At 42.4% G+C, this 72089-nt stretch overlaps 1 protein-coding gene and 1 non-coding gene across 3 annotated transcripts; one reads left to right on the top strand and one right to left on the bottom strand.

Moving 5' to 3' along the window:
* Positions 1-29699: 29699 nt before the first annotated feature.
* Positions 29700-54874, bottom strand: ACSL3 (acyl-CoA synthetase long chain family member 3). Of its 2 annotated transcripts, XM_070422237.1 has the most exons (15): positions 54658-54874; positions 49506-49923; positions 46830-47007; positions 45284-45393; positions 44073-44211; positions 41540-41690; positions 41206-41329; positions 40908-40979; positions 39609-39748; positions 37471-37643; positions 35970-36044; positions 34091-34282; positions 32864-32978; positions 31123-31280; positions 29700-30033 (listed from the first exon to the last, which is right to left on the bottom strand). In XM_070422237.1, the coding sequence occupies exons 2-15, from the start codon at positions 49881-49883 to the stop codon at positions 29876-29878; spliced, it is 2163 nt and encodes a 720-aa protein (XP_070278338.1). In that variant the 5' UTR covers positions 49884-49923; positions 54658-54874; the 3' UTR covers positions 29700-29875. The 2 variants fall into 2 exon arrangements, with proteins under 2 accessions (XP_070278338.1, XP_070278339.1); XM_070422238.1 differs by lacking the exons at positions 44073-44211; positions 45284-45393 and having other exon boundaries at positions 54658-54873.
* On the top strand, positions 42923-43043 carry LOC139015883 (small nucleolar RNA SNORA68). Its single transcript, XR_011472533.1, has one exon. It is a non-coding gene; the product is annotated as a small nucleolar RNA SNORA68 (small nucleolar RNA).
* Positions 54875-72089: the final 17215 nt, after the last annotated feature.

Genomic DNA, 72089 nt, shown 5'->3' with positions numbered 1-72089 from the left:
GGCTACCCTCAATGTGTTCCTCTCACATTGATGTTTTTCTCTGTCTTTCCCTCTCCCTTCCACTCTTCCTAAAAATCAATGGAAAAATATCCTTGGGTGAGGATTAACAACAACAACAAAAAAATTTTTTATGTGATCCAGTAATAACCAATGATTAAGAACCAGGACAAAATGGCATGTATGTGTAGATTTTTCTAGAGAGTGGGTCAGTAGTGTATCAGATTCTCAAAGAGGTCTGAGAAACAAAATGTGTGGAAAGTTATTTGTTATACACAACGTGAGAAAGAATTAACGTAAAACATTCTGAAAGAAGTAAAATACTCCAGTGTCTTTCTGTTGAGTCTTAATCATGTTTATGTAATTGATTCAACAATGAACAGAAATTATAAATGTAAATACATCAATTAAAAGGCAGTTTTTAACTCAAAGAGGGATAATAATAGTGATCCAAAGAATTCTGGTCTCAAATCAGACAAAGCCTTAGAAAATATGCAAAATCCAATAGGATATAACTTTAGGTATCTTTACCTAAAGATAGGATGTGTGTTGTATGGTCCTAAGAATATAAAAAGATATAAGGGTTCTAAAGTATATGAAGTTCCATTTCTTAAGATCCTATCAAATTCAAAGATTTAGACATAGAAGGGAAAAGTCATGTACACACCAAAAGAGCTTATCAGCTTAGTGAGAGCCATGAGCTTTTCCCAGAAAACAAAAAAATTAGGTAACATGTATAACTTGCATTCACGGAAGTTGACTAGGGGAACGTTCCCCTCATAAGTCAAGGAATCATTGACATTACAACATAAATAAGGTTAGCACATACCCTCAAGTTCTCAAACAAGAATCCAGATACCCTCCTGGCCTACGGCTCTTCTAGTAATAATACAAATTGCAATAAAGCTTCACATGCCAAGGTCTTTCCACTTGTCCTCACATGGTCTGCAGGGTCAGGGACTGAGGGTTCATCCAGAGTCAAAAGAACTTTTTATCATGTGTTCCTAAAACTTAAAAATGGGGGCAGGGGAAACTGACTTTTTTTTTTAATGCATATCAGAATCATTTTTCAGAAATATATTTTACTTGCACTTACTGGGACTGCCTTTGCTTTCAAAATGCATATTTGAGTCCTTTTTTAGATGTTTACTGTAACTCCCACATATATACATATGAATCTTTAAAATAAAATAAAAAGACTGAGGCAAGATAAGATGATCTTGGCCACAGGAAGTATGTAACAGCCATTTCAGGACCTCCCAGAGAGAGTCAATCTCTGTATTTCTGGAGAAGAAAGCATGGGAGCCTGAAACACCACACCAAACCAGAACAGCTGAACCCCTGGCCTTCCTTTCCGCCCAGTATTCTGGATGGGTTCCCTCCTCCATGTCAGATCATCTTATAGGTTCTTGCTATTCAAAATGTGGTCCCCAAACCAGAAGCAGCAGCAGCACCTACTTGTGAGAGAAATTCAGAGTCTCGGGCCCCACCTGAGACCTACGTGGTCATAATCTGTATTTTCCTAAGACTTGCAGGAGATTGCTGTGCACGTGAAGGTTTAAGGGGTCCTGATGTTGCATATACTGCCTATCCTGCCATGGGCACCTGGAGGAAAGGAGAAGGGGAAGGCACTCACATGTCTACTTCACAGATAGAGGAAGGCAGGACAGACCTCTGGGTTCTTACCTGGTGGGGCAAGAATGAGATTTGGACGATGGTGACAGCATGCCTCTCTAAGATGGACTGGGAGTTAGCAAACTTGAGTGATTTTTTAATGTAATTAAGTCTCCCTCTACTTTTATTTTGACTACCAGCTAACATTTTTTGACCACTTACTGTGTGCCATGGACTGTTTTAAGCTCTTCATGTGTACTATCCCGAATAACCCTTTCAATGATCTATGAGTAGCTTCTACTGTTACTCCCATTTTGCAGAGGAGGAAGGCGAGGCTCAGAGCCAGTAATTAATGTGCTCCAAGTCACACAGCCAGTAATCCACGGTTCCCTTCAAGCAGTCACCCCAGAGCTCTCACTCTTTTTCTCAACACCATTATCACTGCTCCTACCTGGGGTAAAGGTGGGCTGCAGGGCAATGAGCAGAACCTGTATACACATCCATATTCAGATGCTCGAGCTGCAGGATGGCCAAAGAAGGCAACAAGGAAAGTTCAAGGTTGCAGAGAGTCAGAGGCACACATTTGCTTCAAAAGTGAAGGTCATCGCTCCATGGGGAGGGGCCTTCCTCTGGCCACTCAGAAAGAGCTCCCAAGCTGCTATACATGGTGGCCAGAGCCCTGTGGAAAGGCTGCTGGGTAAAGCATTTTGCTGAAAGAGGGAAAATCAAAACTGATGCCCTCCTTGAATGAAGCACTCAGAGCTACTGGGAGTCCCCCCAAGATGCATGACTGAGATGAGTGTTTCTCCACCTCTGCTCTTCTCCCTGAAGAGGAGATTAGGAAGGTCAAGTTATAAAGAGAGCAGGTGGAGAGAGAGGAAGCAGTGGGGACAGTGGCGGCTGGTGGGAGCACTATACAAGGGCGGCTGGGAAGACGGCAACTAGCAGGAGACAGGGGCAGACGTCCAGAGGAAGTGGTTTTCATTAAGGCTTACTAAGAGCAACAAAGGTTCTGGGAAAACTCAGGACGCCGTGGGAAGGTGAGTGACCCAGAACTTACAATATGTGCTTCTGGAGATCAGAAGATGTCTACTGACTGTGGCATTTTAAAATCCGAGTCCCAGTAGATACACAAGGCTTCAAAGTCTTAAAAATCTTCCTGCTAGTCAAAATTCAGCCTGATTCCCTTGAAGGCCACCTGGTCATGCTCTCAAGGCTCCTTTGCTCTCCTGGATTTCAAAGTACAGATGCCAGGTTTCCAAACAGGCCAGTCTACCTTCAAGGATCAGAGGAAAAAGCAAGAGCGGGACGAAATGAAAAGCACAGCTGGTCTGTTGTAAAGGGAGTTGTTTGTGGAAGGCACTGGGGCTGCGTCAGTTCTGCCGGATCTTGTGCAAAAATCAAAGTGATTATACCCAGGGCAGGAGGCTGACGTGCCCTCACTGCAGAAGCAGGACTTGAGAAGATGAGTTTTCAGAAGTTCCGTCTGAGATCCCGAGGCACAAAGATGTCGGTGGTGTGGCCAATGGGAGAAAGCGAGCTGGTAATGTTGCTTTCTTTAATCTGAGCCTTTCGTTTTATTTTATATGGGAAGTTCTCTTTACCCTTACAACAAAGAGATTCATTTTTTTTTAATCTCTTAAATTAATGTTTGAGCCATAGACCAGAAATAAAAACATGCTTCATTCAAGAAACAATCACAGATTTGTCTTGTATTGCCTGGTCTTGTTTTCTGCTGTTTATTTTGTTTTTTGTGGTCCCCATTTCTGAATCTTTTTTTCAGGCATCCTGTATTTGTAACGTGCTTAGGAAAAGGTGAAGGCAGCCCAGTGCTGCAGATGAAGCTGCGACAAGGTTCTTTTCCTGCAGGGAGAGTGTGCTCCACTCACTCTGTGAACAATGGCTTAGCAGACCTGAGTGACAAAGGAGAGGGTAATTGATGCCAAAATTTACAGCTTTTTATAGTGTCTACCCACTAACTGATTTTTGAAGTTATAGGTGTTCTTAATTTGTTTGTCTTTTAATTTTTACCTTACATTAAGAGTGATTAACATGCAACCTTTACACTATACAGTACAGTATTCTCTGTCCTTGTATTCACCTTTATAAAGCGAGTTTTAGACTTTTGTATGCATGGGTCCAAACTCAACAAGTTGCACACATTAAATCTGTGCAATCTTTGTATGTCAATAAAGCTGTTAAAAATAGCTAGTATTTTTTAAGAGGGGTAGCGGGGTCTCAGGCTACTTCATCACAAAGGGAGGAAGGTGGGAGAGGCTTAGTGCAGGAGAGACAGGGGACATCTTCCTCACTACTCCAGGTGGGATCCGGAACGCTCTTCAGACTGCATTTGAGAAAGGGGCTAGACCTGGGTTGGGGTTTGTCCCAGAAGCCTTTGAGCATAGTAGAAGCTGAAACAGAGCCTCCCTAGTGAGAAGAACATCTCCTGGGACTAGCTTCACAGATGGGGAGGAGCAGCCTCCAGCAGGATACAAGCATTGCAGTGGCTGGAGAGCAGGTCAGTTGGGTCAGGCTGCCTACAGAGCCTTCACAGCATGACTGAGATGGAGACAAGGCTGCTAGGAGCTACAAATTAAGCTGCTTGTGAAACAAATAACCTTCCAACCATCTCAAATCAAGTGATTAAGAGCAATCATGCTCTTCTACTTAAACATAGCATTTGCTCCTAAACTCGTCCTTCTGCACGATCACAAAATGGTATATTGTTTTCCATTTTAGGCCTAAAATCCTAGGTGGTGTTTTTGGAGAATCCAGTGGAATCCAAGGGAGAGACCCTAACTACAGAAACTTAGACACATAATGGGGTGAGGTTTGTTCACCAGGAACCACTACCAAGGAAGAACCTTAGGGGTAAAACTAAGATCTTCCTGGGGTCATGAGATGGGTGTCCACCATGGTTTTCTCACTCGTTGAAATGAGACCTTCCCCTAGTCACAAACTCTCCCAGGAGTACCATCGACTCATCTGTTCAACATCCCACAAGCACTTCTTGAGCCCTAAACATTCTCCATGTTCACCAAACTGAGGTGGTTGTTATAAAGAACCAACCTTAGCACCAGAAAATTTCCAAAACCCTTCCACAAGAACGTGGTTGTGCATTTCCTACTGCTTCATTCTAAAAACTATCTCAATGGGCCGAAACCGGTTTGGCTCAGTGGATAGAGCGTCGGCCTGCGGACTGAGGGGTCCCAGGTTCGATTCCGCAACCTGGGTTGCGGGCACATCCCCAGTAGGGGATGTGCAGGAGGCGGCTGATCGATGTTTCTCTCTCATCGATGTTTCTGACTCTCTATCTCTCTCCCTTTCTCTCGGTAAAAAATCAATAAAATATATTTTTAAAAAAAATAAATAAATAAAATAAATAAATAAAAACTATCTCAATGGTAGAAAGCAATGGATTCAGTGATACTCTTAATACATATCTATTTACTGATTAGAAGAGCATCGATGCCCATCAAAAAAGTAGCAGTAAATACATTTGCAAGATGCAATATTCATGAATCTAATGCTCAATGCACAAACTAATCATTGGTTCCTCACAGGAATTTATATTTCCCAGGACCACAAGGACCCCTCTCTGCTCAAAATGTGCCTTGTCAGTCTAGGTGTCCAAAGGTTAAACCACATTACACCAAATACCAGGGCTCTGGAAACGGTGCTGTGGACATGGTCCCCCTCCAGGGAAACCACCTCCCCCAACTTAAAGTACCATTGGACTCAAAAGAGCCGTGTCTGGAAATAATCCTGGCTGTATTTTAACCCCCAACGGTCCATCATTGCCTGAGATCATCTTAAAATTCTCAAAATATCTTTGAATTCCCAAGCCATTATAGTCAGCAAATTTGGTGTTATTTATATTTTTATCTCAGTGCAACTGCACATTCTGGAATTCCCCTCATGCCCTCTACTGCAGACCTCATGCTCTACCATCAATGGAGAATAGCCGAAGTGGCTTCTGGGATTTTTTTATTATAGCTACAACTATAGCTTGGCTGGACAATAAGAGGACAGACTGGTTGTTTAGGAAAAGTACCTAAATGTTTATCAATAGTACAATGGACCAGAGAGAACAACAAATGCAAACATCCCGAGGCAGGAAGGGCTGTTGAAAAAGGTCAGAGAGGATAGGGAGTCAAGAGGGAGAGAAAATGGTGCAAGACCTGGCTGAAGTCATAGGCAATACTTGAAGAGCATTTTGCTGATTCTGGATTTTATTTACAGAGCAATAGTACCCTCATATCCAAAATATGTATTAAAGAAAAATTCCTACAACTCAAATAGAAATAAACAACTCAATTAAAAAGCAGGTAAAAGGTGTGAACAGGCATGCCACAAAGGAGATCAAAATGGCCAACAAATATTATGAGTGTTCAACACCGTTAGTCATCTGAGAGATGCAGGTTAAAGCAAATGAAACATCACTACATAGCCGGAACCGGTTTGGCTCAGTGAATAGAGCGTCGGCCTGCGGACTGAGGGGTCCCAGGTTCGATTCCGGTCAAGGGCATGTACCTGGGTTGCGGGCACATCCCCAGTGGGGGATGTGCAGGAGGCGGCTGATCGATGTTTCTCTCTCATCGATGTTTCTAGCTCTCTATCTCTCTCCCTTCCTCTCTGTAAAAAAATCAATAAAGTATATTTAAAAAAAAAAACAAAAACATCACTACATAGCCACCAGAATGGCTAAAATTAAAATGTGACAGTACTTAATGTTGGCGAGAATAAGAGGTACCTGGAATATTCTTACACTCCTGGAGAGTATGTAAATATTTGTACAATTACTTTGGGGAAATGTGTGGTGATACCTACAAAAGCTAAACATATGTGTCATCCATGACCCACCCCTGGCACATGCCCAAGGATTCTTATGTCCACCAGAAGAATGTTCATGGCAGCTCTATTTGGAACAGGCCCAAATGGAGACAAGCCTAAGTGTCCATCAACAGTAGAATCACTAAATGCATTTTGAAATATCATAACAGAATTCTACACTTCAGTGAAAAAGAACAAGCTACTAATGCAGACCACATGAATAAATCTCACAGCCATAATGTTGAGTGAAAGAAATCAAACATAAAAAAAAGAGTATATACTGTATGATTCCACTCACTTGAAGTTTAAAACTAGACAAAGGTAATCTACGGTGATAGAGGTGAGCAGTTCGGATGAGAGGATCGTGCAGGAGCTTTCCTGATGGGTGGAAAGTTCTTCCATTAGTCTAAGTGGCAGTTACATGGGTGTACACACACATAAGTAAAATCCATCAGACTGCATGTTAAGAGGTGTGCACTTTAATGCAAGTAAGTTATGCCTTAGTTTTTACAAATGAGGGGGAGAGCAATGGAGGATGAATCCAGGAAAATTGCTGGAAGAGACGGGTGGGTTCAGGGACAGAGGCAGAGAGTCTAGGAGCAAGTCCCGAGGACCCAGCACTGAGGGTTGGGTGGGAGGGGTGAGGCAACCAGTAAAGAATGCCGACAAATCGAGAAATTGGAGGAAAGCAGCATAGGGAGGGGCAGGAGGCGGCTGAGAGTAGTTCTTACTGATGAGCTAAAGAAGGATGGAAATGGGGTGATGGGGGAGAAAGACCCTCCAGCCTCATTTGTAGACATAACATACACAGAAAAGTCATAACTTGTTATGAGGTTTAGAAGTTATTTGGGTGATGCATAGATACAGAGAACAGAGTAACAGTTGTCAGAGGGTGACGATTGGAGGCAGGGCGAAAAAGGTAAATGTATTAAGCAGCACAAATTGGTAGTTACCTAAAGGTCATGGAGATGTAGATTACAGCATAGGGAATGTAGTCAATAATATCGTGATAGTTATGTATGGGGCCAGGAGGGTGCTTGAAGCATTGGGACCACTTTGTAAAGTACATGATTTCCTAACCACTTTGCTGTACACCTGAAACTAATCAGAATAATATTGAATATAAACTGTAATTGAAAAAAATTTTAATGCATTAAAAAAAAACAAGTTACCTGGATGATTTAAAAACTTACTGGAAAAGCCTGTCTCCATTCAAGGTAAGTGGGAGTCACATCCAGGTGCCATCGTCAGAATCCAGGCCCTAAAGAAATGGCCACAGGATGGCCTGGTTCCCCAGGAGAAGGCATGCCGCCACGCTGGCCCAGACATCCAAGTGACCTTCAGGGACACCCAGCCAAATGCAGGGAAGAAGGGACCTGGATGAAGAATAAGCTATACTGATAAACGACTTCAGTTTTTCAACTCAAGGTCACTCACAGGAAAGCATTAGAATCAGGTTGGGTTTAGGGTCATCGGGTATCGACATGTACTGAAGCCGACTTTGCAAAAGGAAGGATTTCTGTGATGCACCTGAAGGACACGCCTTGGGCGCAAATACCATTTCCTTCTCTTGATTTCTAAAGCACTTTGGTGAAAAGCTTTCTTAAGACATCGTTCATATGCTTTCCTGTATTATGTTTATTTACATATATTTTTCCCTCTTCATAGTAGACTGTGAATTCCCTGAAGACAGAAACTGAGTCTTTTCACCTTGTGTCTTCCCACTCCCCCGGGGCTGCACCCTGGGCCTCACTGGCCTTGGGTGCAGCAGATGTGGGACACATGACCACTCCCAAGGTGAAGACGGGCCCTGGAGGGTGAGTCCGCCTTGCAGGCACCCAGTTATACTGAATCGCACCGCCTTGAGCCTGAGTCATTGCTGTTTCTCTGAAAGAAGTAAAAATACATTGTTTAAAATTCAAGAAGGCATTTCAGAGAAACACAGATGGCCTTGTGGCAACATAAATAGCAGGCAGGAGAACGGAGGCTGCGTTCTGAAGGAAAAAGACCAGGTCGCCTTGCCCTCCAGTCTCATTAGTGGAAATAACACTTACAGGGAAGTAACATGTTTTTAAAGACGCTTGGAAGTTTCCTAGGTGATCATGAAATTGCTGGTGGCACTGTGAGTTTTTCAAAATGCACAGAGCACCTTCCTCTGAGATCAACTCAACTGGCAATTAGGACAAAACAGGGTCTTGGAGCTTTTCTTCCCTTCTTTGGCTGCTAATTAGGAGATCCGTGACTTATTGGGGGTTTTTATGTTACCTAATGGGCTAAAACTCTTGATGGTGGTGACTAATAATATTGGTGTATTCGAATTTAATCTTTAACTTGATTTCCTAGGGAGATTAGATGATGCTCAGAGAGACTGGTCACGTTATACTTTGATAGATTCTTTATATGGTATATGGTAAATGCAGTAAAGCAAGAGGAATAAATAATTTTACCCTCATGCATTCTCCCTGCCCCACCACGTTCATCAGCAGGCCTGTTGAGGTCAGCAGTCTTCACACACAAATGGGTGTTCCCAGGAGGATGTGCAGGAGTCCACATTGGCCAGTTTGCCTGTGGACCTAATGCCTTTACTGTACAGAGTTCATGTCAAAAGCTCATAAAGAGTAGTGTAGCCCAGCCAGCATGGCTCAGTGATTGAGTGTTGACCTAAGAACCAGGTGGTAAGGGTTCGATTCCCAATCAGGGCACATCCCTGGGGTTGCAGGCTCAATCCCCACAGTAATCAATAATTCTCTCTCATCATTGATGTTTCTATCTTTCTCCCTTTCCCTTCCTCTCCGAAATCAATAAAAATATATTTGGGGGGGGGGGGGTGTAACATGGGGATAAGGACACATATGTAATAACTTAATCAATAAAAAATTAAAATATATATATATATATTTTTAAAGAGTAGTGTATCAAAGATGTTTTAAAAACATGAACCCAGAATCAAGTCAAGTAGACCTGGTTTGCTCCTAGCTCTGTCCCTCACCAGCCTCAAGAAAGCTTCTTAACCCCTCTGAGCCTCAGTTTTACTCATAAGTAGAATGGCAATAATGATGGTACCACCCTGTGATTGTTTTCAGAATTAAATGAAATAGGACATGTAAAAAACTTAGTGGAGTGCCTAATTCCTGATAAATGCTTACAGAACTATTATCATTATTTTATTAATCTCTGAATGTCTTATAACTTAATCATTCTTTACAAGATCTGATTCACTTTGCAATCATTACTCCATCCAGGGAGAGAAGAAGAGATCCCTGCTGGTGGAGGAAAATCACAAGCAAGCTAATCATCTGTACAGAATTCTACCTTCATGCTTAGAAGACAACTCTTTGATCAAGGTTAGTTAGGACCTCACAGGGAGCCTTTAGGATTCTACAGAGGTGACACTGCTAAAATATTGCACATCGTTGTATGTTTATGGTTCCAATGTAAACCAAGATCTTTGAAGAGTGGTCCTCTATCAGTCTTGTTCTTTCTACTGCCGGTGGAGAAGGATATCTTGGATTGATGCTGAGATGTTGCCATAAAAATATGGATGGCAAGAACAAGCTAGTCTAGAAATACCCTGCGATCTGAGTGGAACTTACAGAGTTTGCATTATTGTTCATAAAAGGGGGATGGTTGGACAGTGGCCATTCATTGGGAAACTCTTGGCTTTTCCCATGGCTGATAAATGGAGATTTTCAACCTTGTTTACCAAGGACACTCTGAAGAGGACACTATGAGAGATGGGCATTTCTTTGAGGCTGATTGACCTCAAAAGAGAGAAGGCATGAAGTCACTTCACTTCAGGTAGGTGACAAATACACATCAATATATATAAACCAGAGCCCTGGTGCATGAAATTCGTGCACAGGTGGGGTCCCTGGCCTGGCCAGCCAGCGATCAGGGCCAATCAGGTTCCCCACCTCCCCTCCTCCTCCTTCCCTCACCACTTGCATGCCACTACCACATAGTTCCCCACCTCCCCGCCTCCCCTCCTCCCTCCTTCCCTCACTGGCTGAACACTGCCACCTCAAGGTTCTCTGCCTCTCCACCTCCTCCTTCCCTCGCCGGCCACCCGCATGCCGCCACTACGTGGTTCTCCACCTCCCCACCCCCCCCCTCCTCCTTCTCTTGCTGCCCACATCAGCTGCCACCCACTCCCGGCTCCCCATCCCAGCCTGGGGCCTGGCCAATCAGGTAATCGGGACCTGCCGTCCGGGGGGGAGGGACCACGAGGTTGTCCAGCAGGCCTCAATTGGGTGATCGGGGCCTGTCAGCTGGGGGGAGGGATAGGGGGAGGGACCCGGGAAGTTGGCTACCAGCCCCAAGGAGGGAGCTGGCCCTTGGCCCCCTCCCCCTCCCCCCCCCCCCCGGAAAAGGGGCTGTGTCCAATGCCACTCATCCTTGGTTCCCCGTCCCAGCCCAGGGGCCCAGCCCTGATTAAGGCCTGCCAGCCAGGGGGAAGAACTGAGAGGTTGGCCTGCAGGTTCCATCAGTGATTGGGGCCTGCGGGCTGGGGGCAGCTCCTGCATTGAGTGTCTTCCCCTTGGTGGTCAGTGTGCATCATAGTGACTGGTCATTCTGGTCGTTCCATTGTAATGGTCGCTTAGGCTTTTATATATATAGATACCTTTGGCTAGCAAGTCTTGATGACAGGTCTGACCTGGGCACCAGGGTCATTGGACCAAAGTGCAAACAGAGGGTAGTGTTCATGGCCAAGATGAAGTGGAAGAATTAAAAAGAGGAAGGAAACAGTTTGCAATGTGCTCAACAGAAGTCTTCTTAAAATAAAAATCAAAAAATTATTTTTCTCAGCTCTATGTCTGCTCTGACCTTCTCTCTACTTAAATACCAAGTTGTTCACATTTTTGAAATGGGGAAGTCAGCTTCACTAATTTACAGAACTTCTTTCTGTCTCGACCTACAACTCCTTAATTTCTAATAAAAGTGAGTAAATAATACCCCAAATGCCAGTGTGAAGTCCAGGACTGGTCAGAATCATCTGGGGCACGTTTACATATGACAGATGTCATGAGCTTGCTCCAAAGGGACTGACCTAGAATCTCTAGGGGTGGGCCCCATTAGTTAAGCACCCCTGATGACTTGTGATGGTGACCAACTTTGGGAACCCCTGAAATAGGCCATTTCCATGCTCAGTTTTATAAAGTCTGCGCTTGAATGTCACTAATGGTCCTCATTGACGGCCCTCCTTAAACTGCCCATCGGAAAGCTTGCCCGGTAAGTTCCGAGAAGATAACATGATGCCAATAGCCAGTCCACTGGATAAGTCTACTTATCCAGGAGTTTTCTTTTCTCCTTCCAAAGTCCTAACACTTTCCACTTAAATTAGCCTTTTCCTTGAGCCATGTCCGAACTTCCCCTGTCTCAAAGTGGAATCCAATTACCTCTTCACACCCTGAAGATGTTTTCTGTTGAGTCTTGTAAATGCCACATCAGTTTGCCTTCTGAACATATTGGCTAAATGCCCAAAATAATAATTACTCCAATAGGGACTTGGTAAAATTCCTAATGAGCCCAGAAGTGAGTATCTGCTTTAAAAAAAAAAAAAAAAAAAGGTATTACATTTCGTGTGTGTGTGTGTGTGTGTGTGTGTGTGTGTGTGTGTTGCAGGGGAGGAATTAATCTTGTATTCCAATGAGAGGTAAACAATCTGACCTTGTGTCTAGAAACTGGAAGACAAGTTTCTCCTTTATCATTTGGGGAAAAAATGCCAGGAGTGAGGAGGCAGGAAAGGTGATAAGGGTGAGAGAGTAGAGTTGGGTGTTTGTTTTTTTTTAATAATAGTTTTTAAATGGTATAACATGTATAACATGCCTAATCCACAATAAATCATATTTCGGAGAAAAAAGTCTTTTAACCTTCAGTCTTCCTTTGTGGGGAAGAAAGATGTCATGGAAACCACGTCTGTGCCTAAAGCGAGTGACAAGAAAACAACTGTTTCCATGACTCCACAAGGAGATGTCAGCTTCTACACAGTGACAAGTGTTGAGCATCAGGAATTCTCCCCTGGCTTAGATGCCTTTGTTCACTCTGCCCCAGTTACTCTCCGTCAATAGTCTATCCTCTCACATTCTCCTTCCAATTTGACTTGAATTTGTAAAGCCAAGATCAAGTCTGACAGCTTCTCCAGAAGCTTCCTCTCCCCTCAATTAAAAGAGATTTCCTACCCCTGAAAGTTAGCTCCCCTGACCTTGCATTAGAGCTGTAGCTCTCAATCTGGATAATTTTGTCCATCAGGGGACTTGTGGCCATTTCTGGAGAAGACATTGTGGATTGTTTGCACTGGGAGGGCGCTGCTGGCATCTAGTGGGTGGAGGCCAGGGGTGCTGGGAAGCATGCTACAGTGCACAGGACATTCCCCACAACAAGGGATTATCAGCCCCAAACGTCTGCAGTGCTAAGATTGAGAAATCTTACTTGATAGTGATTTGTGTGCTGGCTCTGAGGCAGCCAGTGACACAGCTGAGCTCTTCCTCCTCCTTGGCCTTTTCCCTCCTTGGCTCCCAGGACACCACACTCATTGAGCTTCCTCCGACCTCACTGGTCCAACCTCTTGTCGCCTCTGCTAAACCACCACCACCCTCAATTTCCAACTTCTAAACATTTGAGTGTGCCTGAGTTCAGTCCTTGGACTTCATTCCTCTACCCATTCTCACTCCAGTCTATCACTTTAAATATCTATAGACCCACTGGGCCCCTTCCCTGAATCTAGATCTCAGCCCAGACCCTTCCCCTAAATTCCAGGTTCATAGATGTTAAACATCTCTCCCTTGGACATCTCCAGGGCTTCTCAAACTCAGCATATCCAGCCCTAACCGGTTTGGCTCAGTGGATAGAGCGTCAGCCTGCAGACTGAAAGGTCCCAGGTTCGATTCCGGTCAAGGGCATGTACCTTGGTTGTGGGCATATCCCCAGTAGGGGGTGTGCAGGAGGCAGCTGATCGATGTTTCTCTCTCATCGATGTTTCTAACTCTCTAACCCTCTCCCTTCCTCTCTGTGAAAAGTCAATAAAATATATATTTTTTTAAAAAAGATTTGACTTGGGGTGGTGGGCACACAATGCAATATGCAGATGATGTATCGTAGAATTGTGCACTTGAAACCTATATAATCTTATTAACCAATGTTACCCGAATAAATTTAATTTAAAATAATAATAAAATAAAATGTAGGTAAGTCAGACCATGTCCCTTCTCTATTCAGAATGCTCAATGGCTCCTATCATTCCAAAGTAAAAGCCAAAGTTCTTAGAGTATTTTACAGAGTTTTATATGACCATCTGCTTCAAAATCCCCCAATCTACCCGGACAGCATCTCACCGACTCCTATCCCACACTCCCCTCCTTCACTCTGCATCCACACCGGCCTCCTCACTCCTCCTGAGTCTGCCTGACACATTCCCATCTCAGGGCCTGTGCCTTTGCTGTGCCCTCTGCCTAGACTCATCTTCCCCAAAATCCCCATGGCTTGCCCCATCTGTCCCTTAGGCCTTATTGAAGCTTCATCTTTCCAGGGAGGCCTTCCATGGCCACAAGATTTAAAAGTGTAGCCCTCCTCCTCCACTTGTCGGTTTTAATCTGTTTTCCATAGTGCACATCACCATTCTTATCGGACTTGTTGTCTAATCATCTCAATAGGATGCAACTCTCAGAGGCTGGGAACTGTTTCCATTGCTGTCTGCCGGGCACCCAGACTAGCGCTGTCCACAGTAAATTCCCAATGAGATGAATGAAAGCAGCCCCCGTGAGACTTCAGATCCTCCAGGAACACGAGCTGCTGCTCATCACCGCACACAGCATCTTGATTGCTGCTCATTTTTCTTCTCCCTGACACTGAGTTCTTGTATAGGCAGTCACTGTACAGGGCGCTCTGGTACACATCAGCAAGTAATTTCATTTAATTTATTAGGAGCTCAATCCATTTTTTAATTGAATATTCAATCTGAATGCTTAAGATGTCAAAAGGTATCCTGGCCACAGTGAAGGATTCATCACGCTGTCTCTACCAGGAGTAGGCAGAAGCTAGTCCCCTCTGCCTCAAAGGGCAGGTGTGGGCGGAGTTCTTGCACCATCTGGTGGGCATTCTGGGAACTACACTTACTGAAAGCGTGTCTCCTGGTATATGTGAAATGTTTGTCTCCTCCCCAACCAAAAAGCAAAGCCATTCCTCTTCTCCTCCCCAGTCCTTGACTTCCCAAACTTTCCTTGACTACGAGTGGTTTAAGTTGGTGACTCTCACTGTTTTTCAGGAAAAAATTAATTCCCTCCTGGCCCAACAAGGAGAGAACCGAGGCTGCTTGAGGCTTTGACTTCTCTCAAGCTTATTCCTCACTTAGCAGCTTCATCCAGTCAACTCCCTAAGTCAGGAAGCCCTGTAGGGAAAATCAGTCTTTAATCTTCGGATGGCTGTCCTATGAGACATCATTTCAGTGCATCGTGGGAGGCCATCCCACTGTCAGTCCCCAAAACTTAATACCCACCAATCTGGTGGGAATTCTGTACTGTGCCTTTTATTCCACTATCAGAAGTAGGTTTTTTTTAAAAAAAAATATATTTTATTGATTTTTTACAGAGAGGAAGGGAGAGAGATAGAGAGTTAGAAACATCGATGCGAGAGAAACATCAATCAGCTGCCTCCTGCACATCTCCCACTGGGGATGTGCCTGCAACCCAGGTACATGCCCTTGACTGGAATCGAACCTGGGACCTTTCAGTCCGCAGGCCGACGCTCTATACACTGAGCCAAACCTGTTTCGGTCAGAAGTAGGTTTTAGATGTAAATACCCCAGGGAGAGGTAACAGCATGATTTCCAATCTTACCAACCTAAGTGACCCATAGGCAACCTACAGGCAGGTGTTAAAGAGTGAGGGCAGAGAACGGCAACTTGTCACTTAGAAGGAGGGTCTAAAGGTGGACACTAAAGGGCAGGGCCTGTGACAAAAAAAAGAGCCTCCAAATTCTACTTCACACACCTCACAGCTTCCCTCCTGCTCAGCCTGCCTAGCCAGGGTCATGCTGCGATCACTACCGTGTATTGGTGATTGGGAAGAGAAAAGGGCAGATCAACCTTCTGGAAAATTCTACATTCAGATAACTTATAAAGCAATTCTATGACTCTCGAGAACACCAAACAATATCAACTACAGCCACCAGAGTGTGCCTAGGAAAAGATTGTAGACACCGATCCAGGATTTGTAATCAGCACATGAATTATATGAAAGGAACTTGCATTTCTGAGGTATAGAAGGTTCTTGAATCATTTTAGTCAAGATGAGGAGAGTTGTTTGGTTTTGTGATATCTGTAAAGAAAATGAAAGTGTGTAACCTTAACTAAACTTAAACTTCAGGCCAGTATATCTGAATTTCATCAGAAGCAGAAGGGAAGAAAATAAACATTTATTAAGAGCCTATTTATGGAAAGTACTGAGTAGGCATATTCCATACTTCTTTATCTAAATTTAATGACTCTCTTTGAGGCCAGCTATGTGACCTGGATCTAGTAGCTTAACACCTCTGAGCCTCATGATTTCCTCATCTGTGAAATCATGCCAAACAGTTCCTCAAAAAGTTAAGCATAGAATTACTGTATGATCCATCAACTCCACTTCTGGGGATAGACCCCAAAGAGGCAAAAACAGGAACTCAAACATAGTTGTTCACCAATGTTCAAAGCAGCATTAGTCATCATAACCAAAAGGTAGAAACAACCTAAATACCCAACAATGGATGAATGAATAAACATGCAGTACATGCATATAATGGATTAAACCAAGAAAAGAAATGAAATTCTGACATGTGCTACAACATGGATGACTCTTGGAAGCATTATGCTGAGTGAAATAAGGCTGACACGAAAGGACAAATATTGTATAATTCTACTTATATGTGGTACCAAGAATAGGCAAATTTAATTCATAGAGACAAAAAATAGAATAGAGGTTACTAGGTGCTGGGGGGAGAGGAATGAGTAGTTGGTGTTAATGAGCAGATTTTCAATTGGGGATGATGAAAAGTTTTCTAAATGGATAGTGGTAATGGTAGCACAACATTGTGAATTGCTTAGTCTTACTGACTTGTATACTTAAACATGGTCAAAATGGTAAATTTTATATTACATATACTTTACTGCAATAATAGATAAGTAGATAGATAGATAACAGTGCTTAGTTATTATTCAGTTATGTCTTTCTTAGTTCCCAAATCAATCATCCTACTATATTGTCTAGTTTCAAATGTATTGAATTGTACAATTGTAGAAAAATTGATATATTTTACTATATGCAAAGAGTATGTTAACAGATGTTGTGAGTTAATTGGGGTAGTTTTAGTTACTGAAGCACAAAAAGGAAAAACATTAATGAATTTTTCCAAGTACAAAATACAAAGTAGAGAGGGCTCTCCCAGCTTCCCCCTGAGCGGATTCCTTCCTGGACCAGCTCTCTCCCCAGGGAGACCCCGGCAGGGCAGGCAGTTTCTAATCTTCTATAGTTTGATGAGAAAAGGCCCCACGGTGCACTTTTTTTCCATTTACAGTGCAGAAGAATGACTTTTCCTCCAAATTTAATTGAGATGGAGCATTCCAAGACCAGGAAAATGTCATGTATCAGATGATGAGTAAGCCGGACATCATGGGAATGACTGTCACGGGACACAGCTATTTGCCAAAAATGTGGCCTATGGGATTTAAGGACCATGTTATGCTGCCCCGATTGATGGTTTTTATTTGGATGAAATGAAACCACTAATTGAGTTTTCTTTTGAGGGGAAAAATGTCCAGAGAATATCGGAGGAAGAGAGGGCTGCACATGCAGGTGCACACGTCCATGTGCTCATGGCCACAGGGAGGAGGGGAGGTGCCCCGAACTCGGGGAACTCTGGACCTTACAAGCCTGCCTGTAGGTTGGCTTTTGGTTCACTCTTCCCAGTGAACCAAAAGCAGCAAGGGATAAAGGATAATAAAGTACCTGAGTTATGCTTTTACCTACAAGAAAAGTAAGCCAAGAGGACTATAACTTTGAAGACAAGTTATAGAGTATGAACCTGTCCACACAGGGCATTTACCATATTTTCTCATCTCTTTCAAATCCCACAGAAGTGCATGGTCAAAACTGAAAACATGAAAGGCCGTAAAATGGGGATCTAAATGGCTCTCCAGGGGGTGCGGTCATGCTGAGAAATCATGCTTGTGAAGGCAGGTAAACATGTGACACAAGAACAGAAGCAGTGAAGCTTAAATGTTAAAGCAACTCGGTGGACAGAAATTAACTGAGCACCTGCCCCGTAAAAGGTATTGGACTATGCTCCAAGAAATAAAGAATAAAACATGATCTCTTCCCCATTCTACATTATAATCTAGTTGTGCATTTTTTAAAATATATTTTTATTGAGTTCAAAGAGGAAGGGAAAGGGAGAGAGAGATAGAAACATCAATGATGAGAGAGAATCATTGATCGGCTGCCTTCTGCATGCCCTACACAGGGGATCGAGCCTGCAACCCGGGCATGTGCCCTGACTGGGAATCGAACCATGACCTCCAGGTTCATAGATCAATGCTCAACCACTGAGCCACGCCGGCTGGGTGGTGGTGTGTTTTTTTAAAAATCTAGTTCCATAAACAGAAAACTATCCCAATTTGAATAGTTCATGAAATAAGTAGTATAGCGAGTGGGAATTCCAATCCTAGATAGAAGGGGGAAATCTGTGTGTTTAACTCCTCCCCGTCCTGAGTTCTAAAGGACATACTAGTAAACCCAACACAGTGAAAAAAATAAAAGGGGGCTATTGTTGATGAAAATTCAACCGATGTCTGGAAGAAGGAGGAGGATGAAGGCACGTTTAAGTCCAGAGGAAATCACAGCCTGCAGTCTACATGGAAAGGAATATGTTCCAGAAAAAAGCTCCTCTACTCTGCCAGACCCTGGTGAGGTCTCGAACTCAGGCTCAGCAGGAATGATGGAGGCAGCGAGATGAAGGTGCATATGAGAAGGCTCTGCCCCACTGCTCTCACCCAGTCACCTAGAAGCCAGACATCATCCCCACCCACCCCAGCCCCAGCCTAATCCTTAGAGAGCTCTCCAGAAAACAAATCAAATGACACACAGGGGAGGGGAGGGGAGGGGAGGGGAGAGAAGGGGAGGGGAGGGGAGGGGAGGCTTACATTCTGATCTAGTGCAGTTAGATTATTGGACAAAGTCAGCGAAGGTGTGAGTGAAACAGATACATACTAGGTACTCTGACCCTGAGAAATACACATCTTTTACCTTGGAGGAAGTTAGTTGAGTGGTAGTTTTAGGGTTTCTTGCTCCATGGGAAATAATATTCTCATCCCTGGTGAGTTCAATTTCCAATCAGCCTCCTGCGTTTCTCTCTGTTGAGAAGTCACCTCCCACCAGTGAAATTCCATTTGGCTCCTGGTGTGGTCTTTGGGAAGACTGCCATTTCGCTGTTGATATTCATCTCATGTTTGTTTAGCTGGAACAGTGCTAACAATCATTGGACTGATTCATACTATTCTCATGACATAAAGATCAGAAAATCCTTAGTCAACTAGATTAGCGATTTTCATCTCATGGCACACATAAACTAATTACTAAAATTCTGCAGCACACCAAAAAAATATATATTTTTCGCCAATCTGACAAAAAAAAAAGTATAATCTTGAGTCATTCACACCAGATGGCTATTGTTGTGTTGGCTGTCATTTTTTTATTTGACAATCTAATGGAAAAGAAGTCTATGCACCTGACTAAATGGTCAGGTATTGCATGTATTAAAAATTCTTGTGGCACACAAGTTGAAAATCGCTGAACTAGATAATGCCATCATGAAGTTGGTGGGTGATGGCATTTCCAGTCATGTAACAATTCACTGGACAAATACAAGCCAGGTGCTGTGTGGATGCTGGAGATATAGAGATGGGACAGAAAATTTACGTGGCCTAGATTATGGAACCATTAGGAGAGAAGGACATTAGGTTAAGAACCCTAAGCGAAATGTAAAATTGTGACAAGTGCTATGAAGGAGGAATATACATGTGGGAAGGGGAGCCTGACCTCATCAGGGAGCTCAGAAAAGGCTTCCCTTGAGGAAATGCCTATTAAACTAGGATTTGAAGTAAAGGGGACTAAGTGGAGGAGGAGTAAATGGACGTCCAGTGAGGTTTCCAGACCTACCGCTGAGTGAAGACCAGGGACCAAAGTACAGCCCACTGTGACCAAGTCCTGGAGCAGAGAGAGGCTGGCAAGGCAGGTGAGCACTGGGGCACCGGAAAAAGAGAGGCTACATTCACCTAAGGGCCATGGAATGTCACTGAAAAGTTTGTAAAAGATGTATGATTGGTTGTATGATCCAGTGTCATTGCTGGGTATATATCCAAGAGAACTGAAAACATATAAGCACAGATGGCCATGCCAGCATCATTCACCATAGCCAAAATGTGGAAACAGCCCAGAGGTTCATCAAGTGATGAAGACATTAACAAAATGGCATAGCCATACAATGGAATATTATTCAGCACCCCCAAAAAAGAAATGAAGTACTGCTATAAGCTACAAAATGGAAGACTCTTGAAAACATTATGCTAACTAAAAGAAGCTCGTCCCAAAAGACCACATCCTGTATATTTATATTTATAGAAAATGTCCAGAATACGCAAATACATAGTCAAAAAGGAGATTAGTGATTGCCTAGGGCTAGGAAAATGGGTTAATGAGAGGTGACTGCTAATGGGAATGGGATTTCTATGGGGGGGGGGGGATGATGGAAATATTCTTCAAATTAGATTGTGATGATGTTTGTACAACTCTGTAAATATATTTAAAATCATGAATTTTATACTTTAAATGGGTAAATTGTATGGTATGTGAATTATATGTCAATAATACTTTTAATGTATGATTAGATTTCTGTTTTGGAAAAATCAGCCTGGCAGCAGTGTGGGAAAAATTAAAGGAGTGTACAAAATCAACACAGTGAGGGGGCTACTTTCACAATCCAGGAGGGTGCTGATGACAGACTGGACTACAGTGGTCATGGGGGAGACAGAGAAAAGTGGACCACATAAGAGGGATTTAGGAAGCATGACACACAGGGGTTGGTACCTGGTTGGCTACCGGAAATAGGGTGAGGGAGGGGTCCAGGATGGCACCCAGGCCATGGCCAGATGGCTAAGTGGTTGCATTCACTAAGATAGAGATGCTGAAGGAGGCCCGAGCTTGCTTTATGGACAGGGTTATCAGTGGATTTAGTTTAGAGGGACTTTTTTTTAATATATATTTTATTGATTTTTTACAGAAAGGAAGGGAGAGAGATAGAGAGTTAGAAACATCGATGAGAGAGAAACATCAATCAGCTGCCTCCTGCACATCTCCTACTGGGGATGTGCCCGCAACCCAGGTACATGCCCTTGACCGGAATCGAACCTGGGACCCTTCAGTCCACAGGCCGACGCTCTATCCACTGAGCCAAACCGGTTTCGGCTAAAGGGACTTTTGAGACATTCCAGTAAAGATGTTCAGCAAAGAGACACTGGAATAGTACTCAGAGAAGACAGAGCTGAGGACAGTGATGTGTGGGTTACCAGCATGTTGTGGCAATGAAGCTGGGCTTGAGCGAGGTCACCTGGGAGAGAAGAGAACTCTGTTTTAATGGCTTGCCTAGAGGAGGATACACCCACACAAGGGAAGCCAAAGAAAAGTCTAGAAACATAAGGGGAAAGGCAGGGGAATGGTGGCAGAGAGGAGTAGTGCTTCAAGATGAGTCCGTGACATCAGGTGATGCTGTGAAGTCAACGAAGGTGAGAGCCAGTCTGTGTGCATTGGGGTTAGCAGCATAGTGTCATAGGGGCTGTAATGCATTGGAGTGATGCGGCAGAGCCAGACTGCCATGGGCTGAGAGTGAAGCAGCGAATAAGAGGGGAGGAAATGGAGGTCAGGTGTCTTGGTTAGGTCCTCAGAAGCAGACTCTGGGACAAAAATTCGAATGCAAGGCATTGATTAAAATGCTCCAAGAAAGTATTAGAGGTGGGTAGAAGAATGCATGGATGGATGGGGGCAGGGAGAGAGTAATAAATGGAGGAAGGAAGGAAGGAAGGAAGGAAGGAAGGAAGGAAGGAAGGAAGGAAAGGAGGGAGGGAGGGAGGGAGGGAGGGAGGGAGGGAGGGAGGGAGGGAGGGAGGGAGGGAGGAAATAAGGAGATAGATTAGATAGATAGATAGATAGATAGATAGATAGGAATGTCTCTGTGTAGCTGCAGAACAGTCCATTACAGGACTGTACCACCATTATAGGACTGATGTTGAATGCCAACTTTCTTCCTTGTACCTTGTTACTGCCCAGTCTAGGGTCAGACCTAGTTTGTGTATTTATGCTGTGTGACCATATCCAGTTTACTTAACGTCTCTGAGCCTCAATTTCTTCACCATCAGGGTTGTACATGGACATGTATCACTGGTGTGTGAAGTACCCACACAAAAGGGGAAGGCTTCCTGTGGATGGAGTGCTCAGAGACGGCAAGGGCTCTGTTCTACATAGCTCAGTTCAAGGAGGCCAGTTCCTGGGGGGAGGAGCTCAGTCCACACTGCAGTTCATCTTCTGCAAACAAGCAAAGACATAAATCTAGACAGAGAGCAAGGCTCTGGAGCTTAGGAGCATGGCATGCTGTGGAGGTGAGGTGTGGGGTGTGCTTACATCCCATCAGCATCCCTGCTCAACAATGGGACTGGCAAGCCACTCCAGTGTCACCTGAAGAGGGCCTTGGGAGGATAACGGTGCACCTGTGAGTCAGAAGCCATGAAGCAGCCCCACCCACCCCCACTGTCTCCCCAAGCAGAGGGGGCATGTTGGGGAGACCTCGGATAACCATGGGCCCTGAGGTGCTGCCAGTGGTAACTAAGGACATGCCAGCTCTCTGTTACTCCCCACAATCTCCCCATCAAGATGAAAAGGCCCCATAGAAAGGTCAGGGGAATCCTGATGAGGCTACAAAAGGTGTCCGTGTCCCCATAGAAGTCCCAAATAGGCTCTGGGTGACGTTGCCAAGAGAGAGACTGTAAGTGTCTGACGTTCCCCTGAACGAGCCAGCATTGGCCCTGACCGGGTGGCTCAGTTGGTTAGAGCGTCTTCTCAATACACTAAGGTTGCAGGTTCAATCCCCAGTGAGGGCACATATAGGAAGCAACCAATGAATGCTTAAATAAGTGGAACAATGAATCGATGTCTCTCTCTCTCTTCCTCTCTCTCTAAAATCAATAGATTATGTAATTGATTTTTTAAAAGCCACCCAGATGGACGATCACTTTCTAAGTTATATAAATGCGTAATCACTATGTTGTACACTCAAAACTAATATAACATTGTATGTCAAACAGAATTGAAAAATAAAAAACAAATAAATACATTTCCAAAAAAAAAAAAGCCACCCAGATGTACAGAATCTGGCACTGGTGCTGGACACCACAGCTAGAAGAAAAGAGAAGCAAGGGAGGCCCAGAGAATCCACCGTGCAAACGCCACACCACCCCCATCCCTGAGAAAGTACCAAACAGTCCACGGCAGGGCCAGAGGGAGCACAAGAAGCCCCCAGAGTGACTGTGAATGAGCTTGAGGCAACTTTTTGAGGCCAGGAAAATGTTCTAAAACTGGGTTGTGGTGATGGTTGTCCAACTCTATAAGTTTATTAAATCTCATTGAATTACACACTTGACAGGGGTGAATTTTATGGTATATAAATTATACCTCAATAATGCTGTTAATTAAAAAAAGGAAACCAGCCGAACCGGTTTGGCTCAGTGGATAGAGCGTCAGCCTGCGGACTCAAGGGTCCCAGGTTCGATTCTGGTCAAGGGCATGTACCTTGGTTGCGGGCACATCCCCAGTTGGGGGCGTGCAGGAGGCAGCTGATCGATGTTTCTCTCTCATCGATGTTTCTAACTCTCTATCCCTCTCCCTTCTTCTCTGTAAAAAATCAATAAAATATATTTTTTTAAAAAAAGGAAACCAGTGGATGTAAAATTCAAATGGAAAATGTGGCGTCACTGTCATATGCAAACCAAAATAGAAATTGCCAGGATGCCTGATGTGTCAGGAGCCAGACAGCTAAGTTGCCTACTCTAAGCCAAGGTTAACCAAACTCTATTCTAAGAATATAGCAATCCTCCTGCCCGTATATAGCCGATGCGTTCATTTATCCCTACTCATATTTAAGGCACCTGGCACAGTGCTGGGCACACATAAGCCATCAGCTGAGTGGTGTTTCACTGACTGCTCAGGGCAGATGGTCGGTGCCCGAGAAGCAGGAATGCAGTGAGAACCATGGGTCAGCCAGGCTGAGCAGCAGAGAGGAGAGGTTTGGAGATCTGACAGCCAGTCAACAAATCAGGACCAGAGGATGGCTCTGCAGGGCCTGGCAGCATTGACCACAAGAGTCTGGAGTCTGAGATCCCAGTCCACCAAATCGGTCTGCAATGCACTTCAATTGCCTGGGGTCCTCCCCAGCTCTGCCACGTGGTCATATAACCTCCGCATGCCTCAGTTTCCTTGTCTGTAGAGCAGTGCTATTTTCATGGCACTGACACGGGGATTAACGGAGGTAACACCCATCAAATACTTGGAAAATTCTCAGTGTTAACAATTACAATTATGATTATTCCATAACTCACAAGCTTGAGAAGTGTTAGTGTCTTAGAGAGCATGGCTGCTCACAAGCGTTTTTGTTTTTTTTCCAATCAAACTGAAGCAAAAGAAAAAGCAGGAAGGTCTTGGAGAAAAAGGGGGAGAGACCAATCATAAAATTCAAAAAGCAGTTCTTGTTACCAATACTCCAAGGCAAAACTGTCCTTTTTTTCATGATCCAAAATCAGTTTCGACATCAAGGGCATGCAGGTGACGGGTGATCATGGTGTCCTGCTACGGCGAGTCTGTGTTTGTCATCCTCTCTGCCTGCTCCCCAGACTGTCCTGATCCTGTAGGAGAGATTGTGCCACTCCAGGAAGACGGGGCTGGTGAGTCACACGGGAATGGGTGGCAGACAACATCAATTATCCCCACTGCTTCCTGTAAGCGCTGTGGAGGAGGGCATACATACACACACAGACACACAAAGGCCAGCTGTCTCCAGTTCCATGTCAAATGCTTGCAAAGGCCCCTGTGTGATTAATGGCATTGTATTCCTTTTTATTTTACTCATATCTGTATATTCCTGACAAAGGGTAGAACAAAACAATTCCACAAATGACTTAAAGGCACATGGCATTGTTATTTAGAATCAGAGAGAAAAGGAGGTAGGTGGGGGAATACAGGGGGAACAACCTAACCTGACACAGGATCCACGGAACTCCCAGGACGGGTCTGTCTAGGTCACATGGCACACCATCCTTCCCTCATTCCCTGTATTTTAGCTTGGGTCAAAGGCTGAAATGATTGATTGATAAGCAATGATTAATGAAAATGATAATATAGCAAACACTCTGGATCTTAAAAGACATATTATAGCCAAAACCGGTTTGGCTCGGTGGATAGAGCGTCGGCCTGCGGACTGAAGGGTCCCAGGTTCGATTCTGGTCAAGGGCATGTACCTTGGTTGCAGGCACATCCCCAGTAGGAGGTGTGCAGGAGGCAGCTGGTCAATGTTTCTCTCTCATCGATGTTTCTAACTCTCTATCCCTCTCCCTTCCTCTCTGTGAAAAACCAATAAAAATATATTTTTTTAAAAAAAAGACATATTATACTAAACTAAGAGCCCAGTGCATGAATTTGTTCACCTTGAAAGGAACTGTGGGCTGTGAGGCTTTGGTGAGCAGAGGGGCGGGTCTTGGCCCATCCTCTGTGCCTCCACCCGACCCCTCCCACTGCGGCCCCCAGTCCCGTCTGCCAGCAGTCCCTCTCCCACTGCCCCCACACACTGACAGCGCCAGCCCCGCTCGCACCCACTGATGATGCAGAGCAATTGGGGTTGGCGCCATCAGTGGGTGCAAGCAGCAGCTGCTGCCCAGATCGCCCCTCAGAAGCAGGAGGAGGTGGAGAAGCCCTCAGGAGCGATCGGGACCAACAGCCGCCGCTTGCACCCACTGACAGCACTGAGCATTCGGGACCAGTGCCAGGCTCTGGCAGTGGGTGTGGGCGGTGGCTGTTGGCCCTGATCACCCCTCAGGAGCAGGGGGATGTGGAGAAGCCCTGAGGGATGATCAGGGCCTGCAGCCACCGCTAGCACCCACAGACAGTGCCGAGCAATCGGGGCCAGCGCCAGGCGCCGGCAGCAGGTGTGAGGCAGCTCCAGCACTGGCAGTAGGTGCAAGCACCTGGTGGGACCACAGCACACGGGAGCAAAGAATTTTCAGTAATCACCAGAGGCTTGCCCTGATGACAGCGACCGGTGCCCCACCTTGGTCTGGCGCCCCCGCTCAACTGCTCCACCATCCCACTGCAGCCAATGCCTGCCATGTTTCATGCGCACCCCTGGTGGTCAGTGCACATCATAGCAACCAGTTGCTCGGTTGTTCTGCCATTCAGTCTATTTGCATATTAGGGTCATATATGCAAATATGAGAGAGAGAGAGAGAGAGAGAGAGAGAGAGAGAGAGACTAGAAGCCCAGTGCACGAATTCATACACGGGCGGGGTCCCTCTGGGTGGCCTGCAGGGATTGGGCCGAAACCCACAATCCAATGCTGCCTACAGTCCCTAACTGCCGCTCCCACTCATCACAACCCCACTGTGCCTGCCACGGGCTCACACCCAATCAGTCCCAATCCGGAGAGGCTCGAACTGCCGCAGCAGTGCTTGCCAGCCAAGAGCCCTGCGTCCGGCATCCTCCCAAAGGGAGTGGCCTGTGGGATCCGGCTGAAACCTGCTCTCCAACATCTCCTGAGGGGTCCTGGATTGCAAGGGCACAGGCCAGGCTGAGGGACCCCACTGGTGCACAATCAGGCTGGGGAGGGACCACGGGAGGCTCCAGGGCATGCCCGGCCCATCTCAGTCCCGATCGGCCAGACCCCAGCAGCAAACCTACCGGTCAGAGCATCTGCCCCCTGGTGGCCAGTGCAGGTCATAGTGAGCGGTTGAGCAGCCTTAGCACATCATTAGCATATTACACTTTGGTTGTTCGGTTGTTCTGCTGTACAGTCTATTTGCACATTACCTTTTTATTATATAGGATTTGGGGGATACCAAAAATCACAAAAGCACCCACATCCTCAGGAATTTAAATTTACTGAGGAGTCAAGTTATATGCATTTAAAACAAAATACCAATTGGCTAGCTTGACAATTGTTTAAGGTGTGATCTAGCCAGGCCACTATTAGGGAAATATCCCATAGATGCTTGAGTTTCCACTTATGTACAATAATGTTACCAAGGGCTGTTTATTGTCACCTAGATTCTAGTAGTAAAAATTGGAATAACCTAAATGCCCAGCAACAAAAGAATGATTATATACATTCTAATAAATCCATGCTATGGAATAGTATATAGCCATCAAAAAGATCACTTTAGCCCTAACCGGTTTGGCATAGTGGATAGAGCATCGGCCTGTAGACTCAAGGGTCCCAGGTTCGATTCTGGTCAAGGGCATGTACCTTGGTTGCGGGCACATCCCCAGTGGGGAGTGTGCAGGAGGCAGCTGATCAATGTTGCTCTCTCATCGATGTTTCTAACTCTCTATCCCTCCCCCTTCCTCTCTGTAAAAAGTCAATAAAAAATATATTTAAAAAAGAAAAGATCACTTTATTGCTTAATCAGATCAGCTTATGCATACTGACACAGGAAATGCTCAATGTGCACTCTTCATGAAGAAGGCAAGTCACAGAACAATAGCCATAACCCAATATGTTCTGCACTGGTTTACTGGGGCCACGATAACAAATACCACAGGCTGGAAGGCTTAAACAAGTCTATTTTCTCACAGTTCTGGAGGCTGGAAGTCTGAGATCGAGGTGTCAGAAGGCCTCTCTCCTTGGCTTGTCTTCTCATTGTCATACCTCTGTGCGTGGCTGTCCTACTCTCTTCCTATCAGGACTCCAGTCATATTGTACTCTAATGACCTCACTTTAATACCTCCTCAAAGGTCCTATCTCCAAATGCAGTCATGTTCTGAAGTTAGGCCTTCAATATATGAATTTGGGTGCATATAATTCAGCCCATAATATGATCTCTAAATATTCTATGATTCCCATTTTTAGTTTATATTTCTGAATTGCTAGAAAATTTAAAATAAATTCATATATTACATTAAATTAGCAATTCATAAAAAACTAATTATCCTTTAGTCAAAAAATACTTTCAAATAAGCTTTCTTCTTTTTTAAGTGCATCACTGTAGGGAAAGCCACAGCAAGGGTGGGCAGCTGAGGGATCACGAGGCTCACCTCTCAGCACCAGACAGCACATTGCTGGGTGTTAGAATTGGGTATTTCACACATGAGCACCTTCCCACACCACCCCTCCTTTCCAAGCCAGCCTGAGCCCCCTGCCCGGCCAGGACTCGGGTTAAAGCCATTCTCTAATCTCATCCAGACCGTTAGTCAACATCCTCTTGCCGTCAGATTGTGGACACAGTATTTCTGTGGGATGACAAGGTCCAGAATACAGCCATGAGGGTTGCAAGGAAGGGCTTTGGCAGCACAGGTGTTTATGAATAAAATTTGGAAAGCTGGGCAACAACATATTTGGGCAACATAGCAATAGGGTTTTCACTATTTTGATGAAGAATATGGAACTTGCATTATCACAGGACATATCTTTCACAGCTGTCCTCCTAACAGCTACATGTTTTTTCTCAATGAGCGGTTGGAAGTCCACAATACAGGCCTGCATCCTAAAATTATATATGTGTTTGGCTGTCAAAATATTAAGCTATTAATGTTTAAAAGAATAACCTTAGAAAAGTTAGAGAAAGGAGGCAAAATTTTAAAAAAACACACACATCAAAGCTGCTAGATGCTTAGTTTTCTAAGTTACAGGATTACAAAGACCTACTTTTATGGAAGTGTTAGTATACAGGGACATATGCTCAATTTTGTCAGAAACAAACATTAAATGGCAATTGAAGGCAGGGAGAGATTTGTTTCTGAGATGTCACATCGAACTTTCTCCCACAATTAAAGGGTTAAAGTTCGGCACACAATATGCAACATTTGCCTCTAACCCCACAAACATTTTAGTGCCAAATTTTAACTTTCCTATTATCTGTATTCAGGGCTTTATGCTGTGGGAATGGGTAGGAAACACATTATCAGAGCTGACTTTGAATGCGGAGCTTCTGTGTAGTCAGAACCAGAAGGAACTCAGGTCGGGTTGGGGCAACGTGAGAATGAAAGACTGCTGAGAAGTGAATATTAAGAACAGAATGTCCAGAAAACTTCCCTTGAAATGGATTTCAAGAATGGAGGGAGCTTTTCCTTTTTTAGGACCAAATACTGAGTTTAAATATTAGAAATGTTTTTACACATCTTTATTCTTCAAAATTCATGTCAAATTACAAATAAATAGTCGACATGATATAGCTTCATCATGTACACTTCTTCAGGGAGAAAACCGCAATCACCAAGAAAACACTGAAAACGAACTCATAGTAAGTCACCACTGGTAAGTACAGAGAAAGTGTTACATTTCAGTGTGGTCCCATGTGACAGTTTAAAATGGAGACCCCTTTAAACCATTACAGATGTACATAACTTTCTTACCAACGAACTCACACATCAGTTTTTGTTTAAATTTTTAACAGTGTATCACAGGGACTAATTGTTTAAAACTATAAAATCTTGTGAATTTTAGCAGCAAGGTTATGCCAAATCAAAATATATATATTAAAAAAAATAAATGTATTAAAGAAGACACTGTCAGGCATATATTCACAAAGTCTTAATTTCTTAAACATAAGTATGGGTGTATTTATTTCTCTCAAATGCATACAAGACAATAATTACATAGCAACAAAGCTTTTGTTCAACAATGATTTGATTCATAAGCATTTGAAATTTACATAATTTCACATCCATAACCTTACTTTTAAATAATGTAAGTAAAAAAGTCCTAAAATAACCAATTCTTATATTTCCTATTTATCCCTCTATACATCCAAACTTTAAAAAGTTACAAACTGAACATTATACAGAACATATAAATCATGTTTAAAAACTTGAGTTTTAAAATCACTGTTCCCCATATGATTCAGGAGACTCCTCGGGCTGACAAGTGCAATCCCGGGGATAAAGGAAACTGCAGGAGGGGAAGAAAGAAGAGACAGACACAGGTTTGCTGTCTTAACATTTTACTCGTCCTGTCAGTTAAAAATGGTGATGTCATGAGAAGTAACAGTTTAGGTTTAGTATGAGGAATGGAGTTTGCCTCACAGTTTGAGAGGCGTGCATTTCAAGTATTTTCCTATTTGATCTGAGCTCCTGCAGCAACCTGATGGCCAAGAGAATAATTATTTCCTTCCATACATTCGCTCAATGTCCGCCTGGTAATGTGTTTTAAGCTCTTTGCGTTTCAGCTTGAAGGCATCTGTCACCAGACCAGTTTCTGGGGTCCACGGTTCAGGGCTCAAACGAATTTTCATTGGAATTTCAAACTTTTCCAGACTTGCTGAGATGGTGTGGGAAAAAATACAAATGCAAAGTCATGAAAAATGTACCACTGAAATTCTTAGCAAAGAGTCACTGAGCACCCATCAAAATGCACAAGCAACCGCCCACGAATCTCTCTTCTAAGCAAGTTATCCCTCAGAAATGCTAGTATAAGCAAAAAAAATGTATGTATAAGAATTAGAATGGAAAAAATAAATTAAAATACATACCCGTCAATATAATGAGATAAATTATTACTTAGGCATAAAAATTAATGCAATTCCAGTCATCAAAAATGAGTTAGATCTATATGATATGGGTGTATAAAGTTTTTGCAACATATTCTAGGTTTAAAAAGAAGGCAAGGTTTTGTTTTTTTTAAATATTAGATAAACTTAGATGCATCTGGATGCTAGGACAAAAGGATACATAGTAAACTATAAACTGTATACACCTCTAGGGGATGGATTCAGGATTAAGAATAAAGAAATGTTCCTTTATGAAGTACCACTACACATCCCTAGGATGGCTATCAAAAGGATGGACAATAACAAGTGTTGGCAAGGATCCAGGGAAACGGAAAGCCTCATACAACATTAGTGGGAATGTAAAGCGGTGCTACCATTTTAAATAATTGGGCCCTAGCCAGTTTGGCTCACTGGATAGAGCATCGGGCTGGGGACTGAAAGGTCCCAGGTTCGATTCCGGTCAGGGGCATGTATCTTGGTTGCAGTCACATCCCGAGTAAGGGGTGTGCGGGAGGCAGCTGATCAATGTTTCTCTCTCATCGATGTTTCTAACTCTATCCCTCTCCCTTCCTCACTGTAAAAAAAAAAAATCAATAAAATATATTTAAAAAATAATAATTGGAAAAAATATTCTAGGCATTGAAAATAGTAGGGAAAAACAGAAAATGAAGCTGCAGCAATGAGAACATTGAGGCATGTGCATCATGGGAGTGGATGACCTGTGTGTTGCAGGGCCTGAAAGGGGGGACTAATAGTAGGAAAATGTGATTGGTTTCCTAGGCCTTGTAATATAATAGGATAAATAATTTAAGTGCTCTCATCCCACCTCAGTTCACAGGATCACTATAAGAATCACTCACCTGAAACAGCAGCTTCAGACAGCACTCTGAGTACCTCATTTTCCATCTCGCAGCTGTTGCACAGCTCCTCAAACGTCCCTTTAAGTCCTTTCTTTAGAGCAAGTTCTGTTAGTTCCTTTTTATTTGGCACAACAAATCCAATGACGTAAGAATGGTAACTGAAATAGACAAAGGATAACTTAGCAAGGTCATTGAATGGCACACCATTTAACTGGTTATGATTACGCTGACATTTTAGTAGCCAATCCTTCACTGCTTTACAGAAAATGCATGAGGCATACCGGGCACTGGCATACTGAGTTCACGCAACAGCCTCCTTTTCTGTCTGACTCACAGCACGTTCCAATGCTTTGGCAGAGGTCATTGCTAAATAAACATCATAACATTTCTTGATCATTTTCAAATATGCACAGGAATAGTCCCATGTATACATTTTTAAAAAGAAAATAAATATTAGAAAATTCTTTTTAAAAAAATAATTCACATCAACAGGTTAAACAAAAATAAAAGTTAATGTAAATAAGAAACTGTATCTAAAGAAAGTTGGCAATAAATCAAAGTAATGTGATTATACTGATTTTCACTTGTTATCATGAGAATTTATGTTGAAAGAGGAACCAAGCCCAGCTGGTGTCGCTCTGTGGTTAAGTGTCAACCTATGAACCAGGAGGTCATGGTTCAATTCCTGGTCAGGGCACATGCACCGGTTGCTGGCTCTGTCCCCAGTGGGGGCGTGCAGAAGGCAGCTGATCGATGATTTTTTTATAATCCTATATAATAAAAGCGTAATATACAAATCGACCAAACGGCAGAACAGGTCTATGGCGCACACTGACCACCAGGAGGCAGACACTCAACGCAAGAGCTGCCCCCTGGTGGTCAGTGTGCTCCCACAGGGGGAGTGCTGCTCAGCCAGTAGACAGGCTCACAGCTGACAAGCTCACCAGCAGTGGCCGGAGCCTCTCCTGCCTCCACTGCTGGCCACACAATACTTGGGTTATTACGCTGGAGAATAATTACATCACGTGCTACTGCCAGGGAAAGTGTAATCAGAACACCAATCTAAAATCTAACACATTTTCACCTTGGTTGCAGGCTCCTCCCTGGCCTGGGCCCTAGTCAGGCTCATGCAGGAGGCAACCAATGTGTTTCTTTCACATCAATGTTTCTCTCTCTTTCCCTCTCTATTCCATGCTTCCTAAAAATCAATGGAAAAAATATCCTCGGGTGAGGAATAAATAAGTAAGTAAGTAAATAAAATCCAACATGTTTTCCGAGAATGTACTTCTAGGATTTTAACTTTAAACTCCCCTTCCCAGCTGCCTTTAAGTCATCATGAGCTTTAACACAGCTTAAGGAAGAAGCCCTCAGCCCTGATCAGGATCCCAAGCAGGCTCACAACCCACAATTTCTTTCTTTACTCCCTTTCCTCTAGACTGGCTCTGGGAAGCCTCCCTGTGCAGAGGGACAGGTAGCGAGGGGTCCCAAGGCGGCAGGAAGGACTTTCTCTTCTTCAACTCCCTACCACAGAAGACACTGCAGTAAAATGTAAAGCAGAAAACACAGAGGGAGATGAGGAGGGAAGCATGAAAAGGTAAGAATTGGTGGGTGAATGGCTGTAATGAGAAGAGGCTGTTCCCAGAGACAATAGATCAGAAGCAAAGAAGACCCATATAGGAAGGAAATGCCAACAGCACACCAAATGTTCTAAGCAAAAGTTGCATGAATTTTACTTTCTTACCTGTTTGCATATGCACAAATGTTATCTATTAGTGAAAGATTCTTCAAAGCTGCCTCTACTTTCCCAAGAGCAACATATTCTCCTGCCTGGAGTTTTACAAGGTCCTTTTTACGATCTGTGCAAGATAAAAGCCAGGAGGGGGATACATGGCAGGATAACATTAATATTTAAGACACATAAATATTGGCCATTCTCTAAGCAATTTGCTATCAATTAAGTTCATTATAATACTTATGCTAAAATTGCAAGTATGTAATAAAAGTAAGTCCTAATTTTGACATTATTAAATACATTCTTTTTTTAAAATTAGCTTCTAAATAAGGGCCTCCCCTCATCAGGGCTTTGGTCATATTCCGCTAAACAGGTATGTTCCAGGTACACATTAATGCCAGGGAGGTAAAGAATATACTCAGTGCCACCTGAACAATTACTCTACCTGGAGAGATACATGTTGCAAAAACATATCTTTACAATGCGCTATGGTAGTGCTAAGTGTTAAGACTCTTCAACCTGCTGCTTTGGAAAAAATTGAATTGAGTCTTGTGGGAAGACTGAGCAACAGGCAAGTGGACCAGTGCTGGCAGAGAAAAGAGATGTGCCAGTTCAAATTACCACAGTAGAGAAGGAAGAAACCACCAGAAGTGGAGATGAAAGTGGAGATATGAACCAGGCCACAACGTGGGAACCTTGAACTGAGATTCTAGGAGCCACTAATAGCTTTCAGCAGGAAGTGGCCCAGTGGGGTCAGCATTTATATGGTCACAGAAGGGGCAGCCTAACATACTACCGGGATAACAGGGACAGAGAGATATAATGATCTTGAGGCCTATGTCATAAGGTCAATCAATGGGCTGTGGGTTAGATATGGGGAGCTGACTAAGCATCTTCTCCCAGGTGAGAAATACCAGTGACTGAGGAAGAGAACCTCAGGGAAGAGCAGGGGAAGGTATCTGTCACCCCACTGAGCTGTCAGGCCTTCCTGTGTTCTCACAGGAGAGGCAAGATCATGTCCCGACAGGAGAGAAGATGTCCTATAACCTCTAGACATTAAAGAAGTCACAGAAATCAATGTTCCCTATTACAATTCTGACTCTTTAAGGATTAACTAATAATAAGATGCTACTGCTGCTGAACAGATTCTGAGACCTCTTTACCTGTCTCACCTTATAATTCCACACACCCCTAACTTTTATATTCCACGTTCACAAAAAAGTATGAGACACTCACCAATAATCTTTAAACAACCATCAGGATGGAACTCCCCAATGTCTCCAGTACAGAACCACCTCTGCCCGTTTTCATCTTCAAGGAAATCAGCCTTTGTTTTTGCTTCATTTTTGTAGTATCCCATTGTCACAATCTGGCCACCAATAAGAATTTCACCCCTGGGGTGTGGTTTATCGGTATTAAAATATCCACCTAAGAAGCAGAATAATTTAGAGTTAATTCGGTATTTTTATCCCTATATGCATCATCTGAAAATTTGAAACTGTTAGTTTCTAAACAGGGACATCTGATTTCAATCCAATTAGAATTTCCCAAAGGAAATAAGGCACATACTATGAATTAACAAATTTCATCAATGTAAAACTGAAGTTTTAGGCACAAAACTTCAGGTGCTTAAACACAGCACTTATGCTTTTAAACTACTATTCTGAGGAGAAAATTATTCAAAAATCTAACATCTATTGTATAAAATAATTACATATACTACACAGGTAAACTTTAAAAATTTGGTAGATATTCTTAAATATCATACTAATTTACTAATAAAAGTATTAAATCATGCATTTAATGAGAGAATAATAAATTTCTGTATCAAATCAAATTCCTATATATCTAGACTTTTTCTTACAGATAATTTCAGAATACTCCAAGTTTAAATTTATTAAACATATTCACTAAAAAATTATATCTCAGCCGAAACCGGTTTGGCTCAGTGGATAGAGCGTCGGCCAGCGGACTGAAAGGTCCCGGGTTCGATTCCGGTCAAGGGCATGTACCTGGGTTGCCGGCACATCCCCAGTGGGAGATGTGCAGGAGGCGGCTGATCGATGTTTCTCTCTCATCGATGTTTCTAACTCTCTATCTCTCTCCCTTCCTCTCTGTAAAAAATCAATAAAATATATTAAAAAAAAAAATTATATCTCAGCCTTAGAATCTTTATCTTTACTTTGTATAAAAGAAAAAAAGCATTCAAACAAATCATAAATAATATTTACATGTTAACAGGATCAAATTAAAAAATTTTAAAGTAATTAGTATTTGCCCTGACCGGGTGGTTCAAATGGTTGGAGCATTATCCCATATACCAAAAAGGTTGCAAATACCTAGGTTGTGGGTTCAATCCCGGGTTGGGATGCAACTAATCAATGTTTCTCTCCTCCATCCTCTCTCTTAAAAATAAATTAACCTCAGGTGGGGATTTTTTAAAAAGTAATTAATATTTAAGTGCATATAACAGATTTTTATGAAATTATAGTAAAAATTTCCTTCTGATAATTCTGGGTTGAAGACCTCATGGAAAAGACAAAAGAAAAAAAATATGTAAAATTTTCTTAATAAATTTTATTAATTTGCTTCTACAAATAAAAGTTATGATTATGCCTAATTAACTGACATATTTAGCACATTTTTTGCCATAATTGTTACTTGTATTTATTTACTAAAATGAGCAAAATAAAAAATTACAATTCTTCAGAATCATCTTTGAATCAAGCAAAGTAAATGCATCCATATAGCTGTAGATAAAATATATATCTATTAATAAGGGACAAAAATAAGTACTTTTATATTCTAAATAAGGAAGAAAATGAAGCACAATTCTAATTTTTTAAAATATAGTTTTATTGATTTCAGAGAGGATGGGGGAGGGAGAGATAGAAACAATGATGAAAATCATTGCCTGGCTGCTTCCTACATGCCCCACACTGAGAATTGAGCCCACAACCCAGGCATGTGCCCTGACCAAGAATTGAATCGTGACCTCCTGGCTCATAGGTCGACATTCAAACACTTAACTATACTGGCTGCCAGACAGCACAATACTAATTTTGAAGTCTAATACTATACATATTAATGTTTTGTGGTTAAAATATGTTATTACCTTCCTCCCAGTTCTTTAATTTGATTTCACAGCAAATTAAAGGTGCTCCCACTCTGCCGGTATTGTAGTCCCACGCTAAAAAGGCAAATGAAAAAAGTCTTTGGTTAAAGTAGTTAATAAATGGCTTCATTTTTTTAAATTACCAAAAACAATGATTTATCCCAAAGCTTAGATATCCCCAGAGAATCCTTAAAAGCAGGTCACAAACTTGTGAACCACAGGCTGGGTGGCCCACATTGAGTTTTCCTTTTGTTTTGCATTGTTTTTAATCTAAATTGATTATTGACACTTAAAAAATCAAGACATTTTACATGTAAAGGTGCAATCTCCAGGAACAATGGGCCCACCTTCCCAGCACATCAGTAATTGTAGTCCCCATTAGAGGGCACATAGCCTGCTCCAGGTCTCCAGATTCCTCACCTACCACATTTTTTTATATCAGGGCCTGTTTCTCTCATTTAAGAAGCCGCCTGGTTCATGATTTTATAGCACCCCGTCTTAAGAAATGACAACCTCAGAAGTCTCCCTCACATATCAGTTATGCCACGCAGTGAGAGTTCAAAGACCAGGCTGGAGATTAAAATGGCTAATTTTCAAGAATTTGGGAAAAGAACCTACCATTTATCAGAAATAAAATGCCAATATTTAATACTTTACAGAGTTTTATTTACAACAAACTAACTGATTAAACACACATTCAATGTGTATCTTAAAAAAAGAAATTAAGATCCTCAAGAAAAGAAACCATATATGCAGGTACTTAAGAATGCTTGTTTATTTCCCACAAAACAAAAATATATAAAATACAGAGAATATAATTGAAAACAGGAAAATACAGGACTAATGCAAGATAAACCTGGCACATGAAGAGTACACAGAAGTACTCAAGGTAAATAAGAATCAGCAGTGAAGAGGTTCAGTTATCTATCAGTATCCAAAAAATACAAAGTAGAAACATATCTAATTCAGGAAGCAAAGTAACTTCCTCCCGCACAAGGGACACATGAGGCCCTATGGGGTTCACCTGGGAACCACCTGGAGAACAGGAGGATCTCCTCAACCACGTCACCATGGGAAGGATGAAAACTATATTCTCTAGACCTGAAACATTTCTGATTTAAGCCTTAATACACATACCTAAACAACTAGACAAAACACATTAATTTTCTACATAAACAAAACTTAAGAACTGACGTAATAAGTGTACAGAATACAGCCAATGCTTTTTACTAAAACTTCTTTTCTAGAATGCTAATTAGTTTATAATATTCCCTAGTTTATAATTTAGCATGAGAAACTTCTCTAGCTGAATTGCTATTAGATATACCTAATACATTCTAAACCCTTATGTAAATAATCACAGAACATGGAATTTACCACTACTGTGCCAGAAAGATACCGTAAACCCTCTTTGACATATTTGTAGAGAACAACCCATATCCAAAAAGAGAGTCGGAGCACCCAGCCTCTGCTGGAAACTCCACTCTGTGGAAGCACTAACCTTCTGAAATTGTTCCAGCCCCAGCAGTCTCAGTGAGTCCATAGCCCTGGCCAACGGGACAGCAAAAGCAGATATTCATGAATCGTTGCGTGGTTGCAGAAAGTGGAGCACCTCCACACATCAAAAGCCGAATATTTCCACCTAGCAAGCTCCGAACTTTCCGGAAAATAAACCTAGAAAAATTAGAGAAGTCAGAATTTTAAAGCTGAATGGAATGTCCCAAATCATTTAGACTTATCTCCCAATTTTGATAGTAAGTGCCTTATCCACGGCCACACGCCCAATTCAAGAGATTCTCTTAATCCACTACTTAAATCTTTTTTTAAAAATATATTTTATTGATTTTTCAGAGAGGAAGGGAGAGAGATAGAGTTAGAAACATCGATGAGAGAGAAACAATCGATTAGCTGCCTCCTGCACATCCCCCACCGGGGATGTACCCGAAACCCAGGTACATGCCCTTGACCGGAATCAAACCCGGGACCTCTCAGTCCACAGGCCGACGCTCTATCCACTGAGCCAAACCGGATTCGGCTTAAATTTTATTTTTTGAAAATTCAACTAAAGAAGATATGATCTTTTCGTAAAATTTTTTCAAGTAATATTTGAATTCAAAACTGTCAGGCTTAATTTTATATAATAATGGAAAACCCTTGCTAATGGACAGAGCAATGTTTTATATTATTCTAGACTACACATTATATTAATAGTGAATAATCCTATTGTATCTTTTTAAAATTTAGTATTAAAAGCAAATTATTTTTTTTGCTTTAGCTTACTTCATTAGAGATGTCTACATATTTATATACAACAATCTAACTTTAAAAAACATTTCACTAATTCAAGTTCCAATAAATTTATTGTTTAAAAATATCTGGTAAATTAAAAGAAAATAATTCAAATATTTAATTGAAACATTTCTGAAAATACACTAATAAAAGATTACTCACAACCCTGATCAAAAGAAGGGTTTGGTTTTTTTTTTTTTTAAACTTAAAATAAAGATTTTAAAGTATTTTTTTATTGATTTTTTACAGAGAGAAAGAGAGAGAAACACCAATCAGCTGCCTCCTGTACATCTCCTACTGGGGATGTGCCCGCAACCAAGATACATGCCCTTGATCGCTCGCTATGACATGCACTGACCACAAGGGGGCAGCGTGGAACAAAGGGAGGCCCCGGCTGGAAGCCAGCAGCCAGGGAAAGGAGGTTCTAATTGCTGGCCAGACCTAGGGACCCTACCTGTGTACATATTTCATACACCAGGCCTCTAGTATTCCCATAAAAAATAATCTGAATAATTTAGAAAATACTACTTTCATTTCTAAATTCTACAATATTGTATAATTAAATCTTACTCTATTAGCACTACAAAAACAAAAAAATTAATAGATCTGTAGTAAAACTGGTCATTTAACACTTTAAGCACAAAAATATATTGCCATTTTATATTCATATTGAAATAAGTTTAAAAAGAGAATTAAAATAATTCAAATCACGTGTCCATATAAAATATAAGCACATTAAATCAAATAAAATGGCAATCTTTTAATTGCTCATATTTGTATGCAAGATGGAATTTTTAAAGAGTCCCTCTTATTTTTTTAAATATGTTTTTATTGATTAAGGAGAGGAAGGGAAAGGGAGAAAGAGATAATATCAATGATGAGAGAGAATATCACTGATCGGCTGCCTCCTGCATGTTTCACCCTTGGGATTGAGCCTGCAACCCAGGCATGTGCCCAGACCAGGAATCGGACCATGACCCTACTAGTTCACAGGTCAACGCTCAACCACTGAGCCACACCAACTGGGTATCCCTTTTACTTTTTAAAACAAATTTATTCTGCCCTAACTGGTTTGGCTCAGTGGATAGAGTGTCAGCCTGTGGACTGAAGGGTCCCAGGTTCGATTCTGGTCAGAGGCATGTAACTGATCCAATAGGGGATGTGCAGGAGGCAGCTGATCGATGTTTCTAACTCTCTATCCTTCTCCCTTCCTCTCTGTGAAGGATCAATAAAATATATTTTTAAAAATAAATAAATAAATAAAATTTCTTTCTTACCACTACCTCAATTAACAGGGCTACTGATCTGAACAAAGCAACTCAATTATCCAGAGGGAGAGCCTTTCCTTACCTGTCACACAGGGGAGTACTTCGCCCTTTGGAAATCTGTTCCATTTTATAATTATAGGCCAGAATAAACAGATTACGTTGAAAACTACTCATTTCATTTACTTTATTCATGACATTTTTGTAGATTCGATCCATGATTTCCTAGACATATAAAAATTAGTTAATAGTTAATGATGTTATCAGCTGCCTTACACATATTAAAATCTTCACATCGAATTAATAGTTCTATCAATAGAGACATTTTAAAAGATATATCCCATCAGGAATACATTTTTAAGATAACAGCCAAAATTAGTTTTAAAATGAGGTTTCTGTGAAAATAATTTTTAATAACATATAAGTAGATGTTCATTAATTAGTAGTAAAAAAAGAGAAAAGCATTTGGGCAGTAATAAATCATTGATTTCTTATATTGCTTTTCATCTTATTTATTCTGAACTAAAAACTGAACTCATTAAGTAAATAAACAACTATATGAAATGGTTTTAGTTATAGAGTAGCACATTCTTTGCTCTAAAGAGGACCTTGGGTTATTTTGGTTAGTTTTGTCTTTCAATGCTGCACCCAGGAATTTTTCCTTGTCTGCACTATATTTTGCTTGCTAGGTCTATTACTACTATGAAATATACTAATGACTTCACATAGAGTTTCCTCTACAATTTCAAATTATAGTGAATTTTTACATGAACTGAAAATTTAAAGCAACATAGTACTAAGAAAACGATATACCTATAGAAATTCCAAAATTGCCAGTCATTTATGTTTGATTTTGGAATAACTATGTAATTGTACTTAGACATGAGCACTCAGATATCTGATCATAATTTCCAACACTTTCAAACAAAATCAGAAAGCCACATAAGACTTACATAAGGAGAGAAATCATTGTGTCTCAGTTCCATTAACCTTACTCTCAGGCCCCTCCCATTCAAAGTGGCACCAACTTCTCAGCCACTTTTTTTGGTGTCTTGGCCAGACTTTCCTGAGGACTCAGGAGGTAATTACACTACTTGCTTAGAAGGAGGTAATCTTAACCCTTCTCTCCTATCTCCTGCTGAACTTCAAGTTTCTACTAAAAGCAAACAAACCTCATGAAAAGAATTTGAACAACTATTTAGAGAAAGGCACTGATGATATAATAAAGACAGACTAAATCTATAGAGCTTCAAGTAATACAGAAAATCAATGAGGATAAACCCTACCTGACCACCTCAACCACAGTATCTTTCCCACTAGCATGTATGTCTGCAGCAGGTGACTCTTATTGAGAATTCAATACTAATTAGTGGTCAGTTCTTACCGGAACAGCTGCCATCAGTGTTGGCTTCAACATGGACGTATCCCCTTTGCTTCCTTTTTTTATTTTTGAAGACTATAGAGAGAAAAAGTGATCTATATGTAGTGATTCTTCTTTTAAAATTCAATGAGATTCTTAGATTAAAAAAATTATAAATTCATCATTTTAACTTATAATCTAAAAAGCAAGTGCTTATTTTAAAATGAACTGTCATCTTCACAATATAATGTCAAACTGTCAGGGAAAATGCGTTAAAAATGACTGATTTGTTTGTATCTCAAGTCATAGACACTTAATTTACCTGATCTGCTAACGTCTGTGGTGAAGAGTAACCAATGCGGCATCCGTGAGAAAGACAGACAAGCTCTGCACTCAATTCCAACACGTGGGCCAGAGGCAAATAGCCAATGTAAACATCTTCCTCTCTGAAAGAAAAGGGAGATGTGAGAAGAAATGGTCAGGTGCACTCTCTCCGAAAAGTGACTACAGTAGGAGCAAGCTTGAGAAGGCACATGGGAAGGCCCTCAGAGCATCAATTTGACTCCATGTGTGGTGTTGTGTGAGAGGAGAGCCAGGGAGGCGTACTATAACAGACAAACACTGGCCTCCCCCCACATTTACTCGCTAAGACATACCCCAGGTGTGGAATCCTTTCCGCCATCCCCGTGATGCAAGCAATGATGTTGCTGTGGGACATCATGACCCCCTTAGGAAGTCCTGTGGACCCGCTTGTGTACATGATTACTGCAATATCTGAGGGTGCCGGTGTGCTCTGAGGTTTGTTTTCTGTATTGGAGAAAAACACATACACAATACGCTTCTAAGAAATCTAGCCAAAGCCCCGGTTTTCTTCATAATAATGTGTTTATTAACTCAATTCAACAATTATTCATTGTAATCACACAGGTCAAGAAAATAGATCAAGTCCCAGCACATAAGGAACATATAGTCTGTTGGGATAGACTAACATAAATCTATCATAATAAAAGCTATGAAGAAAAATAAAGATAAGTAAAGCCATTTAGATGAAAGTCAGGAGAGGCCTTTCTGGAATTGATATTCTAGTAAAAACCTGAAGAAAGTGAGAAAGAGCCAGGAAATCCCTGAGACTGGGAGATTGTTTTAAGGAGAAAATAAGCAGGTACAAAGGCCCTAAGGAATGAATGTGCTTGGCATAAGTACAGAGCAGTAGGAAAGGTGGTGGGGAGGAGCGAGCAAGAGAAAAGTGGCAGGAAGGAAGGGGAAACAGCAGTGGGGCCCACATCATGTAGAGCCTTCGAGGCTACGCTAGGATTTAGGATTTCACTCCGGGAGAAAGCAATGTCCATCATGCTGGACAAGGATCACTTTGGCTGCTGTGTGGCTATCTAACTTAAGAAAGGCAAGGAAGGAAGCAGAAAGATAAAAGGCTAGCCCAGGTATGCAACTAAAAATTGGGGTGATGGACAAGGGTACCTAGACATTTGCTAAAAAATGTTCTCTGCTTCACAGTGGTAAGTTAACTTGGCTACACTCGGAATCCTGGATTAAGGACAATGTCCTCCATTTGACAAGCCTAAGGACAGCAGCCAACATCCCACAGAGGAGACAGGGTAGAAAAAGAGAGGTGGGCCGTGGGTGGCACTGATGACCTGCCTGAATTAATCCAGGAACTACCCTAAATGTGGACTTCCTAAGTAAGAAGGGGGAAAGTTTAACATGTTCTCAAGTGAACCCTTCCTCTCCTGCCTGCAGACTTTTTTGACAACTGTTCCTATTCAAGTCCTTACTCCCTAATCTACATCCATGCCTTCATCCCACTTCTTGGAACTTGCTCTCTGAGGTGACATCTGCTAAGTCGATGGTCCCCTTGCCCTCCCTGTGTCATCCAGCTCGTCCTGTGCACCTTGTCCTGCTGACTCCTGCCTCACTGAGACACGATTTCTCCCTTCCTCTCTGACCAACTCTGGGTGGCATCTGAATGCACCACTCTCCATGGGTGACCTCACCTACTCCACAGCTAATTAAAACCTAACTGCCAGGCACCTAAGCTGTCTGTTGTAGCAGCAGTTTAAACAGGAGGTGCTGGCAGCAAGCAATCTCATCCCCTTTGGGGGCTAGAGCTGTGCCCCTCGAAGTGAATTGGAAAGCTCTCTACCCCTGGTAGAAGAAAACAAAGAAACACACTGCTTCTGGCTTCTAAATCTTCTAACTCCAAACTTCACTGCAGAGTATGAGACTTGTATAGTCACTGCTCACTAGACAGTGCCATCTGAATGCCCCACCAGCACCTAAAATTCAATCTGCCCAAAATTAATGTCAGCATAACCCCATTCCAGCGTTCAGCCAACGCTTACACTGAATTAGTCACTAAGTGTCCAACTAGAAAGGAAATACACCCAAGCATCTAAACAGCTTTCTATGATATCCTTAAAAACACCAATATGCTTGCTGACATTTTCTGACACCTGTTTGAGAGAAGGAAATCCCGGAGTCACTGTGCCTAGGTGTGCTAGCTGGAGGATAAAAAGATGTCCCCTCTAGAAGAGGTACCGTTGGAATAGAGAGTAAGAGGAGGGATCTTGGTTTAGCTATCTTTTAATACTCACAAATAATTATTCCACAGAGGACAAATTTAATGCCATTATTTATAAAATTAACTTTAAACCATCTAAAACTGCCAGATAAAGGAAATGGAAAAACTGTGTCAAGTAAAACATGTTTAAAACTAAATATGAACAAAAATAGATACAGAGGCAGAGCAGCCTCGAACAGACTGTCAAACTATAGCGGGAAGGCAGGGGAGGGTTGTGGGGCAGGAGGGGAGGGTAGGGGAGGGTAAGAGATCAACAGAAGGACTTGTATGCATGCATATAAGCATAACCAATGGACAGAAGACACTGAGGGGTAGGGGAGGGCAGGGGATTGTCAAGGGCGGGGAAAAAAGGAGACATACGTAATACTCTGTAATACTTTAAGCAATAAAACAATTTTAAAAAAACTAAATTCAAATAAATACTATTTTTAGAACTTGTAGGTTACTGCTTGTATTTTTCCTTTTACCTTTCTTGAAAGGGTAGATGAAAGTATACCCAGAGTAATCTTACTCCGAGAGAGATGGTCTAGAAATTATTCTGGAAAGCATGGTCCCTGCAGAGCGCACAGAAGGGACAGGGAGCTGCGACATACCCGTGCTCGCCTTGGCTCCCAGAGCCTGCACTGCGGCCATGGTGTGCACAATGACGCCGTTGGGGAACTCGGACCAGGTAGGCAGCTTACCATCGACAGTGATGATGTGCCGCAGGCGTGGGGCTAAAGAAACTATATCCTGGAAACACACAAGCATTCACCATGTTCATTATTCTTCATGAAATAGTTTAGCAAATGGTCCAGGTCAGAAGAAAAGCAGTTTACCATATTCAATGAATTATTACCTTCTTGCCTCAAAATAAAGGGGGGGGGGGGTATGAATGCCCCTTTTTCAGATGAAATATTGGTCTGAAATTTAAATTACTATTTTTTAGCACCACATTTACTGGTATCTCTGCTCTTTGGTAAAACCCTGATCAACAAAGTTACTTCCTCATAAAACGGGCATGTACTGGTAAACATAGGCGGTCTTAACAGCAGGGAGCCAATCTCCTTATGTAGTAAGAGGCTAATAGATGCAGAGGAAGGGGGAGGAATGGCACTCATTTATAAACTTGTGTATTTTTTTAAATCAGAAATTTTTTTTTTTTAAATATATATATTTTATTGCTTTTTTTACAGAGAGGAAGGGAGAGGGATAGAGAGTTAGAAACATCGATGAGAGAGAAACATCGATCAGCTGCCTTTTGCACACTCCCTACTGGGGATGTGCCTGCAACCAAGGTACATGCCCTTGACCGGAATTGACCCTGGGACCCTTCAGTCCACAGGCTGACGCTCTATCCACTGAGCCAAACCAGTTAGGGCCAGAAATTATTTTTTAATAGGGAGTTATCTAGAAGTTAATGAAGCCAATTTTTCCTGTAGTTTCATAAAGTCTCTTTCCCTTTAAAAAATTCTCAAAACTCATAATGAATCAATGCTTCAGAAATAAAATTATTAGTTTAAAAATAACCCTTCAAAACTAAAATTTAATCTAAAATAGACTAGAAAATAGATGAGTACAATAAAGGTTTATAAACTCCACCTTAGATATGGGAATATTAATAATTTTTAACTCTCTTGCACTAGTTATATGTATATATGAAATCCACTTTTTCTTTACTAAAGGAATAAAATGATATTCCTATAAGTTTATAAAGGTAATAAGGATTTTAAAGATCATAAAAGAACTAAGCATCAACAATAGAGCTCATGACACTGAAAATTCAAAAGTATCGGACAGTTATTAAAACAACTCCAGTCCTCACCTTCAACTTTCTTTGCAAGAGTTCTTTACTAGTAATGATGTTGGTCACCTCTGTTTCATTTAGTCCATGAACAATTGCTGGACCTCCTAGCGTCGCATAAAACGTAACAACTATAGGGAAAATAAGGTCAAGTCAACACTTGAACATTTCAAGGGCATGCTAAATGTAGGTAAAGCCTTTGAAAGTGGACATGAATCAGAAGGGAGCATACTGAACCCTCCATCATTAGATCCATAGTTTATGATCTAAATGTACTGTTTTCCTAAATTTTTAATAGGCTAATTAACATTATGCCTACTCACTCTATCCTAACTTCCCAAGGTTTCCAATATTTTAAAATTTAAAAATATTTACTTTTATTTTGTTTCACCTACAGATGTTACTATGGGACTGTCATATTAGAAGTAATCATATCTGACTTCTAAAATGTCAAATCTCAGTTGTTAACTACTTGATACTAAAATATGAAAAAAACATACCAATTAAGATAACACATTGTCAGATTTAAGGTATTACATGTTACAGTAATAGCATGAACAAGTGTCAGTACTGCTTATCCCAGAAAAATCTAAAGAAAAACATTCTTAAAAATGCTGAAATTAAATAATATGGGAGATTTTTATTTGCTTTCTGTTTAATTCAATAGACTTAAAGTGACTTTAAGAAATGATTAAAGCTTCTCAAAAGAAACACTTTATAAACCTAAACCTGTGGAAATAAAGTGTAACAATTTAAAAGGGGGAAAAAAAAACAGTGAAAGCATTTATAGCAAGAAATCTGGTAAAAGTACCTTTTCTGTTTCATCTAGAACAGGGGTGTGGAACCTTTTTCCTGCCAAGGGCCATTTGGATAGTTTTAACATCATTCTCGGGGCCATACAAAATTATTAACTTAAAAATTAGTCTGCTATATTTGGTCAAACATTTAATTAACTACCCCTAATACCTTGGCAGGACCAGACCCAATGATTTCTCAGGCCTGATATGGCCCCCAGGCCAGACTTTCCCCAGTCCTGATCTACAGGATAAGACAATGTCCATACTTAACATCACATTTTGGCACCAATAACTCTCAACTAAGCTTCCAGGACTACCTCAAAGACTGAGGCATCATGAATACCACTCAAAGAGATACAACATAAAAATTCTCTATCATTTATCTAGCACCTGGATTTGAGTACTGGAAGTGTTTTAAAGGGCAACTGCTACCTCTGATAGAAGTGGCCTAACAAAATGCCACCTTCAAAGGGGAAATCCTGAGAGATTATAGCAGTGTATAGGTATGGCTCCTTATACCCAGATAGTTCCCTATTAGAAGATTCAAGTCCCCTTACTACAGTGACTGCACCAATTGTTCCACAACTAGCTCCTTTTCCAAAAACAGATCAGCAATTTTAATAACAAGTTCTCCACTGACTGAATGCAAAGTGAAAAATAACATCAGAATTTTACTCGTAAGAGATATTTATAATAAAAGTCAGTATCATCTCTCCCACAATAACTGAAGTCCACTCTTCCAGAAGACAAGAAAAAGAAAGCCCACGTACGCTGGAAGTTATACATAAAGCACGCCTGTGCAGCAATCATCCATTCGGCCCTGGTTTCACAGAAGATAGCAATGTTGGTCTTTGGTTTCTGACCCAACACCTGTAAGCCATTTCCAAAATTCAAAGCTCTAACGTAGACATCTTCATAGGAGAGCCAATTATAGTGTCCAAGAATAACCTGGTAAAACAAACAAAAACATACAAATAGCTTTCAATATAATTTCTAGAAAGCCAGGATGTGCTCCAAATTTTGACTGAAAGTTATGTTTGCATGTAATTAAGCTATTTATTAACAAAAAGAAAATGGATTTCAAGTGAAAAATCTGTTTTAAAAACTAGCTATTTCTTGTTATCTTCTATGATAATTTAAATTTTTAACTGTATTTTGGGAGGGAGGTGTTTTTTTGTTTTCAAAAATATTCAGGGTTTGACAGGATCTTAAAGGTCACGTTTCTGGCTCAAGAGTCATATACTAATAATTCACTTATAGATTTCATTTATTTAAAGGATTTGGCTAATAACTAAAAATTTAGCCTAGTATCAAGTACTACTGACACCAAAATTTTACTTTTTATTTAGTTATGAATTCTTGGATTCGCTATCAGATGGAAAAATACAATACACAAAAAGAAAACTGGCCAGACCCAGGCTAAGAAAATGTTTGTGACGGTTCAATTTGAATGGCTGTATCTGACACTGGATAAGCGAAGTGAACAAGTCTCTCTTTCTGTGACCAGACTGGGACCAGAATACTCACTGGCACCGCCAGACATTCAATATTTCATCTGTGCTTTCCAGAAGTTCAGATAACATTGAGTCTACATTAGTAACAATCTCCTTTTAAAGCTGGTTAACATATTTTTATCTTTAAGTTAGATCAGACTATAAATCCCCAACTACATACAAACTGATGTAAAAGCTCCTTTCACTGCAAAAATATAGTTCCCAAATATGGCTTTGTCATCAATATATGTCACACACCTTAAAACCATCAAACCAGCCCTAGCCAGTTTGGCTCAGTAGATAGAGCATCGGGCCTGCGTACTGAGGGGTCCCAGGTTCAATTCTGGTCAAAGGCATGTACCTTGGTTGGGGGCACATCCCCAGTAGGAGGTGTGCAGGAGGCAGCTGATCCATGTTTCTCTCTCATCAATGTTTCTAACTCTCTATTTCTCTCCCTCTCTGTAAAAAAATAAAATATATTTTTTAAAAAAGCATCAAACCATATTCATTTTCAAAAATAAATACACTTAACAGATTTTCAGAAATAAGATGAAGATAAAAATTGAAAAAGGATAAATGCTGCCCTCTAGTGTCCTATTCCATAATGAACTTAAGAAATACTTATTTTGATGGATAACATGACTGTATTTAAAATATTTATTTAATGTTAGTGGTCCCAAACTCTCACCTTGCTCTTCACCCCCCACAAAATCCCACTCTTACATCAGCTGTAAATGGTCGTCCCCTTTTCACTGTTCCTGCTGCAATACAATGAGTGCATGCAGAAGACAAAGAGGGAGAGAAAAGCCTAGCTTGTTTAACATGCAGTGGAAACACCCACTGTCCAGTCTGCAGAACTGCCCACAGCTGCCACTCAGACCAACAGAAAGCAGCCTTAGCACAGCACCCTTTCCCATTGAGGAAGGCTAACAGAAAATATCTGCCTCATCTATTATCTACAAAACCTAAAAATTAATTCACTTTCTAATGAGCCTAATTTCAAACAAGGAAATATAATAGGATTTCTGTACCAGAGTTTATTTAAAGACTTCTGGAAAAGTTTGATGAATCGAAAATAAAGCAAGACAGCCTGGGTTCCAGTTCTGGCTTCACCCCTTGCTAGCTGTAATGTCCTTGGGTAGGTTACTCAACCTATCTGTGCCTGCCTGTTGTCATCTAAAGTAAGTCTGATAACACTCAGAGCTATTGTAAGTTTTACCTAGGTTGATATATGTAAAGCTCTTACAAGAGCCTTGCTCTAAGAAATGCTGATAAATACCAGCCATGATCATTATCTCCATATTGCAAATAAAGAAACTGTGGCAAATTTGCTAAATAAGTTTTCCAAAGTCATATAGCTAGTAAGTGAAAAAGGTGAGATTTAAACCTGTACTCTGGATCTAGAATCCAGATTCTTAACCACTATATTATACTGCCTCTAGGGCATCGTATCCCCTGCTTCAAATCAATAATGGCAGGTTCTTCTCTATTTGTGGAAAGAAATTCTTAAAATCCATGCAACTGCCACAACCCAAGGAGGACAAGACATGATGTGTCCAATGGAAGCTGCGTTTAAATCAGGTGCCACAGACAGCAGGTGCCACCCTAAAACCTAGAGCAATCTCAAGCACACACATGTGCTTCTGGAACTGCCAGGAGTTTAGGGTTTCATACCCAAAACTGCCCTAGACATTCTATCCCAAACCTTGGTAGACATGCAGGTGCAGAAGTGCCCCACACCAGCAAGAGTTCTTAATGTCTTAGTGAAAATTCAGGACAAATCGGCGCTGGCGACTACAAAGAGGCTAGAACACAGCCTAGCCCCCTTCCTACCCTGTTTCTCCTGCCATGTCAGCAAATCTGATAGAAGTAGGCCAGTCTTGTCCCTTGCCACCACTTCTAAAAGTTCATCTTATGCAGAGAAAATTCAAAGGCAACGAAAGATCACCTTACCTTTTTAAAACTTTTTCCATTTGGTTGTATTTCATCTTCCTCATTTAAAACTTCACGTGTTCCAAAGAGTCTTTTGTCCTGAAATTTGTTTTTTGCATACATAAAAACTTTATCTAGTGTATCACAGCCAGGGTATAATACTGAGGCCAAGCCATCCACACTGTTAACAGATCTGTATGCAGACTCAGGTTTTGAATTTACAGGCTTTGCTTTAATTTGGTTTGATTTTTCTTGTCTTGACTCAGACAAAAAATAATATGGAATGTATGTTAAAATAGTATAAAGTGATATGATAAAATGTATCAAATATAAAAGAATGGGGTGGATAGTCTGTTTTAGCTTCATGGTTGATGGTTTTGAAGATACGTGTTTATTCATAACTGCTCAAAATGTAGAAGTAACAGATTTCCGTAAGAACCTAGAAGGAAGAGAAAGAAATTAGTTCAAAATCATTTTAAATAACTTTAAAGAAAAATTCTTCATATTAATAAGCAAATTATTTTTCTTCCCCATCAAGCAGCAACTAGTGCACTGGCAGCAGACAAGTCCTACCCATGCTTGATATCTGTGAGACTCATCTGGACTGTATCTACTAACAATGGAGTTGCCACAGAGAAGTTTTCACACCATTCTGTAAAAATGCAGCTTTTTCCAAACTAACCCCCAGTATCCACAAACATTTCCCAGTGGCCTGGAGGGAGCAAGCCAGAAGACCTACAAATGAATTGGAGACCAAAACTGTACCATTTCCTGTTCTTCAGAATCTTTACATTAGGATGGCAGCACTTTGCATATTCAGCATAGCCTCATCAATGTGAGAGAGACACATCCCTTGGTTGCCTCCCACATGCACCCTGACCAAGGCAGCAACCGAGGATTTGCCCTTGAACCACTAGAATTGAACCAGTGATGCTTCAGTCTGTGGAACAATGCTCTAATCACTGAGCAACCAGATAAGGCTAAAATGTTATGCTCATATGCATGCATACAAGTCCTTTGGTTGATCTCTTACCCCCTCATCAACACCCCCCGCTCCCGCCTTCCCACATTGAACTGTCGTAAGCTGAAAATAACTGAAATTTTTTCAGAAAGATCCCTGAGAAATTTCATAGGACATCTCTTTATAAAAGGAGGAAAATTAGATCTATTTGATATGCTAAATTACACAAAAACTTTTGTCTAATAAGAATTATATTGTACTTATATGCACATAGTGATAAAATGAATTTTCCAGAAATTATATAAAATTCTAAAGAATCTACAATGTCCTGATGTTTTCACTTGTAATTCTAGTTGTTATCTGAAAATACTGTGTTGTAGAAAAAAAGCAAATTTCTTTGCCAACTGCAATGTAATCAGAGATCTTTAACCATGTCATCTTAAGCCTGTCATTTACAGAGTCGTCATATTACTCATACTTTTTTCCAGAGATTCATGAAGAGGACTCTGATACTCTAAAATACAGGTTTCTGATAAGTTTTAAGATCATACCTTTGAACTGGGTGAAAATTTGCAGAACTCTATGAAAAACTGGATTCATAAAACTTCTAACAGTAAGATTAAGACCAATAAGGCATTAGGAAGGTTGAGAACCACTGTCCTAGCCTGTGGAACTTTGTACTAACAAGTAACACTTTCCTCAACTGTATTCAACCTCTCCCTCTCAGCTCACACTTTCCCAGTTACTAAATCCAATGATGGTACTCAATTTTCCTCTCACAGGCACACTCCACAGTATTAACTGCTTCCTCCCCGCTTCCTCCCCGTGGCTGCAGGGACACCTGCTTCTGACTGTCCTCTCACTTCCCTGGCCACTCGTCAGGTCTCTTTGCAAAGGTAGCCTCCTCTCCCCAGCTCCATCCCAGGCCTCCTCCTTTTATTAGTCTCTGCAAAGGCAATCTCACTCACGCCAGGTTTCAGCCATCACCGCTACACTGATGGCTCCAAAATGGTAAACTAGTGATCACCTGAAATCTCATTCATCTCCTTCTCCCTCCCCTATATCATTCATCACCATGTCTGAGACTTTACCTCTACATCTCCATTTTCTCAATATTTGTGCTCATGATATAAGGCTATTGAGAATCAAATGGGCTAACATGATAGTACTTTGAAAAAGGGGAGAAAAACACTTAAATCTGAGTATTAGTATTTATTAAATTGAAACCTTGAAAGCAAGGACTTTCTCAAATTCATCTTCTCATTTATTCCCCTTTATTCTCCATGGCACACCTAGCACACTGCTTTGCATGCAGATGGCCTTTAGTAAATGTATTGCAATAAATTATTTGTATTGGCTTAATATATGTTCAATTGAAATATTCACATATTAAACAGCTTACATTTCCCAAATCATGTCATTATTTTTATCTCCTAAGAGGTAAGAATCACTTTGTAAAGTATAAACTATACTGGATACTTTTGATAATGATGTAGCTTATCTAAAGCTAGAAAATCCTGTCGCCTTTTTGGGCCTGGCTTCCCTGAAAACATCCAAATCCCATCCTTAAGTCCAAATCTCACATAAAGACTCTTACTTCCCAACAGTTCACTCTGAGAGGGGAAAACTTAAGCATTACAGAAACATTTAAGCTTTAAGCACCCTGAAGATAGGCAGAATGACTACTTGAAAATGTTCCCTGATTTTCATATCTTTCAATGTGAGTGACATTCTGATTAGGAACAAATACTGCTCAAAGGTTCTTAAACTCATTAGGTACCTTTAATTATAGCCTCAGAATGCAAGATTGTCATTCCAGTAAAATCTCACCACATCAGTTCAAATAACTGCCTAGATTTCCATCTAACTTGTAATCCTCATTATAACCTTCATTCACACACTATTTTTCCTTCACGGCACATCCTAACTTGTACTTGTATACTTATTCATATGATTTGTTTCATGTCGTTTTTCTGGTTTCCTCGGTGACTCAAGGATCACACCAATCCTGTTCACTACTGTATCCCAGCACCTTACATGGGGCCCGACCACACAACAGGAGTCAAAAGGCTCTCGCTGATTAATCGAATGAGGAATGAACTAATTATTTAAGCAGCAGGGAAGCACATAAACAATAAGAACTTGAAGCTTTGAGATCTGACTCCCCAAAACCAGACATGGCATGATTTTCCCCATAATTTGTCCATCTTTCATTTCTTACATCTTTCTTTCCTTCAAGGACATTTTACTCACAGAATAGCTCAGCTTTAAACCATCCAGTCCAAATGTCTTACCAATCCAGTACCTGAGACCCAAAGACACTAGGTGACTTGTCACATCAACCCTTACATACAATGGACTTCTCTGCCCTACACCCAACACTGCCATCCCACAGAATTAATTCTTTTTGTAGAAGAGAGAAACCAGGAAAAGCCTGACAGAAAATGCCAGAGTGATTACTAATGCCAGAGAAGCCTTACTAATCCATAGGGTCAGAACTGCACAGGAAGATGCCAGAAAACAAAAGAATAAAGTCTGTGAAACAGACTCCCAAGTCACAACACCTCTTCCTAGTAATAACCTTCTGAAACACTTGAGGAGCAACTCAGCAGCACCCTTCAACTCTGGGCACCAATCTGGGGAGACAAAAAGGTTGTCATGATCATGAAATCTAGTTCTCCTGACCACCCAAACAAAAATCCTGTTGTGGCAACTATTCAGCCAGCCCCAAGGAAGAGGTAGCCGAATCCTATCCTATGCTATCCTATATCCTATCCTGTATAATAAACCCTATATAATAAAACCCTAATATGCAAATCAACCGAACGGCAGAATGACTAGTTGCTATGTCACGCACTGACCACCAGGGGGCAGATGCTCAATACAGGAGCTGACCCCTGGTGGTCAGTGGGCTCCCTCAGGGAGGGGCACAGCTCAGCCAGAAGCTGGGCTCAGGGCTGGCAAGCACAGCGGCAGTGGCAGGAGCCGCTCCCGCCTGCAGCAGAGGTGGTGGTAAGGAGCCAGGGAGCAGGGGTCCCAGACTGCACAGCTGAGGGAACCTCCACCCCCCAGTGCACGAATCTCATACACTGAGCCTCTAGTATAGTAATAAGAGGTGAGAGCTCTGGATGTTTAGACAGGATATTCTGAATCCCGGCTTCTTTTCTCACTTGCTGTGATCTGGTGCAAGTTAACCTGCCCAGACTGCAGTTTTCTCCAGCTGTAAAATGGGAATAGCCACCAAGAGGATTGTTAATGATATAAAGACACCATGCATAAAGCTCTTAGTACAGTGCCTGGCATATTATAAAGGCTCAATAAATGTCAGCCGCTTGACATTTTGTTCAGCTGCAATCACTTTCGAAAGGCCTATTCCCTCTCTAGCTTCCATATAATTTTAAAGACGTTGTTCCGACCAGGCTATTTGAGGGGTCGTATATACAAGTAGAGCACTTTTTATTTTTAAACCAAACTGGGCAAACCAGTTCCATGACTCACTGCCTGGGGTTCCTCATCTATGAAACGGGCCTGAGGATAGCACCTACCCCCAGAATTTCTGGCAGGGAGCACGCCCTCGGTGCTACCCATCCTATTGCTGGTATGTAATTAAAACGCACTCAGGGAAAAGAAAACCAACTCTCTCTCTCGACCCCAAAACATCGATCGTCTTCATGCCAGTCCCATCACCACAGATCGTGGCCAGAACAAATACTAAGGTCGATCCACCTCACACACCCAATTTCTTCTCACACCCGCAGCAAGACACCCCCACCCACCCCTCCAGCAAGGGACCGCGTCAGAGCCCATCCATCCCAGTTATCAGCCCCCACCCTGCCCCGCCCCACCCCCACAGCGCCGGGAGACCCCGTGCATCCTTCCTCCACCGGACAGCGCCGCGTCTCCAGCCCCGGTCCCCGCCCCCCACCCCGCTCACGTGGGCGCTCTGGCCCAGGCCCCACGTCACCGGCTGCCCGGACCCCACCGAGGTGCCTCCCACTCTGCCCCGCAACTGGTCCCCACGCCGCCGGCCGGCTCGGGACACCCGCCCCCCCGCCCCGGAGCCGGGCTCGGCGGCCACGTCCGGGCCCCAGGGACCCCAGGCGGGCCGCGCTCCTCCTCCGCGCGGGGGCCGCCCTCGGGCGCAGCCCGACCGCACGCCGAGGCCGCACCGCCCACCGGCCCCGCCGCTCCCACAACAAGCGCCGCACTCACTGCGATGCCGGGCTCCGGTCCCTGCGGCCTCGGGCCCGCGCAGGCCTGGCTGCGCCCCAGAGCAGTCCCGTCCCGCGCCACCTCCTGGAGACCCCGGCGCAGCCGCCGCGGCCGCACTGCGAGGGGGCGACCGTCCGCTGCCCCGTCCGCCGCCGCCGCCTCGTCCCGGCCCGGCCGCGGCGACCACTGCGGCGCCGCTCCCGGCGCCGGCACACCAGCGTCTGTTGAGCCGAACCGCCCGGGACGCGCTCCCAGGCCGGCGCTCGTTGCATATGCAGAAAGGCCGCCGCCCATTGGCCCGCGGGCGGTGGCGCGTGCCGGGCTGGGCCTATCGAATTCCGGCGGGGAGCGCGAGGCGGGGGCCCGGGCGGAGCGGGGTTACTACGGGTCAGTCGGCGGAGCGGTGGCGGAGGGGACCCAGCCGATGCCGCAGCCGCAGCCGCAGCCGCCGCGGGGCGGGAAGGGGGTTGGCCGAGAAGGAAGGGGCCGCGGCGGCGGGAGGAGGGGCACCAGGTTCTGCGGCCCGGACTAGAGCCGAGGGGAGGTGGGTCCCCCCTGGGGGGGAAAGGCCACAACCAAAAGAACGGAAAACGCAGTTATTGCTGTAAAGTCTGCATCTAGATCATGACTTACTATGCATATTATTTTCATTGTTAACTGGATTCGTTATCCTGTTCTTGCATAAATTTCTGCCATTTTTGTCAAAATGATTTTTGGAAACGCCAGCAGCGAGGGGGGTCAAAAATTCAAGGCATAGAAACCGGTTTGGCTCAGTGGATAGAGCGTCGGCCTGCGGACTGAAAGGTCCCACGTTCAATTCCGGTCAAGGGCATGTATCTGGGTTGCCGGCACATCCCCAGTAGGAGATGTGCAGGAGGCAGCTGGTCGATGTTTCTCTCTCATCGATGTTTCTAACTCTCTATCTCTCTCCCTTCCTCTCTGTAAAAAATCAAAATATATTTTTTTTTTTAAAATAAAGGGTCGTTCGGACCCCCAAAGGAGTCGCGACCCACAGGTTAAGTGCCGGGAGCCGGTCCGCCCTTGCTGTGTCAAGGGACCTGGCATATATGGCATACTGTTCTTAATATGTTTGCTCACCTTCTTGGTGCTATGTGTTTTAACCAAGGTCACCTCTCCAAGAAAGGTTGTTTCCCCAGGTAGGGATTTTTCCCTGAAGTTAGGGAGGGAATAAAACCTCTTAACTAAATGCCAGGAGGGTAGTTAATCACTTTAACTAGGAACAATCACACTTAAGCTACATAATCTTTACTCCCTGGAATGGAGATAAGAAACGCCCTAACCTTTGGAATAGAGATTGATAGGATTGGAATAAACAGGTATAAATACAGATGTAACAAGACAACGGGAGACCCAGAACCTAGAGACAGAAACTAGACACAGAACCTAGAGACAAAACCTAGACACGGAACCTAAAGACAGAACCTGGCAACAGAACTTGGCTGGAGAACCTAGACAGAACATGGCAGGAGAACCTGGATAGAACCTGGCCGGAGAACCTTGCTACAGAGCCTGGCGACTGAACCTGGCTGGAGAACCTGAACAGAACTTGGCTGGAGATCCTAGCCAGAACTTCGCTGGAGATCCTGACCAGAACTTGGCTGGAGTTCCTGGCTAGAGATCCTGGCTAGGCTGCTGATCAACTGAATGCTGTCTTCATGTCATTCCTTCATCGCCGACTCCGTCCACACCTTTGGGGACCCCTGGACCCGCTGGGGTTGGACCCCAGCAGTTGAGAACCGTTGGGAGGGTCCTTACTTTATTTCACCTGGGTACAAAACAGCTTTAATTAGGACTGGGGAACAACTACCTGTGACTTTAGTACCTTGTTACCATCTGCAGCAGTCATTTTACCTGGGAGTTTGTTAGAAATTCGGACTCTCACACCCCTCCTAGATATACTGAATAAGGATCCACATCTATCAAAATGTGAGTCCTCTGCACCCTAATGTTTGAGAAGCCCTGATTCAACATTATTGTCAATAGATCTACCAACAGATGTATTTACTTGCCACATAGATGGGCCCCAGGCATGAAAGGAAACAGCTGGCCCAGAGAACAGACAGAGCATCTCTGATTTCTAGTGCCCTGACACACTGAACAGGGACATAAAGGAGCTTCCCATAGATGGAGAAAAAGCTGGGGTGAAGGCAATGGAAGGACAGACCTGAAGTTTACTGTAGTTGTTTATTACTCACCCAAAAGGCAGAAGCTCCTGCCACCCCTGAGCTGTGCTAAGGAAAGAATGGAAGGATGGAAGAAAGGAAAGATGAGGGAGGGAGAGAACCAAGTTTCTCCAATAATGGCTCCTAGTCTTCTTAAGGACACCTTCCCCACTCCCACCCCTCTGCAACCTGAGTGATACCAGAGAGTACCTACAATGTCAGAACATGCTTCCCAACCCCATTTTATACCAGTGCTGGTAATTCAAGAAAACCAAAGTAGTTCAAGCACACATTGGTTTTAAGTATAAAATTATAAATTCTCATTTACCTGTTGGGGTCCAACCTCAGAAGGTCCAGGGATTCCCAAAGGTATGGACGGAGTCGACGAAGAAGGAATGACACGGAGACGGCGTTCAGTTGATCAGCAGCCAAGCCAAGTTCTCTAGCCAAGTTGTAGCCAGGATCTCCAGCCAGGTTCTGTGTTTTACTGTCTTGTTACATCTGTATTTATACCAGCTGATTTTAATCTTGTCAATTTCTATTCCAATGGTTAAGACGTTTCTTATCTCCATTCCAGGGAGTAAAGATTATGTAGTTTAAGGGTGATTGTTTGTAGTTAAAGTGATTAATTTTATCCCCTCCCTACCTTCAGGGAAAAATCCCTACCTGGGGAAACAACCTTTCTCGGAGAGGTGACCTTGGTTAAAACACATAGCGCCAAGAAGGTGAGCAAACATATTAAGAACAGTATGCCATATATGCCAGGTCCCTTGAAACATATGCTGTGCAGATGTTTCTTCCCTGCAGCGACTGTGTCAAGCAGCAAGGATGGACCGGCTTCTGGCATTTACCTACTTTTCAATCAGGCACTTTTAGCAAAGGCAGAAAGAAGTAAACCACCAAATGGCCAACAAGTGAGAATTTGTTAATTTTGGTGAGATACTCCAATATAGTTCTTCTTATTACCACGATTAGAGCTTAATACGTTAGGATACGTTTACCAGATGTAATGATGGGACAAACATACTCTGAAAGAGGATGAAGAATGTGATATGTAAAATTTTAAAGCTCTATATTAATCTACACAATCACAGTAAAATTCTAGCTAGAAGTTTATTTGTAAAAGATTATCTCTAGCATGAACACTGTTGGATTGTCTTCCCAGCAACCCTCCCTCTACTTCTTCTATTAAAAGCCACCCATTTCCTTTGGGAAAGGATCCTTCCTTATTCTGTGTGTTTCTGGCATAACTGCTGGTCATCAAACCATGTCCACATTAGCCACAGAAGTAAGTATAGGACCCAACCTACCAATCAGAACATCCTATCCCTTAGCCACAGGTGTTGGTTCAGGACAGTCACAAGATTCACAGAGGACCAATTAGGGACCATCCTAGACATTTTACCTTTTTATCCTGAGAAAGAGGCTGAGTTGGGATCCTCTAAGCCTAAAGTTTCCTGAGTACAGGTCAACTCTCTCTCAGAAGCCATCAGGCCAACACAGGATGAATCCCTAAGGGAGGCCAGGAAAGAGAGTGGGGCAAGAAACCCCAAATCTAGTGATATTTGAGGTCAGGAAGCATCTCTATTTTGACCAGTAAAATGAGTCAGATCATGTGTGTTTGTTTAAGCTAGTTTGGGATTGTTCATAACTCAAACTTCCTGACATATAAATAGGAAAATAAAAGGAGGGCTTCAAAATAAAATTTATTGCAACTTAGGAAGTTAGCTTGTTACTATTACGAAATTGCAGTTATGTCTTTAGAAAACAAAGTCATTTACACCTTCCTGGGTGTCTGCTTATATTCTATCATCCCGTCTCTGTTAAGCAGGAATCATATTTCCAGGGCTTCCTTTTCTTCCTGCACTAGGTCAGGCAAGCTCAGGTTTCTGAGTAAATACAGCCAAAGAGAAGCATAAAGCAGTGTTTCCTTTTGGACACATTTGCCTGAATCACTCACTCTCTTCTCCTCTATTTGGTTGACTGGATGGATGGTGTGAATTTTCATAGAAGATTCTCTAAATCAAAATGTTAGGATGGAAAAAGAATGCTCATGTACTGAACCAGTGTTTACATGTATTTTATTTTATCTAACCTGATAAATACCCAAATAAAGCATTTTCCTGTTTAGTGAAGAAAAGAATGAGACTTTGTTAGGAACCTCCTTGAAATCCTCCTTAAAACTGGTGAGCGGTAGAGCCTGGACCCACACACCGCTCTGACTCCCAGGTCATGATTTTCTCTGAGGCACCACATTGCTCCCCAGGCAACGGTGTCTGTCATCCTGGTGGTATGGTTGTATCACACCAAATGGCCATGTGCTCAAATATTTTGGAAGCATAATTGGCATTCTCTAAGCCTCAGTGTAAAATAGTTAACATGTTACATAAGTAATCATAATATTGAGCCTAAGTTGAATGAAAGTCCAAAATGAAAAGAAGAGGCCTCCCCCCTCCCCCAAAAAATGTAGAATACTGGAAAAGAATAAAGAGTAATGAATAAAGAGGAGGAGGAAAGAGAGAAGAAGGGGAAAGAGGACAAGGGTATTTCTGCCAGTTAAAAAGAGACCTCAAAACAAGAATCATTCATCAAAGACCATCCATCTCACACTATGAAACTGGTACATAAGGGGGGAAAAGATATCTAGCTTGATTATCTGAAAAAGGAAAGAGTAAACATAGTATTGTTTGTTTTTAAAGTACTGAGCTTTAAGTAACGATTCTGCACTAACACACCTTCTTTCTAGTCTCAGGATTTGAGAAGCAGGGATGGAAAAGTTGGGAAGTCACTAAGGTTTATTTTTGACATGGCCCCACTGAGTGCTTTGTCTGGTACAAACTCTCATTATCTGGGGCACAACCCTCCCTATTCAGTCTTGTGTACAAAGATGCCCTGCCCCTCCCAGCCCTTCAAAAACTTGCTGATCCTTATCTCATGACCTAAAGGTATAGTCTTTGTTTGTTTGTTTGTTTGTTTGTTTGTTTTTATAACGTAATTGTTTAGTCTTATGACACTAACATGGAAAAGCTTCTAAAATATATTGCTGCCTGACAGGTTTTGTTCAGTAGCTGAGTGTCAACATATGAACCAGGAGGTCATAATTCAATTCCCTGGTCCGGGCACAAGCCCAGGTTGCAGGCTCGATCCCCATTGAGGGGCATGAAAGAGGCAGCTGATGGATGATTCTCTCCCATCATTGATGTTTCTATCTCTCTCTCCCTATCCCCTTCCTGTATGAAATTAATAAAAATATATTTTTTAAAAATGCATTAATAAAATAAAATATATTGCTGCTTTACATATGTGTATGTAAAAATGCAGAGAAAAGGACTGTAAAGTACACAATATGAGGGGGTAATGGCAAGTGAGATTATAAGATAAGGTCAATTTTCACCTTTTGTCTTATATAGTTCTGTTTTTTTGTTTTTTTTAAAATATATTTTATTGATTTTTTACAGAGAGGAAGGGAGAGAGATAGAGAGCTAGAAACATCGATGAGAGAGAAACATTGATCAGCTGCCTCCTGCACACCTCCTACTGGGGATGTGCCCACAACCAGGTACATGCCCTTGGCCGGAATCGAACGTGGGACCTTTCAGTCTGCAGGCCGACGCTCTATCCACTGAGCCAAACCGGTTCTGGCTTGTTTTGTTTTTTAATATTTTATAGTAAGTACCTGTTCATATGTTACTTATATATATTTTTAATGAGTAAAGAAAAAAGTGAGAAAAATTACTAATATACTTTAGCTCATCCCAGGACACTTTTAAACAGCAAACTTTTAGAGAAGGTTTCTGAATACATAGAAGAATTTAAAGGAAGGGGCAGTTCCTGATATCCCTGAGTTTGGATGAAAGAGTGAAAAGGGACATTTGCAGTGGGGAGAATGGTACCAGGTGTTAGACCAGTAGGGTTAGACAGTACCTTCGTTCAGCAACCTTGGTACTTGAGTTCTATGTAGGAAAGAATTCAGAAACAAGACACAAACTTTAAGAGAAGGTTTATTTAGAAAGTCACAGAGATACAAGAAGTGAGCTGTAAAAGAAATGGCCTCAGGAAACAAGTTACAGGAGTGGGGTGGGGGAGAAAGGTCCTTGGAGCTTAGAAGAAAGAGACCAAGCAAGGATAATGTGCAGGGGCTGGGGGGGTGGGGGGGGGGGGGAGAAGGGAGGGGGAAGGTGCTATGGAGGGAGAGCTCACTGAGTCCTCCATCCTAAGGGCTTTTAAGGGTGGAGATTTTATGGGAGGTCCCAGGGGAAGATCTCAGTAGAATATTCAGCAGCTTTCTAGGTGTGTTCTTCCAGAGTTGTGGTCTCCACTGATTGGTAGATGCCAGGGCAAGGGGTCACTAATCAATGCAGCTAGTCCTGAGGTTAGCCATGGTGTCGCTTGTGTGGTTTTGCTGCTTTTCTGAGCCAGAAGCTGAAAAACAACTGAGGCCTAGATGTTATTTCTAGATAGGAGAGGTAAGAGATTAAAAACTGAAGAAAGTTTACCCTGGGGACAAGGTCCTTGATTTCCCAGTTTTGCCCTTTGCTGCGCTCCTAGGGCTTTCGACCCTGGTGACCTTCTGTATTTGGCCTTCCATCCTTCCTCTGCTCATGTCTATCTAACTGCCTACCACAGAATTGTATTCTTACTACACATGTAGGCAGAACCTACATAATCACAGTCAGCATTCCCTACGTAGTCACCATGTAAAACAAACAACTGCTTCTATGTGTGTTTATACTGAATCATAGGGTTTAAAAAATTCAAGCTGAATATTCTCTGAGAGAATGATCAAGTAAAAGTTGAGACTTACTGAATGTTCTATAATATTTTCCATTTTTACAAAAAGATGTATTCATGTTAGTTTTGTGATTAAAAAATAAATATACACAAAATAACTTTGAAAGCCTCTTTTGGCAAGTGCAAATGGGGTGGGGAATAGGTGTGGCCCATCTAAGTGGACCATAGTTAAAGCAGTTTGAGAACCATAGCCCCTTCTAGGACCCTCTTTCCTCTGCTACTTGCCCAGAGGATCAACAACCCTAAGCCTATAACAGCAGTTCTCAACCTGTGGGTCACGACCCCTTTGGGGGTCGAACGACCCTTTCACAGGGGTCGCCTAAGACCATCGGAAAACACATATATAATTACATATTGTTTTTGTGATTAGTCACTATGCTTTAATTATGTTCAATTTGTTTTTGTTTTTGTTTTTAATAATTAAATCTTCATTGTTCAGATTATTACATTTGTTCCTCTTTTTTTCCCCCCATAACTCCCCTCCTTCCAGTTCCACCCCATCCTCCGCCCTCACTCCCCACCCACTGTCCTCATCCATAGGTGCATGATTTTTGTCCAGTCTCTTCCCGCATCTCCCACACCCCTTCCACGCCCCAAGCATAGTCAGTCCATTCCCTTTCTATGTCCCTGATTCTATTATAATCACCAGTTCATTCTGTACATCAGATTATTTATTCACTTGATTCTTAGATTCACTTGTTGATAGATGCATGTTTGTTGTTCATAATTTGTATCTTTACCTTTTTCTTCTTCTTCCTCTTCTTAAGGATACCTTTCAGCATTTCATATAATACTGGTTTGGTGGTGATGAACTCCTTTAGGTTTTCCTTATCTGTGAAGCTCTTTATCTGACCTTCAATTCTGAATGATAGCTTTGCTGGATAAAGTAATCTTGGTTGTAGGTTCTTGGTATTCATCACTTTGAATATTTCTTGCCACTCCCTTCTGGCCTGCAAAGTTTCTGTTGAGAAATCAGCTGACAGTTGTATGGGTATTCCCTTGTAGGTAACTGAGTTTCTTTCTCTTGCTGCTTTTAGGATTCTCTCTTTGTCTTTTGCTCTTGGCGTTTTAATTATGATGTGTCTTGGTGTGGTCCTCTTTGGATTCCTTTTGTTTGGGGTTCTCTGCGCTTCCTGGACTTGTAAATCTATTTCTTTCACCAAGTAGGGGAAGTTTTCTACCATTATTTCTTCAAATAGGTTTTCAATATCTTGCTCTCTCTCATCTTCTGGCACCCCCATTATCCTGATGTTGGTACGCTTGTAGCTGTCCCAGAGGCTCCTTACACTATCTTCACACTTTCGGATTCTTTTTTCATTTTGCTTTTCCAGTTGGGTGTTTTTTGCTTCCTCGAATTTCAAAGCTTTGGCTTGATTCTTGCACTCCTCTGGTCTGCTGTTGGGAGTCTGTATAATATTCTTTATTTCAGTCAGTGTATGCTTACTTTCTAGTTGGTCCTTTATCACACCATCGAGGGTCTCATTAGATTTCCTGTACATCTCATCAAGTTTATTGACAGCCTCTAGAAGCCTCTTGAGAGACCTCAAAAGTGTGGTTTTGAATTCTATATCCAGTAGCCTGCTTTCCTCCGGTTCTGTTCTTTGTGGCCTGTTTCTTTGTCTCGGCATTTTTTTATGCTTCGCTGTGTTGATAGAGTGGCTTTCCGTGTTAAGTGTCCCAATTTCCTGAGGTAGACACTGTTGGTGCACCCCCTTGTGGTCTCTGTGAGCAGTTTTGTAGTCAAGCCTTGATTGTTGTAGGTAATTACTACTTGACCTCCAGGCCAACTGGCTGTGAGAATCAGCTGTGTTTGCAGTGGGAGAACTTCTGTCCTCTAGGGAGGTGCTAATCTAGCCTTTGCCTGAGGCTATCTGGCAAATGGCTCTGTGTAGGGCTTGGGTGGGGCGGGTCCCACAGGATCAACAGGGCAGAGGAGGGAGCAGTTATGGCTGCTCTCAGTCCGTCCCCAGGGGCTCTGCCTCTCTGTCCCAGCAACCGCTGCAAACCTCGGAGGGACCAAAGCCAGACAGTCCCGCTTCTCCCGTTTGAGTCTGGGTCCCCAGAGACTCGCCCGGATCTGGAGCTCAGAGTCTGAGGCTCCCTCCGGATTGAAACAGACAACCACGCCCTCAGCCACCAGCCCGCGCTGCACACACTCCGCACCTTAGTATTTTACTTCAGCACTGTGCCTCCTCTGATTCTCGGTTCCTCCTAGTTGTAGAACTTCCACTCAGCCAGCCTTCCTGTGGTTCTGGATGATGTCCGTTGCATCTTTTAGTTGTATTGTCTATGTTCAATTTGTAGCAATGAAAATACATCCTGCATATCAGAAATTTACATTACGATTCATAACAGTAGCAAAATTACAGTTATGAAGTAGCAACGAAAATAATTTTATGTTTGGGGGTCACCACAACATGAGGAACTGTATTAAAGGGTCGCGGCATTAAGAAGGTTGAGAACCACTTGCCTAGAAGGTTACTGGGTGAAATGACTTGGATGAAAAGAAACACAGGCTTATCACATGACCACAGAACCAGGGTCCCCTGTTATTCGCACTTTCTAGATTTGCTGATTTCAGTATTAATAAAGCCTCTTGTTTTTTGTGTGTTTTTTAAAAATATGTTTTTATTGATTTCAGAGAGGAAGAGAGAGGGAGAGAAAGATAGAAACATCAATAGTGAGAGAGAATCATTGATCAGCTGCCTTCTGCACGCCCTTCACTGGAGATCAAGCCCACAACTGGGCATGTGCCCTTGACAGGAATCGAACCCAGGGCCCTTCAGTCCACAGGCTGACGCTCTATCCACTGAGCCAAACCAGCTAGGGAAATATAGCCTCTTTTGGTTGCAAGTGACAGAGACCCAAATTCAATTACCTTATTCGAAAAGGAGAATTTCTTTTACCGTGTGACTAGAACAAAAAATAAAATAGGCTGGGTTCATGTAAACTTGCATTTGGCACTTGAACGTTATCCTCAGCAATTTGTTTTTCTGCCTCTCAGTACTTCCTTCCTTGTGCATGGGCTTATTTCCCAATTCTTTTCCTATAAGGAGCCCAAACTGGCAACCAGTCACAGCAGGTTTTTAATTCTACCTTATATTTCCACCAAGCACCCAAGTAAAAATAGAAAATCTCTAGCTCCAGAGGAATTCCTATTGTACAGTGCCCATTGGTCTGGCTTGGGTCATGTGCCTATCTCTGAACCCATTGCTGAGGGAAAGGAAATGAAATGGTTTTTTTTTTTTGGTTTTTGTTGTTGTTGTTGTTTTTTTTTTTTAAATTAAATCTTTATTGTTCAGATTATTACATTAGTTACTCTTTTTTCCCACCATAACTCCCCTCCACGCAGTTCCAACCCCACCCTCGATTGTTGTAGGTATCACTGTGAGGAATGGACCTCCAGGCCAATTGGCTGTGAGAATCAGCTGGGTCTGCGGTGGGAGAACTTCTGTGCTCGAGACACCCCTCTGGGGCTAGACTTGCTTTGATGGGGCTTTGGTGCTCACTGAGTCTGCCCCCTGAGTGTGTCTTTTATGGTTCCACGGAGCTTAAAGCTGGATGGTCCCACTCTGACCTCTGGGCTTCCTGGCTCCTGGATCTCTAGGGAGGTGCTAATCTAGCCTTTGCCTGAGGCTATCCAGCAAAAGTCTCCCTGCAGGGCTTGGGCGGGGCGGGTCCCACGGGATCAACAGGGCGGGGTTAGCAATTATGGCTGCTCTCAGTCTTGCCCTCAGAGGCTCTGCTTCTCAGTGTCCCAGTATTCGCTGCAAGCCCCACGCAGAGAAAGCTGCCCTAGGGTTCTGAGCGATGCCAGACAGTCCTGCTTCTCCCGTATGAGTCTGGGTCCTTAGAGACTCGCCCGGAACTGGAGCTCAGAGCCTGAGACTCCCTCCCGATTGAAAATGACAACCGCGCCCTCAGCCTCCAGCCTGCTCCGCATGCACTCTGCACCTTAGTATTTTACTTCAGCACTGTGCCTCCTCTAAGCCTCAGTATGGTTTTCTCTTTCCTCCTAGTTGTAGAACTTCCACTCCGCCAGCCTTCCTGTGGTTCTGGATGATGTCCGTTCCGTCTTTTAGTTGTATTTTTGAAGTGGTTGTTTGAGGCAGCAAACTTCCGTGTTTACCTATGCCGCCATCTTGGTTTCTCCAGAAATGGAATGTTTTGATTGGACAGACGGAAGTCATGTGCAAACGGGATGGGAGCTGGGGATCAACCCCTTTTGAACCACAGGATTGGGTTGGTGCCAGCCGTAGTGTTGGAATCCCAAAGTGCTATTATTAAAAGAAAGGGAAAATGTTGCTGGAACACAAAAACAAGGGATGTCCACCTCTTTCCCTGATAGGCAGCCACACTGAATAATCCAGCTTCATTATCATTACCACCCTTTTTATATCTCTAATGTCTATGTAACATGCTCTGAATTTCATGTTTCAGCCAACATGTCTTTTCTTTCCTAATCTGGAGTCTGAAGGAGCCCTCAGGAGATTACTATCAATGCTGGGAGAGGTTGTCTATGAACCACTTGTTTGGGGCTGAGAAGGAATAGTTTTCCAGGTAGAGAGCATTCATTCAACATATATTTCATCTCTTCTATGTATCAAACATGTGTGTGATCCAGTGCATGCCTACAATGATTAGCCTAGTAAGGATACTGAACAACACAATCAATATTAAGACAACATAATAAGGAGGAGAATAGAGTTCTGCACATTCTGATAAGGAAAAACTATGGAGGAGAAGGCTCCAAATCAGCTCAGGACAGTCAGAAAACACTTCTATAGGGAGCATGTCCCTAAGGATGTGTAAGGGTTAGGCAGAGAGGTGGAGGATGAGGGGGTGGATAGACATTCCAGGTAGAGAAAACAAAATGTTCCAAAGCACAAAGGCAAGATGGACCATGGCCCATTTTTGTAATTAAGTAGGCCAGGGTAACTACAGCTCAGGGTGTGTGTAGAAAAGTGACCTGAGACAAGGTTGTAAAGAACATGAATGAACTTGTCAGCCATGTTGAGCCTGGTTGTTTGAAATTTATCTTGAAAGCTTTTAGGCAGAAGAAAAGTATGACTAAATGTGGTTTTGTTTGTTTGTCTAATGACTTCCTGGAGAGCAGGTTGCAGAGGAATATGGCTGGAGGTAGGGAATCTACTTCAATGTAGTCTACTTCAGTGGTCTGATAGGTTATGTTTAGAAGAAATTGAACAAAACACAATGGGGATGGAATGGAGAAGGAGTGGATTAGTGACTTATAGGAGATAGAACTGGCAGGACTGAAAAACTAAGGAGAGTGAAGGAAAAGAAGAGAGAGGAGTCTAAGAGGGTTCCCAGGTTTCTGGTTTGGGTAACTGTTTGGTTGATGCTGTCATTCCAACAGAAACTAGGGTTTCAGAAGAAGATGATGAATATGGTGGAGGATATCCAGTTGGAGATATGTAATGGATACAATGGTCTCCAGTTCAGGAGACTCATCAGGGCTAGGAATGTAGATGTCCTCAGGGACCAGGGGTAGGTGAAGCCATGTTTGTGGATGAGTAGGTCAAGGGGAGAGTATAATATGAAAAGAGAAGTGAGAAGGACAGAACCCTGGGTATCACCAACATTTAAAAATCCAACAGATAAAGAGGAGTCAAGAAAGTGACAAAAATGAAAGGACCAGACATGGGAGGGTGAATAAAGATGGCTGCCTCACCAGGAAGGGTAGATTTTCTTCTTCATTGTCTTCTTCTTCTTCTTCTTCTTCTTCTTCTTCTTCTTCTTCTTCTTCTTCTTCTTCTTCTTCTTTGTTAATCCTCACCCAAGGCTATTTTTTTCCCACTGATTTTTAGAGAGAGTGCAAGGGACGGAGAGAGACAGAGAGAAACATTGATGTAAGAGAGACGCAGCTATTCATTGCTTCCTGTACACTCCCCAACCTGGGCAGGGGATCGAGCTTGCAACCAAGGTATGTGCCCTTTACTGTAATCAAATCCATGACCCTTCAGTCCTCCGGCTGATGTTCTAACCACAGAGCAAAACTGGCTAGGGCCTCATAGTCATTTTCAATAGTCTTGGAAAAATGCTCTTATTCCCCTCCACCCTCTAACCCCACCCTCCTAAAGCTGCAGATTGGGAGTGGGGATAAGAAAAGGTTTTTCAAAAACATGCAAAAAGGCTGCAGCCTTCACACTATAGCCAGCTCTGGTACTTGAGCAAGTGATCTTTGCTCATTTCTGGCTACTTGGATATCTTCTAGACAATGGAGGTCCCAAATGCCCAAATACATGACACATTCCAGGGGCACTTTCAAGGCAAATGTTATTTTTACAAATAATCAACTAGACTTCAGAAAGCAGAATCAGGAAATCCTCTCTAGGAGACCCACGGGGATCTTCTTCACTACTAGCCTGCATCTGCTACTGTAAATAAGAAATGAATATTTATGTTGGAACCATCTTAGTAGATTGTAGATAGACAGAAAAATTTACATTATTTCTAGTTCATGCTGAGGAAGGACTAAGATGTGACTCCAATCCCAGTTCAGTCAGTTAGTAGCTCTTTGGCCATGAGCCCCTCTCTAAGCCTCTAATTTTCTTAGTTGTCAAATTGAAACAATGATCCTTACCTTATAACACTGTGAAGATGATATGAGATCATCAATGTGTGTAGACCTCCTGGTTTCACATGAAAAGTATAGAATGATTATGTCATTGCACTAATCATGCGCATGATGGTGTGCTGCCATTACCACAATTAATGCCCACTCTACCCTACCTCTAGCCTCTGGTAACCTCTAATCCACTTTTTGAGGCAATGCATTTGCCTATTTTAGATATTTCATATAATTGGAATCACACATATTTATCCTTTTGGGTATAGCATGTTTCACTTAATGTTTTCACGGTTTATCCATGTTGTAGTATGTAACAGAACTTCATTCCTTTGTTATGGCTGAATAATATTCCATTGTGTGTATACAGCCCTTTATTTATTCATTCACCTGTTGATAGACAGTTTTGGGTTTGTTTGTTTGTTTTGCCACCATTTGGCTACTGTGAATGATGTTGCAGTGAACATTGATGCACAATGTTCTGTTTGAGTCCTTGTTTTCAGTATTTGAGGTATATACTTAGAAGTGAAATTTCTGGGTCACACAAGAATTCTATGTTAAACTTTTTTGAGGAACCACCAAACTGTTTTCCATGCAAATGCACCTGTACTGTTGGGGTCAAGCCCCAAAGGTCCAAGGGTTCCCAAAGGTGTGGATGGAGATGGTGAAGAAGGAATGACACGGAGACAGTGTTCAGTTGATCGGCATAGCCAGGTTCTCTCTTTATTCTCCTGTTACATCTGTATTTATACCATTTGATTTTAATCCTATGCATTCTATTCCAAAGGTTAGGGCATTTGTTATTTCCAGTTCAAGGTCACTACTCTATTGTTCTGTTAAGCTACAAAGAAGTAACTAAAGGAGATTATCCTAAGTAAAGATTATGTAGTTTAAGCGTGATTGTTTGTAATTAAAGTGATTAACTACCCGCCTAGCACTTAGTTAAGGGGTTTTACTGATTCCCTTCCTTAATCCTGTTAATCCCTAACTCCAGGGAAAAATCCCCACCTGGGGAAAACAACTTTTCCCGGAGAGGTGACCTTGGTTAAAACACATAGCGCTAAGAAGGGGAGCAAACATATTAAGAACAGTATGCCATATACCCCAGATCCCTTAAAATATATGCTGTGCAGATGTTTCTTCCCTGTAGCGACTGTGTCAAGCAGCAAGGATGGACCGATTTCCAGAAAATTCCCCCTTTTTTTATTTTTTAAATGATAGCGTGTGTAAATCAGCGGCCACCTCTCGGATTGGGTGGTTTAAGACTCGGAAGACCTGTTTGTGACTTTGCCAACAAGTCAGTCCGAGGCTTAACCCTATATCGGCTCCCCACACTGTACATTTCCACCAGCAATGTACAAGGGTTCCAATTTCTCCATATTCTCACCAACACTTGCTATTTTTGTCTATTATTGTTGTAGCCATCCTTGTATGTGTGAAGTGGTTTATCACTGTGGCTTAACTCATGTTTAATTAATTATCTCTGTCAATGAAAGAAAACAGTTCAGATAATCAAATCTAACCAAAAGTTCAAAGATTATCTATATAAAGTTTTATAATATTTGGGTATTACTTAAAAGAGTCTGTGCCACACAAACCAAGGGTGATTATCTGGTTTAAAAAAAAAAAAGACATTTAAAAAATAAATCTCCAACTACATATCTGCCTCAAAATAGACTGGATTCTGGTCCCTGACTGGGTGACTCCTTGACTGTAACTATTGGCTAATTAATCTACGGTGTCCCCAGACCGGTTCATGGTGGCATGCTACCAAAGGCAGGGTGCTTGTTTAAGGTTGGGTTGTCGTTCTGGTTTATGATTTCCTCTATACATAAAGATAATTCACTCTTTTGTCTCAGGAGACTTAATGGTTTTGATCCTTGCAAGTTGATAAGAAGTAACATTAAAAAAAAAAAAGAAATGATATTGTAATGGTACTAAAGGACAGAGGAAGGGATACTGAACTTGACTCTTTAAGAGGCATAAGAATTACAAGGATCAGACTACCCACCATTGGATTTATCAGCATTTGTGTTAGAGAAGATTGTCAATTGGCCATATGCTACACTCTTGAATTTATAAGAACCTAGAAGGGAACAACCTTACTTATTTTAGCTCGCTCAATTTTCAACAGAACCCTATACTTGGTATTATTAATGTTCTTATTTTGCATATGAGGAAACAGTCTTGGAGAAATTAAATAACTTGCCCAAATGATGGAACTAAGTTCAACTTCATCTGACTTCTGAGCTGCCTTCCTGGAAGATGACAATCTGAGCTGAATGGAGAAGTTGCTGTCAGAGTAGCTATATTGGTTTCCTGGGGCTGCAGCGCCAAAGTACCACCAACTGTGTGGCTTAAACAGCAAAAAGGATATTGTGCCACAGTTCTGGGGTCTAGAAGTCCAAAACTGAGCAGCGTTGGTTCCCTCTGAGGGCTGGGACGGGCAATCAGTACTGTGTCCTCTATCCTAGCTCCTGAGAGCCTCGGACATTCCTTGGCCTATAGGTGGCATTCTCCCTATGTCTTATTGTCTTCCCTCTGTGTGTGCCTTTCTCTATGTCCCCAAATCCCCTTTTTACGAGGACACCAATCCTATTGGATGAGGGCCCACCATAATGACTCCATTTTAATCTGACTACCTCTGGAAAAATCCTTCCTCCAAAAAAAGTCACATTCTGAGGAACTGTGGCTTCAACATATCTTATTTGGTGGTGATGGGAGTGGGGGGGAGGGGGGGAAGGGGAGGGCTGGCACACAACTCAACCCATAATAGCAACCCATAATAACAAGCCAAATGGGCTTGATTCATAATGTCTAAAGGATCTTCGAATGTATTTTACTTCAGAAAAAAAAAAGTACAAATTTCTAACTGGGACCCTCTTAGTATTCCCTAAGCTACTTTAAAATTCTGCCATGTACTCTGGGATGTCTGCTATTGCAATCTTTTCAAATTTTGAACTCTTAAGAAATTCAGTTCACCATGCTCTCGGGCCTGCTTCACTCTTATTGTCAGTTCAAAAGGAAGGTCCTCTTTATTTTCAAATTGCTTCAAGGTTTATTTTTGAAATAAAGTTTCCATTTCCTACAGAGTTCACCAAGTCCAGTGCATCTGGAAAAGAATTCAGAAATATATTTTGGAACATGGATCTTCACTTACAAAAATAAAAAATAAAAAAGATTTTACAGTTCGATTTTAGTTCGTGAGAATATGGGCCTCCTTGCACTCAATGTGTATAGGTTCTGCTGCTTGTTTTTGAAGATATTGCTAGGTTTTTGCCTTTCCCCCTGAAGATCTCTGGACAGAGCTCAGGGTGAGAAGGTGGGGAATGACTGCCTCCTGGAAGACTAAGGAGTGGAAGGGCTGAAGGATGTGACCAGGCTCTGAGCTACCCAGACTCCACCCCCACTCCTTCAGGGCTGAAAGATTCATGTCCTCAGCTGCCAGGAATGTTGGCAGCTCAGCTGTCAGCCCTCTTTAAGAATGGCCTGGACTGGGTCAACTCACCACACCCAAGGTCACAGTCTCCTCCCAGAGCAACCTGCATGCAATGACTGGTTGGTGGAGGTTCCCAAAGCCTGCTTTTTGATCACTTCCGGATGACTCTGAAGAACTTTCCCAGCTTCCAAAGTCACCCTGGGATGAAACCTTGTGTGTCTGCTGCAGCCCATCCCCCTCTGACTAATTCTGCTGACATCCCTCACCCCACCTAGTTGTTGATCTCGAGGACATTCCCACAAAGCTTATTATATGACAATCCTGGTGTGTGCTTCTGGGGAACCCAACCTGCAACTTGACCCCAAATACGGAGACTCCAAGAGAAACAGTCAACAATGGGGGGTAAACGTGGAGCGAGATTCTAGGCTGT

This window comes from Myotis yumanensis, unplaced genomic scaffold (assembly GCF_028538775.1).
Source record: "Myotis yumanensis isolate MYYU_CA2020_CCGP unplaced genomic scaffold, mMyoYum1.0.hap1 SCAF_8, whole genome shotgun sequence".
In the NCBI taxonomy this organism is placed as follows: domain Eukaryota; kingdom Metazoa; phylum Chordata; class Mammalia; order Chiroptera; family Vespertilionidae; genus Myotis; species Myotis yumanensis.
This window is presented reverse-complemented; position numbering and strand designations above follow the sequence as displayed.

Bases quoted from the DNA above. Each gene is read 5' to 3' on its own strand.
- ACSL3 (XM_070422237.1), bottom strand. From the start codon at position 49,883: ATGAATAAACACGTATCTTCAAAACCATCAACCATGAAGCTAAAACAG. The intron at 41,691-44,072 runs GTATGTCGCAGC...TCTCCAATACAG, and splicing joins GGGAGCCAAGGCGAGCACGG to AAAACAAACCTCAGAGCACA. The intron at 40,980-41,205 runs GTAAATTAAGTG...TTCTCTCTATAG, and splicing joins CACAGACGTTAGCAGATCAG to TCTTCAAAAATAAAAAAAGG.